The 72,070-nt window shown below is 37.6% G+C and overlaps 2 protein-coding genes across 3 annotated transcripts in view; both read right to left on the reverse strand.

The window, feature by feature from the left end:
* dusp7 (dual specificity phosphatase 7) overlaps nt 1–14,808 on the reverse strand; it is a 16,578-nt gene extending 1,770 nt beyond the window's left edge. The window contains exons 1-3 of the mRNA XM_053484112.1: nt 14,220–14,808; nt 10,991–11,419; nt 1–68 (exon numbers count right to left, since the gene is read on the reverse strand). The exon at nt 1–68 is cut by the window's left edge and continues 1,770 nt beyond it. Of these exons, the coding sequence (XP_053340087.1) occupies nt 1–68; nt 10,991–11,419; nt 14,220–14,592 (870 nt within the window). The 5' untranslated portion in view covers nt 14,593–14,808. The remainder of the gene's footprint in view (nt 69–10,990; nt 11,420–14,219) is intronic.
* A 7,925-nt stretch (nt 14,809–22,733) lies between these two features.
* Nucleotides 22,734–60,742, reverse strand: poc1a (POC1 centriolar protein A). Of its 2 annotated transcripts, none has more exons than XM_053483530.1 (11): nt 60,701–60,742; nt 55,593–55,677; nt 55,339–55,510; nt 52,635–52,814; nt 52,407–52,514; nt 52,163–52,278; nt 51,530–51,663; nt 41,889–41,957; nt 41,623–41,706; nt 34,553–34,756; nt 22,734–24,773 (listed from the first exon to the last, which is right to left on the reverse strand). In XM_053483530.1, exons 3-11 carry the CDS (start codon nt 55,482–55,484, stop codon nt 24,657–24,659), a joined length of 1,158 nt encoding a protein of 385 aa, XP_053339505.1. In that variant the 5' UTR covers nt 55,485–55,510; nt 55,593–55,677; nt 60,701–60,742; the 3' UTR covers nt 22,734–24,656. The 2 variants fall into 2 exon arrangements, with proteins under 2 accessions (XP_053339505.1, XP_053339504.1); XM_053483529.1 differs by lacking the exon at nt 60,701–60,742 and adding an exon at nt 58,428–58,598.
* Nucleotides 60,743–72,070: the final 11,328 nt, after the last annotated feature.

Here is a 72,070-nt window from a genome sequence, read left to right on the forward strand (position 1 = left end):
CGTGACCGAGCGACTAATCCCCGCCAGGCAGTGCACCAGTATACCACACTTCTTAGAGCGAGCTTCATCTGAAACAGAAAGAAAAAACAAAACAAAAAAAACAAATAAACATTGAAGAGTTACAGAAAGTGTACTGGTGGAGTTGATCCGATAACTTTTGTTACAAAACCAATAACCAATAATAATTTTGTATCTATAAGGCTGGTGGTAGCGCCCCTAGTGGAAATACTCATTACACCACAGAACAACTTGGATTAACATCAAACCTTAAACAAGCTGGGAAACTGGAAACTACATTTTTAAAATGAGCTGGGAAAAACACCAATAAAAGGCAATTATAGGTTACTAATTTTAATTATTAAACCGAAATCAGCAACAAGGACAAAAATAAAAATATATTTTTCTTAAATACATTTTTTTATTTTGGCCTCCGAGTGGCGCAGTGGTAAACCGCTCGCCCTATCATCCGGAGATCGCAGGTTCGAACCCCGGGTGATGCTGTAACCTCTCGCAGCTGGAGGTCTAGAGAGAGCTGATTGGCCGAGCTCTCTCAGGGGGGAGGGATGATAGGTACTTAGCGCTCCCACATTAATCACGGCTCTACAGCCAATCAGGGGCGTCTGTGAGCTCGCGCACGCGGAGGGAGCGGCTAGCGCTTTCCTCCGAGTGTGTTACTCCGCCCCTAACGGTGCGTGAGCGAGCAGTTCGAAAAGATGTGGTCGGCTGATGTCACGCGGTTCGGAGGAAACACGTGATAGTCTTCGCCCTCCCGGCTGAGTGGTAGTAGCAGCCGTAATGTGGGAGCCCCCTAGTGACGGGGAGGAGTTGGCTACGACTAATATTGGGGAGAAAATTGGTCCCCCCCCCCCCTCCCCACAAAAAAAAATTATTTTGATAAAATTTACTGCAATATAGCTGTCAAAGTCTCAGAAACGACAAAATACACTTTAGAAAATAACTCATTTATATTCAGCATGTGATAGACATGTTTTAAATTATTTTATGCTAAAATAAAGGGCATAAGTCTAAGTGAGGTTTTAATAAACATTTAAAAATATATATTTATTAAGGTTTTAGAAGCTATATGTTACAAATTTAGCAATAAAATAAAGACTATATTTTTAAAAGATTAAAGAGTTTTTAACACTGTCTTTTATATGTAGGTTTTACATTTTACACATAAATAACAACAGAAAGAAAGTTTTAACGGAAGGAATGAAAGGATAATTAGCACTGTACTTTGATTTTAATCTTCAGCCGGATAATAAATGAACTGAAACTGTCTTAAGAAGATAATAAGTTACAGTGTAAAGCCTGCAATGAGTCTAAGAGCACATGCTTACACCAGCCTGTACACACACACACACACACACAGACACACACACACAAGCACAAATATGTTATTATACACGGGAACAAATTAAACAACCATCAACCACAAAACCACAAACCAAGTCCATTTATTACAAGCTGAAACAGCTTAGACAAGAAAGTGTTACATCGTTAGTCGGTTTTTAGGAGCTGACTGTAAATGTAGAAAACTGTTTAATCATAATCAGATCTCAATCAACCAACACAGCGCAGCTCTCAATCAACCAACATAGTGTATCATAATCTAACTAAAACATCCAACTACAACAGTACCATAAACATTTCCCTGACACAGTTTAAAGGATAATAAAGAAAATAAAACAAAAACTGGTAAATATGATATTTACATTTTATATAAAGATGAAAGAAAAGGAACTAAGGGACAAGGAGTCTGGCATAAGAGATTGAGATTAGTGATTTGGGAGTATGGGATATGGATTAGAGACAAGGGAGTATGGGATAGGAACTAGAGATATTAAAGTATGGGATAGGGATTAGAGACATGGGAGTATGGGATATGGATAAGAGATTTGGGAGTATGGGATAGGAATTAGAGATTTGGGAGTAGGGAATAGTGGATAGGGATTAGAGACATGAGAGTATGGGATAGGGATTGGATACTTGGGAGTGGGGGATAGGGATTAGAGATTTGGAAGTAGGGAATAGAGATTAGAGACTCAGGAGTATGGGATAAGGATTAGAGACTTAAAACTAGGAGATAGAGATTAGAGATTTGGGAGAAGGAGATATGAATTAAATATTCGTGGAGTCAGGGATAGGGATTAGAGACTTGGCAGTACGGAATAAAGATTAAAAACATGAGAGTATGGGACAGGGATTAAAGACCTGGAAGTAGGGAATAGCGAATAGAGATTTAAGAGTAGGGGATAAAGATTAGACACTCTGGAGTATGGGATAGCGATTAGAGACTTGTGAGGAGGGAATAGGGATTAGAGTCGCAGGAGTATGGGATAGGGGTTAGAGATTGGGAGTAGGGGATAGGGATTCGAGACTTGTGAGGAGGGAATAGGGATTAGGTTTGAGAATAAGGGGTTAAGTAATATGGTAATATGGGTCAGTGATTAGGGAACAGGGATTAGAAATGAGATGAGGTTAAAAGTCTGTTTTTATACGAAAGAGAGATGGGGCTTGTACTGTATGGTTGGTCTTGTATGTGTGCATGTGTATGTGTGCGCACTAATAGGCTAAACAAGCTTTGTTTAAACAAAAAGTAAAACTGAAAGTATGTTGTGTGAAATGGTGTGTTAATGCGTGGCTCATCTGTTTACTCAGAACTACAGTGTGATGTGAATCTACGACCTGACTTCCTGTTTTTGTTTACTCTGTGTTTTAAACTGACCACAATATCAGGGGCATTTACAATTTAAAAGGTTAGGCAAAAAAAAATAAACAGGCCTATCAGTCATGGTGCTACTTCCTGTCTAAATTGCTGACCTGGTTTACCACTTCCTGTTCCCTGCACACTGCAGAGCATTATGGGTATTCTATACATGGTTCAGATAGTGAGCTGTTGCAATGCATTGTGGGGTCTCACTCAAGTATGTGGTTTGAGACATGGAAAGCTGTAAAGGTTGATTTTTGAGATTCACTGATTCGTTTCGGTGACATGATGTGTTTAAGTGAGTTTATAAATTGTTTATATTGATTACCACTGTGTACGTTTAATGTTTCAGAGACAAAAATATTACTTCATGCTCACAAAAAAAATTTATCAACTCATTTAAAATGATTCATGAATCACTGTATAATCACGTGAGGCTCAATTAAAAATCCATATTTAATCACAACACAGTTCCGGTTCCCAGTGCCCCTGTAACCAATCACATCACAGTTTCCATCTAAAAGTGCTCCTTCTGAAGCTCAATGCCATAATTATACTAATAAAATTTCAAAACATTGTGGCAAATAAATATAGTTATTGTGCATGTGTGTAATCTAAAGGCCTGATCGTATCTTACTGAATAAACCCATGAAAGTGTAAGTGTGTAACCGAATGCGTGGCTCTGAGCGGACGCTCTGAGGAAATGAGTGGGGCAGTGTTTCCTGAAAAACACACTGCAGAAAAAAAGCGCAGAGTCACAGCGGGAGGTTCATCGCCATGGAGACGCTTCAGATTAAGCTGCAAAACTCTTAAGTGGAGTGTGTGAGACGTAGCTAAATGATTCTCTTCTGATAAACTGTACACATCTTCACACTTGGTGTCCCAGTGCTAACATGCTAACATGCTACTGACCTACAGCAGGAGAAACACACTAAATGAAATTACCAACACTAAGCAGCATTAAACAACACTAAACAACACTAAAAAGCATTAAACAACACTAAACAACACTAAACAACACAAAAAAGCATTATACAACACTAAACAACACTAAAAAGCATTAAACAACACTAAACAACACAAAAAAGCACTAAACAACACTAAAAAGCATTAAACAACACTAAACAACACAAAAAAGCACTAAACAACACTAAACAACATTAACCAACACTAAACAACACTAAAAAGCATTAAACAACACTAAACAACACTAAAAAGCATTAAACAACACTAAAAAGCATTAAACAACACTTAACAACACTAAAAAGCATTAAACAACACTAAACAACATTAAACAACACTAAACAACACTAAAAAGCATTAAACAACACTAAACAACACTAAAAAGCATTAAACAACACTAAACAACACTAAAAAGCATTAAACAACACTAAACAAAACTAAAAAGCATTAAACAACACTAAAAAGCATTAAACAACACTAAACAACACTAAAAAGCATTAAACAACACTAAACAAAACTAAAAAGCATTAAACAACACTAAAAAGCATTAAACAACACTAAACAACACTAAAAAGCATTAAACAACACTAAACAACACTAAAAAGCATTAAACAACACTAAACAACACTAAGCAGCATTAAACAACACTAAACAACACCAAAAAGCATTAAACAACACTAAACAACACTAAAAAGCATTAAACAACACTAAACAACACTAAACAACACTAAGCAGCATTGAACAACACTAAACAACACTAAACAACACTAAAAAGCATTAAACAACACTAAACAACACTAAACACTCAGCAGCATTAAACAACACTAAACAACACTAAGCAGCATTAAACAACACTAAACAACACTAAACAACACTAAAAAGCATTAAACAACACTAAACAACACTAAGCAGCATTAAACAACACTAAACAACACTAAACAACACTAAGAAGCATTAAACAACACTTAACAACACTAAGCAGCATTAAACAACACTAAGCAGCATTAAACAACACTAAACAACACTAAACAACACTAAGCAGCATTAAACAACACTAAACAACACTAAACAACACTAAGCAGCATTATACAACACTAAACAACACTAAACAACACTAAAAAGCATTAAACAACACTAAACAACACTAAGCAGCATTAAACAACACTAAAAAGCATTAAACAACACTAAACAACACTAAAAAGCATTATACAACACTAAACAACACTAAACAACACTAAAAAGCATTAAACAACACTAAACAACACTAAGCAGCATTAAACAACACTAAACAACACTAAACAACACTAAGAAGCATTAAACAACACTTAACAACACTAAGCAGCATTAAACAACACTAAGCAGCATTAAACAACACTAAACAACACTAAACAACACTAAGCAGCATTAAACAACACTAAACAACACTAAACAACACTAAAAAGCATTAAACAACACTAAACAACACTAAGCAGCATTAAACAACACTAAACAACACTAAAAAGCATTAAACAACACTAAACAACACTAAAAAGCATTAAACAACACTAAAAAGCATTAAACAACACTAAACAACACTAAAAAGCATTAAAAAACACTAAAAAGCATTAAACAACACTTAACAACACTAAAAAGCATTAAACAACACTAAACAACATTAAACAACACTAAACAACACTAAAAAGCATTAAACAACACTAAACAACACTAAAAAGCATTAAACAACACTAAAAAGCATTAAACAACACTAAACAACACTAAAAAGCATTAAACAACACTAAACAAAACTAAAAAGCATTAAACAACACTAAAAAGCATTAAACAACACTAAACAACACTAAAAAGCATTAAACAACACTAAACAAAACTAAAAAGCATTAAACAACACTAAAAAGCATTAAACAACACTAAACAACACTAAAAAGCATTAAACAACACTAAACAACACTAAAAAGCATTAAACAACACTAAACAACACTAAGCAGCATTAAACAACACTAAACAACACCAAAAAGCATTAAACAACACTAAACAACACTAAAAAGCATTAAACAACACTAAACAACACTAAGCAGCATTGAACAACACTAAACAACACTAAACAACACTAAAAAGCATTAAACAACACTAAACAACACTAAACACTCAGCAGCATTAAACAACACTAAACAACACTAAGCAGCATTAAACAACACTAAACAACACTAAACAACACTAAAAAGCATTAAACAACACTAAACAACACTAAGCAGCATTAAACAACACTAAACAACACTAAACAACACTAAGAAGCATTAAACAACACTTAACAACACTAAGCAGCATTAAACAACACTAAGCAGCATTAAACAACACTAAACAACACTAAACAACACTAAGCAGCATTAAACAACACTAAACAACACTAAACAACACTAAAAAGCATTATACAACACTAAACAACACTAAACAACACTAAAAAGCATTAAACAACACTAAACAACACTAAGCAGCATTAAACAACACTAAAAAGCATTAAACAACACTAAACAACACTAAAAAGCATTATACAACACTAAACAACACTAAACAACACTAAAAAGCATTAAACAACACTAAACAACACTAAGCAGCATTAAACAACACTAAACAACACTAAAAAGCATTAAACAACACTAAACAACACTAAGCAGCATTAAACAACACTAAACAACACTAAAAAGCATTAAACAACACTAAACAACACTAAAAAGCATTAAACAACACTAAACAACACTAAGCAGCATTAAACAACACTAAAAAGCATTAAACAACACTAAACAACACTAAAAAGCATTAAACAACACTAAACAACACTAAACACTCAGCAGCATTAAACAACACTAAACAACACTAAAAAGCATTAAACAACACTAAACACTCAGCAGCATTAAACAACACTAAACAACACTAAGCAGCATTAAACAACACTAAACAACACTAAACAACACTAAAAAGCATTAAACAACACTAAACAACACTAAGCAGCATTAAACAACACTAGACAACACTAAACAACACTAAAAAGCATTAAACAACACTAAACAACACTAAGCAGCATTAAACAACACTAAACAACACTAAAAAGCATTAAACAACATTAAACAACACTAAGCAGCATTAAACAACACTAAACAACACTAAAAAGCATTAAACAACACTAAACAACACTAAAAAGCATTATACAACACTAAAAAGCATTAAACAACATTAAACAACACTAAGCAGCATTAAACAACACTAAACAACACTAAAAAGCATTAAACAACACTAAACAACACTAAACACTAAAAAGCATTAAACAACACTAAACAACACTAAGCAGCATTAAACAACACTAAAAAGCATTAAACAACACTAAACAACACTAAAAAGCATTAAACAACACTAAAAAGCATTAAACAACACTAAAAAGCATTATACAACACTAAACAACACTAAAAAGCATTAAACAACACTAAACAACACTAAAAAAAAAGCATTATACAACACTAAACAACACTAAGCAGCATTGAACAACACTAAACAACACTAAAAAGCATTAAACAACACTAAACAACACTAAAAAGCATTATACAACACTAAACAACACTAAAAAGCATTAAACAACACTAAACAACACTAAAAAAAGCATTATACAACACTAAACAACACTAAGCAGCATTAAACAACACTAAACAACACTAAAAAGCATTATACAACACTAAAAAGCATTATACAACACTAAACAACACTAAGCAGCATTAAACAACACTAAACAACACTAAAAAGCATTAAACAACACTAAACAACACTGAGCAGCATTAAACAACACTAAACAACACTAAAAAGCATTAAACAACACTAAACAACACTAAAAAGCATTAAACAACATTAAACAACACTAAACAACACTAAAAAGCATTAAACAACACTAAACAACACTAAACAACATTAAACAACACTAAACAACACTAAAAAGCATTAAACAACACTAAACAACACTAAAAAGCATTAAACAACACTAAACAACACTAAGCAGCATTAAACAACACTAAACAACACTAAAAAGCATTAAACAACACTAAACAACACTAAGCAGCATTAAACAACACTAAAAAGCATTAAACAACACTAAACAACACTAAACAACATTAAACAACACTAAGCAGCATTAAACAACACTAAACAACACTAAAAAGCATTAAACAACACTAAACAACACTAAGCAGCATTAAACAACACTAAAAAGCATTAAACAACTTTAGTTTAATGCTAAGCAGCATTAAACAACACTAAACGGCATTGAAAAACACTAAACAACAATAGACATTAAACAGCATTAAACAACACTAGCATTAAACAAAACTAAGCATTATGCATAAGCATTACTCAGCATAAGCATTATGTTTAATGCTGTTTAGTGTTGTTTAGTGTTTAATGTTGTTTTGTGTTTAGTGTTATTTAGTGTTTAATGCTGTTTAGTGTTGTTTAACAGATGTGTAAACAGCATTAAAAAGACAAAAACAAACACAACACTAAACACCACTTAACAACATTAAACTAAATAGCATTAAACAACACTAAATGACACTAAACACAAAACGCCACTAAACAACACTAACAGCATCAAACAATAGTGTTGTTTAGTGTTATGTAGTGTAGTTTAATGCTCTTTAGTGTTTAATGTTGTTAAATGGCATTTAGTGTTATTTAGTGTTGCTTTGTGTTATGTAGTGTTGTTTGATGCAGCTTAGTGTTTTTTAACATGTGTAAACAGCATTAATTAACACTAAACACCACTTAACAACACTAAACAACACTAAAAAGCATTATACAACACTAAACAACACTAAACAACACTAAAAAGCATTAAACAACACTAAACAACACTAAGCAGCATTAAACAACACTAAAAAGCATTAAACAACACTAAACAACACTAAAAAGCATTATACAACACTAAACAACACTAAACAACACTAAAAAGCATTAAACAACACTAAACAACACTAAACAACATTAAACAACACTAAACAACACTAAAAAGCATTAAACAACACTAAACAACACTAAAAAGCATTAAACAACACTAAACAACACTAAGCAGCATTAAACAACACTAAACAACACTAAAATGCATTAAACAACACTAAACAACACTAAACAACATTAAACAACACTAAGCAGCATTAAACAACACTAAACAACACTAAAAAGCATTAAACAACACTAAACAACACTAAGCAGCATTAAACAACACTAAAAAGCATTAAACAACACTAAACAACACTAAACAACATTAAACAACACTAAGCAGCATTAAACAACACTAAACAACACTAAAAAGCATTAAACAACACTAAACAACACTAAACAACACTAAGCAGCATTAAACAACACTAAACAACACTAAACAACACTAAGCAGCATTAAACAACACTAAACAACACTAAACAACACTAAGCAGCATTAAACAACACTAAAAAGCATTAAACAACACTAAACAACACTAAACAACATTAAACAACACTAAGCAGCATTAAACAACACTAAACAACACTAAAAAGCATTAAACAACACTAAACAACACTAAGCAGCATTAAACAACACTAAAAAGCATTAAACAACTTTAGTTTAATGCTAAGCAGCATTAAACAACACTAAACGGCATTGAAAAACACTAAACAACAATAGACATTAAACAGCATTAAACAACACTAGCATTAAACAAAACTAAGCATTATGCATAAGCATTACTAAGCATAAGCATTATGTTTAATGCTGTTTAGTGTTGTTTAGTGTTTAATGTTGTTTTGTGTTTAGTGTTATTTAGTGTTTAATGCTGTTTAGTGTTGTTTAACAGATGTGTAAACAGCATTAAAAAGACAAAAACAAACACAACACTAAACACCACTTAACAACATTAAACTAAATAGCATTAAACAACACTAAATGACACTAAACACAAAACGCCACTAAACAACACTAACAGCATCAAACAATAGTGTTGTTTAGTGTTATGTAGTGTAGTTTAATGCTCTTTAGTGTTTAATGTTGTTAAATGGCATTTAGTGTTATTTAGTGTTGCTTTGTGTTATGTAGTGTTGTTTGATGCAGCTTAGTGTTTTTTAACATGTGTAAACAGCATTAATTAACACTAAACACCACTTAACAACATTAAACAACACTAAATAGCATTATACAACACTAAACAACACTAAACAACACTAAAAAGCATTAAACAATACCAAACAAAAATAAACAGTATTAAACACTAAACAACACAAAACAAGCCTAAACAACACAAACAGCATTGAACAACATTAAATCACAACTTCCATCAAAATTATTATTAACATCAACTTAAAAATTAACAATATGTCTTCAAATCCCCAAAACACACACACACACACACACACACACACACAGCAAGCAACAATTTCTATGGCTAAATATATTCAAGTGGTTTTTAATTAAGCTCACTTTTTAATTACATTTTTATTTAATTTTAAGGACCAAAAAGTCATAAAGGAAAAAAAAAACAACCTAAGATTTAAAAATCATTTTATTGTAAAAAGTTATGTAAAAAAAATGTAAACAAATATTTGTTTCTTTTTGTTTGTAGAAAAAAATTTGTTTATAAAAAACTGTAATCCATGAAACAATCAGCTTTGGTTAATATAAAGATTTCTCTACTTTAATCTTTTCTCCACATTAATCTTTAATTAAATAAAAAAATGAATAAAGATGTGCTGGGTAGGCAGCAGCTTCACACTCCAGTTTATTTTTCTACTTTTTATTTGTAGTTAATCTTAATCATCTTTATTCTGATGGTTATCGTCCCTGCAACGCCCCACGTGTTGCTCTGAGAGATCAGGTGATGGGGGTTAATCAATAACTCGACTTCCTGCAGGTGTAAATTTTACTCTGAAGCTCGACAGTGTAACATGGTCACTTTGGTCACGAGCTGGTCCTTACACACGTCACTTCTTACCAAATAACTCTAGATAAATAAATAAATAGAAATTCAAAAAAATGTTTCTATTTAAACATGAATATTTCAGCGCTCCGGTTACACGGGAGTTATTTCTTGATTTTTATCTCTAAATATGAATGTGATAAAGAGTTACAGACTTGCTGTGTTTTATAAAGAAATATTTCCATAATTATACAAAATAGTTATAAAAACATTTCTCATCAGAAACTATTAAAATTATCCTAGTTCTAAACATATTATTAAATAGTGTATTACGTAATAATAAATAATAGTATTGATGGTTGTATTGTCGATGCGCTGTGAGATGCAGAGACTCTTACCGATAAAGGAGATGGCCTCAGGGAAGAACTGGGACAGGTTCTGGCTCCAGTGATCCGAGATGGGAATCTGCTTGTACTTGAATTCTCCGTCGTGCTCGAACATGTTGGGAAGGTTGGGCGTCACGTTCAGGATGTACTTAATGTTGTATTTGCCAAGGACGTCCAGATTGGTGGAGTCCTTGGCGCAGCCTAGGTACAGATAGGGCAGGATCTGGACCGGGAAGGCCGGCTGGTTGCTAGGCAACGGGCTGCCGTCCGACTCGGTGGCGCTGCTTGGCTCACGGTCTGATTCTCCATCTGAGCCGTCAGAGCTGATCTTTAAGCCGCTCAGACCCAGAACCGAGACGGGAGGAGAGCTGCTGGGACACGACGAGTCCAGGTTAGTCTCGCAGTGCTCGGGGTATTCGGCCTGAAACTTATTAAAGCCTCCTGCAAAAAACACACAGCCAGAGTCACGACTACTGCGGCACAGACACACAAACATGTACACACACACACAAACCAACCAACCAATAAACTTTAACATTATTTCATTTGCTTGTTTGAAAAACATTTGTTCAATCTTAATGGAAATGTCTTTAGCCAAACAAAAAACAAAAAACACGCACAAAACAAACAAACAAAAAAATAAATAACACAGAAACTTAACACAACATAACAAGCCAAACGAAACCACATAAAACAATAGCTATACTGTATGTTGTAAAAGTTGATACACAGAATTTTATAAAAACCTTTATAATTTTCAACTCTATTTAGGCGTTGAGTAAAAAATACAACAATTAAACCAAGTCTCTTTAAGCACAAACAGGTATAAAATATCATTATTAAACCATAAACAAGTCACTCCATAGTAACATGTAGCTAGGGTTAGGCTATATGACACCCGCAAAAACAAGACGAAGGTCACGAGCCATCTCAACAAACAGCCGAATATATTGAAACTCCTATGAAATCTAGATCATATTAAAGAAACTAACACAGAGGGCAGAATAATAATCCGGATCAGGAATAAAAATCAACCTAAGACAATGCAGATTTTGCAGAAACAGGAAGCCTGGTGTAAACATTTACCATCATGGCCACGTGTCAAGTTTAGCGCTCAATGCTAACACCTACACAGCAAAGATTAGCAAGAACTTAAAAATAATATATGTACAGTAGGAGTTATCTTCATGGAATTAAATATCTTCTTATGCAACTCGCATAAAACTGTCACAAGGCTCATTTAGGTGTGCTAGACATGCTAAGGCTTACCGCCAATGGAGAGGCAACACAGACGCCATGCTAAAGTACGTGTACACGTTTTTCTGTTTTAAATTTAAAGCTCAAACAAGAAGAAGAAGTGTGAGCACGGCGTCCATACCAACTCTGTGCTTTGATGGTAGCATGCTTTTTTTTTTGTTTTTAAATAATCGTAAAATAACAAAACAAAAGATGAACAGTTTAATGAACAAATGACAGGATGAGAATTTTAGCTGATTCATATCGTATAATGTATACAGTAAAAAACTAATCACTTAGAGTTATAACACTTAATAACACATTAAAGAGAGTTTCTTGAGCTTCACACAGGATTTGTTACATTAAAGTATCCTATGTGAATAAACACTGATCACGTCTCAAAGGGTTACACACACGTCATTGTGTGTCAATGTGTGTGTGTTGTTTATGTCAGTGTCACATCATCATGTAAGTGTGTGGAAATGCCTGAGCTTCACTTTCTCTTCCTCCTTCATTCATGAAATATGATCTCCTTCCCTCCCACCCTCTCTCTCTCTCTCTCTTTCTCTCGGCTGAAGGAGAACAACATGGCGGCTCGAGTTTGAGGAAATTCATTGAAAAAAAACAACAACAACACTGCTGTGAATCTGACACCATTAAAAAAAATCCTTGTGTCTTAGATCCGTGATAGAATTCTCGCCAGGAGTCAGAACCATGACTCAGACACTCGAGGAAACACAGAGAGGTTCTAAAGTTGATGAAGGTCAGGAGGAAAAAGGAACGTGAGGATCAGATTATTCCTCCTCATGTAATAAAATATTAACGCAATGATAGACAGAATAAAAGTCCCCTTTCACATGTGTCTGTTAAAAACAGAGAGCTGAAGAATCTCATGTCATTAACACACAGCAGTGTCTTTGATTTCTCTCTGTTTAAGATTTTACGTATGTGTGTAATATTTTTAAAGTGTCAGCCTGAAACGAGCTATTACTATAATATATTATCATAACTATTATTATAAAATCTAACCTAATATATAACCTGTAACTCTAGTAAGTACAGATATGACTGAGCTGAGAAATGTTTAATGTGCTGTTACAGTATCTCTTCCTTTAAACACGTGTGTGTGTACTGTATGTTGTATTCATCATCATGTCCCTTTTAGTGTATTTAACATTATCCACACAATCCAAAAGATCAGATGATGTTCTTCTAGATGTTCTTAAAGTTCCACAGTGACACTTTCTCTAAAACCTTTCATCAAACACACACACATTCCAGGATGTGATTTAGTGTTTAGAAGCTCAGACAGTAACGAGACTTAATAATAATACTGAACTGTAAAGTGAGTAAATATTAATAAAAAGCAGGAGGTAATGAGTTTTGTTTTTAACGTTACACACGCACACACACACTCTCTCTTTTTAAAGCTCTGATGTTTAATAAAACTCTGCGTTTAGTTTTGAGTCTGATCTGAGCAAGGCTTTTAGTGCTGAGTGTAAAAAAACTCCAGATTTAGATTTTCTCAGATGTTCTTCATCCCACTGAGTGTAAACCCTGAAGACTGTTTAGAGCCATATGGAGGAGCGCTGTGCCTCCTCACCTCCTCACCTCCTCAGAGTGGTGTGTGGAGTTTCTCCTGGAATTAAACTTGCTGTAACATGTTCTGGTACATAGAGTAGGACCTTATAGAATGCTTTTGACATGTGTGTGTGTGTGTGTGTGTGTGTGTGTGTGTGTGTGTGTGTGTGTAGGGTTTCCTCAGTAGAAGGTAAGGGCCTTGGCATTGATCCTAATGTCCAATTTGAATGCTATGCTTTTAGAAGAATAAAAAACTCCACTCCGTCTCATCACCTCCATGCATTACTCTCTCATACACACACACACACACACACAGCACTGATCCTGCAGGTATGATACTTGATTCCTGCGTGAGATGAATGAGGTTGATCATCATGTATATACTGTATAGGTGTGTGTGTGTGTGTGTGTGTGATGTTCCTACCCTCCAGGTAGTAGGCCTTACAGCCGTCCTCGCGGAGTCTGTGCATGAGGAGCGCGAGCACCGAGCCCGCAGTCCCCGGCGTCCCCGCCGCAGCGGCCGCCCCGCTCTCCCCGCACTCGTCGTACAGCAGCACGGTGTCGCTCTTGCAGCGGCGGATGAAGCGCTCCTTGTCCGCGTCGTTGGGGATGACGGAGCGGATGGGCAGGTTGCCTTTGCGCAGGCGGCGCAGCATGAGGCCCGGGATGGCGAGGTGGATGGCGGACTCGATGTGAGAGGACTCGTAGAGCTCGTGAGAGCGGCAGTCGAGCAGGAGCAGAGAGTTGAGCCCGGACTCCAGCTCGTCCTGCAGCCATGCCGCACTTTTCCCCCACATCAGGGCTGCTGCTGGAGCATCGGGGAGGTGGAGGTGGTGTTGGTGGAGGAGGTGGAATGGACCGAATGCTGATCACGGAGGGTAAAAAATCAACATGCGCCCCGAGGAGCTCCGGGCGCGCGCGCTGCTCCAAACCCGACACGATTCCCAAAGAGATCAAAGCGTCCGAGGAGTTTAATTACAAACACAAAGTAGCGCGCGCTCTCACATACACACACACACACACACACACACACTCTCTCTCTCTCACATACACACACACACACTCTCTCTCACACACACACACACACTCTCTCTCTCTCTCACACACACACACTCTCTCTCACACACTCTCTCTCTCTCTCTCTCTCACACACACACACACACACACACCGAGCGCGCGAGGTCACGACAGTCCTGCTTCAGCTCGAGGAGCTCCGCCGCAGAAATCACATCCGGTCAGTGCGCGAGCGCTCGCCGCGCTTTTACACGTTTTAGTCAAGAAGTTCGCGGTGTTCCTGTTCCTCTCCTCTTCTGTTTTTTTCCCCTCTTTTCTTTCTTTCCTTTTTTTTTCGAGCCCCGCACTTTGACAGGCTGTAATAAGCAGCAGCGGGAGGAGGAGGAAGAGGAGGAGGAGGAGGAGGAGCGGCCCGGCTTAAAGATGCAGTGCACTCAGTTCCCTCTCCATTCACACTCACATCGCGGAGAGAGAGAGGGGGGGGGGGGGGAGAGGGAGGGAGAAGGAGAAGAAGGAGTGAGGGAGAGAGAGAGAGAGGGAGAGAGCTAGCTTTCTGAATGCGTGAAGAGAATTTTTTTAACCTTATACAGCCGTCATCGAGGAACACACACACACACACACACTTTATCCGATGTACTTTAGCTTTAATACACACTCAAGTGGAACATCTGATTTTAATTCTTTACGTTGCCTTTCACGTGTGTCTCATATTTTCCACAATCTCTCTCTCTCTCTCTCTCTCTCTCTGTATGTAGGTGCAAAGCTGGTGTTCAGCTGATCTCAGCTCATTTCCTAAATATATATATATATATATATATATATATATATATATATATATCACTTAAATATGAAATAAATGAATTAAAAAGAATTAAAAGATATTAAAATAAATAAAACAGTTGTATAATACATTATCACACTTAATTCCAAACTATTTCTGATTGACAGCTCAAGTTTATTTTATATTTTATATTAATAATTATTTTATATTAGTGTTTTGGTTTGTTTAACAGAAATTTTACTTAATTAAAAAAATATATATATTACTAGAACCAGATAAATTTTACAATCGTATTTAAATATTTGTATATAGTGAAATTATGTTATAGTAGTAGTTAATTAGATACAGAATTTTTATTTAAAAAAAAAAAACAAGAACAAATAATATTTTTTAAATTTTAAATAGGCCTTCTTTCCCTGATAAATATTGCGAGTAAATTTGGTGTAACAAACTGATCTTTAAATAGTTTAAAATAAAATTTCTTATCATTTTAACATCATGCTCATGGTGTAGATAAAATAACACGTTCCTGTGGAAATGATCAGCTTCTTCTGAACACATTTTCAAAATGCATTTAATTTCATTTCTCTTTACTTTCAGTTTCTTTTCGATCTGATTGGTGTTAGGGGATTTACACCCATGTGTGTGTGTGTGTTTTGTCAAAATATTCATCCACGCTTGTGTTTGTGTGTCAGTCTCGGCATGTATGTCTCCACCAGCAGTCAATAGTGTGAAAGTCACAGCTACAAATGTAAAAAAAAAAAAAAAGGAAATTCTGATTTCACTGCAGCTGTCCACACGGCACACAAAGGCCTTTTATTTGTGAGGATGAATTACAGATCCTCCAAACTGTCAGCCATTGTGTTTTCGTCTCTTATCTTCATATAGAGGCCCTTCAGCCCTTCATCTTCAACAACACATCAGTTCTACCCTCCGACACTTGGAGAACCCACACACACAACACACTCGCAACTAATTTTATCATTAATAACAACACAAATACTCAACGACACTAGTGTCATGATAATAAGTAAACAATATTCTTCTATATGGATGGGAATCACCAGATTTCTCCTGAAACAATATTATCAAGATACCTTGGTGTTGTTTTATATTGCGATTCCAAAAGTATTTTATAAATATCCAAATAATTTTTTCTGCGTTTTGAGTTACAACTCAAAACAAATTTCACAAACAATTCGCTCGTACCACACAGGATGCTGTGCTGCCTGCAAATGTGTGAATACTTTAGAGGGCCGCCTGCAGGATTATAGAAAAACAGCAACATATTACCACCTTAAATCTAAACATTTATAAATTAAACATTTATTTTAAAATATATATTTAGGAGTCAGTAAGGCAATATGTTAATTGGCTATAAGTTCTATAAGACTGCAGTACATATTTGCTGTACATCTATACACTTGTATAGAAATGCTCTGTCGAGCATCAGAAAGGTTTTTCAGTTTGTAAGTAGGATACCTTAAAAAAATTCTAAACATCTAAAACAAACGCTAGTCAAACCCTCTACCTCTTACATTAATTGGTGTACCACGGTCTCAATCCGGAATGAGTGACAGTTCTATCTGGACCCTGATGCTCTTCTGTTAAGTGGGGAGAATTAATATACCAGTAATTTAGCTCTTTTTCCACATGGTGGAACGTGACTACACGCATCACACTCAACTGAGCCAATCAATGTGATAGTCTACCGTGTATAGACAGTGTGCAGAAGAAACAGAAACGAAAGCATAACAAAGTAGACTATGAAAATAGTCAACCTTCATAAACTAAATGAGCAGATCAATATATGTTTATTCTTGCTGCAGGAAGTTTAAAACCAGTTTGTCTCATATGTTACAAAATCGTGATGCTAATAAAAAGCAGTACAGTAAGTCCCCGACTTACAAACATTTGGGTTACGACTTTCCACAGACACAAAGGGACCTCGCATTACGGACATTCGTAGATGCAAACAAATCACGGATGTAGCTCATGTGTATTGTACCAAAAAAATAAGCACTGCAGTGCACCAGATACCAATATTTACAATTATATGCAATATTTTCAGTGTCTAAGTAAACGTTTAAAATGTCCAAAGTCTGGTATAGTGTATGTGTGCGAGTGTGAGGGTGTGGGAGAAATTAGTCGGCTTCACCGGTTTTAATGAATCAGTCTGGGAGCAGAATAAAAGAAAATGTGTCTCCTGGTCAAGTTGTCCTGATGGTGAATAATTATAATTCTTGGAAAATTCCTAACAAGACAGAGTTCACAGTCCGAAACAGCTCTGGGACAAAATCGTGTACGTTCAAGCACACAGTAAACATCATGTAGCGTTGTCCTCCTCTCGATGTCTTCCCTTTAAATGAGGTCAGCTGTTGACCCCGCTTCGTTACTGGGATTCCCCATGCGATTTGAAGGTGCACATATTTTTTTTAATGCCTGGCATTATATGTTTGTGTCAAAGGTGTAAAAGACTCTCTTTGTTAGACATAAGAACGAATCTGACTTACAAATGAGCTCCAGGAACAGAACCTGTTTATAAGTAGGGGACTGTAATGTGAAGTGCTATGAATTCTAACACAAATAGAATTTAGATCTTAAGAAAGCAGCTCTGACTGTGGCAAACAAAAACCTGTTAATGTACAAGTTTAAAGTATTTGAAGAAGACTTTACATTTTACACATAGTTCCACATAGTATCAGTAAATATATGGAGAACCTCTGGGGAACTTGATCTACCATGTGAGGGTGACATGATATAGATGTAAATAAACACACACACACACACGTCCCTCCTGAATACTGTAACTTTCCTTGCACTTAGGTAACACACATATAGCTAAAGGTTTAAAGAAATGTGTGTAAATGTGTATGCATTATACATTTTGTGTTTGTGTGTAAATGATGTCACCATCACATGGTAGATTGAGGATGTTTAAATTTAATTTCCTGTTGGACCTAAGTGTCACGAAAAGTCAATATCTTTATCTCTCTCTCTCACACACACACAGAGTGAATTTCCCATACTCTCTAGCATGTGTGCGTGTGTATACACACACAAGGTAAATGTGCTCATATTAAACACACTCACACATACACAAAGTAAAGCACATGACTGAAGCACAAATAATTTAGAGATGAACACAGTGACCCTGGATTCTGTTATTAATTCTTATTATTTTGATTATTTGTTTTAATTATTAACGCATCACTTCATCTCGTTTATTATAATTTATTTAGCAATTTTTTATGTTCATTATTTATTTCGATAATTTCCCAGTTTATTTATTATAATTATTTATGCAGATTTTTACACCAATTATAAACTCAGATTTTTTAACTTGTATCTAAACTCTTGGAGACTAATTTTGGAAGCACCCCAGACTGTGCAGTGTGTAAGATAAATGCCAGCATGTGGTGCAACATTAGCGTGTAAACTCAACAGCTAGTTAAACACAGCTCTTTTTTTCCTCCACCTTGCTGTATTTATATGTCATGTGATGATGAAGTCAGCAGCCAGTCAGAGCTGCTCTTACATTGTATTTCAGATTGTCACACCGAACCCAGTCACTGGCTGAATAAAGACTGTCCAGCCTCACAAGCATTCTGAGTTCCTAAAACACATCCATGACACGGTGTAATAAAAAAATAAACACTGTATTGAATGACGAGACCATGAGCAAATCAGAGGTAGTGTAAATAATATTTGTAAGAAGGTGTGTCTGAATGTTTAAAAAGCAAAGTAAATTTGGAAAAGTGATGCGTATCGCGCGTCTGAGTAATTCTTTACAGCAACTCCACCTCTCATAAAGTTCTCAAACATGTGATCACTGTGGCATCAATTCATCAGCTTGTTTCTCTAATAAATATTTGTCCTTGTTTGAACTTCCCCTTTAACAGGTCAGCAGAACCGGTTCGACCAGAGCACAAGCCTTTAATCAGATTTAATTACAGCTTGACTCGTCACAAGTGTCACTCTTTGAAAGATGCAAAAGATAAAAAAGACAAAAGAGGAAACAAAAGAGGAAACCGGCTTCCCGTCAGTTACGTCAGGTACACGTTTGTAAAGAAAATCCTGTGCCTGAAAGGTGTGATAACAGAATGACGGGCGTCGGCCATTTTGCCTGCTTCTTCTTGTTTTTTTTTACATTCCTTACCTTTTATGGTCATTTTAGGTTCCCCCCCTCCCCCCCAAAGTTTTAAGGACATGTAACATAAGAAGACTTAAGAAAAACACACACACACACACATGCGCACACACAACTTGGCCAAAAAACTATTTTAAAACAGACAAATTATTGTCTAGCATCAAGCAATGACAACAACTAGTGAGATAAAGCTGAAATGAATGGAATTGTAATAAGAACTGTCGAAGACATTATTAAACCCTGGAAGGATAATACTGAACTCTCAACTTAACTGAAGAAATGTGCGTAAAAACATTCTCGATATGGAGATTGCAATTAAGTTGCATAATAAAAATGCTAAGAAGAAATAAGAGCTTAATATGTTTAATAGTAAAATTAAGAGCATTTTCACACAGTTGAGGTGGATTGGGCATTTATCTAGAATGCATCCTGGCTGTCTCTCTGGGAGATGTTTTGGGCGTGTCTATTGAGGAGAAGACCCTAAGGCATGAGGTGAAGAGATTATATCTCTTGTATGGCCTGGGGGCACCTGGTACCTTCATGAAGAAGCTGCAGGAGGTGGCTGGGGAGGGGAAGCTCTGGGGACTCTGATTAGTCTGCTACCTCCCTAACCTGAGTAAGCACGAAAATTAATGGATAGAAAGATAACATGCATTCTATCACAGAATTATTCAATATTTAAATGTCATTGGTCAAAAGGTATGGATCATATCTGCATAACGGGACAGTTAGTTCTGACTGCAACATATACTAAAAAATTATCATGGCTATATTAACATCTCATTCCCAGGAACATGTACAGCATACATTCTACATAATCTACGAGAAGAAAAAAAAAAAAAAAAAAGAAAGACAGATTGAACACCTTAAAGATTGTCATGATTTGTAATGTGGCCCTTTCCCAGGTAACATACTGTACAACTTATATACAGAGTAATGTACAGTATGACCTAATGGGCAAATGTACTGTGTGACTATTCTCTAAAAGTATAACTATTCCATTTAACTCAGTTTTAATTCAATTTAATTTATATATCGTTTTCTAACAATGGTCAGTGTCGTTTAGCAGCTTTACAGAATCAATTCCATTCCAGTCTTGGCTGAATTCCATCACCTCAATTCCAACACCTCATTCTGCTACAAGGTACTGCTTAGGAGATTACCTGAATCAAACCTGATTTAATGAGGAAATTTACTGATCATCATGCTCCTCCTGCATGTGATCAGCTGGATGCTAAAATCAGGACTAGCAGTACCTCAAAAGAACTTTATGAAATAAGTTTTTAAAAGTAAGTTTTTAATGGGAAAAGAAGGGGTCAATCCTGGCTTTACTTGCACAAGGATACAGCAAGTGTCAGGTTGCTTCCATCCTTAAAATGCCAAGAAGTAGTAAAGTAAGAACAGAAGGTCAAGCAGCAGACACTTGGGACAACAATGCTACAGAGTGGCCGACAGAGCCGGTTTAATACAGGCTCCTAGAGCCTGGGCTAAAGTTGTGCAAAGCCAGATGCCCAAATACCAAAAGCAACTGGAGTACAGAGAACTAGAGTAAAATTGTCATCTCTGATGAGTCCAGACTTCAGCTTTGGCCAGCATCAGGTTATGGTTAAACAAAGGACTTCCAGCCTCAGTGTCTTGCACCAACTGTGAAATGAGGAAGAGAATCAGCAGTGATCTGTGGTGCTTTAGCAAGCCTGGTCTTTGTAAAGGCCGGGGAAAACATTTAGTTTCCTTCTGTCCTGACAGTGTTCCCCGACTATGAGAACTGTTTTTTATTTTTTTATTTGACAATGCTCCATGCATACAGCCAGGTCAATCAAGGCGTGAATGAATGGAGGACTGCCAGATCAAGATCTTGTCATGGCCAGCCCAATCTCCAGATCTGAATGCTACATCTGGATCAAGAGGAAGATGGACGGTCATGCGTCATCAAACAAAGCTAAGTTGCTGGAATGATTTGTACTGAGAATGTGAGACTGGCATAAATTTAACCGGATGCAACGTAAGAGACCAGTGGAAAGCATGCTGAGATGACACATGAAAGATCTGCGACTGCAAGTCAGGGTCATTGCACCAAAAAGTGATTTCTAAATGCTCCCAAGTTAAAACACTAGCACTGTTTTGTTTAAAAATGAATAGCAACTATTGAAGCCCAAATTTTCCGACTGGGGACGAATAAAGGTACAAATAAACCTTGGATTGCTGGCATAATTCGTTCCAGAATTGTGCGTGCATACAGTATCAAAGCACTAATATATCAAAGTGAATTTCCTCATAAGAAATAATGAAAACTGAGCCCAAAAATATTAACACAAAAATAAATAATACAAAATGTAAAGTTAAAATAAAAAATTACCTACACTTTACCCTTAAAAAGAATTCCGACAGAGCAGTGTTTCCATTACTGTGTGCATGTGTGTATATGTAAAGACGAGAGGAGAGGAGGAGAGAGGGGGCTACTGTGTAGGATTACTTTCACACACAAACACTAACGGAAATACTGAATGAAAACTTCTAAAAATCCATTTAAACCCACTTATATGACCTCAGCCAGTTTTTAATATTTAGTAGTAGTTTGTAGTAGTTAATGATTTAAAATTTAAATTATTCATATTTCTGAAAGTATCTATACTACAATTGGTTGCTTAAACTAAAGCATTCCATGCAAAATTAAGGACTTTCCCCACAGAATTACTAACAGTGGTTTTGTTTAAATTCTTCAAATTAGACACACACCTTTTGTTAAGTGGCCATAAAAAGGTTTTTGGTAAAAGCTTAGAAAGCAAAAACATCTGTGGCCATAATTTCAGCAGTTTTGCGTTTTAGAATAATACTCTTTTTCAGGTTTATGTCGACTTCATGTGAAATCTAAATTGGCCAAATTGAATCTGAATGACAAATAAGATCGTTGAAAGATCTAAATTAAAAAATGTTACAGACACTACATACTGTAAAATCGCAATAAATTTTATTTAGCAAACGTGTTTCTTTGTAACTGATAAAAACGTGTATGCATATTTACAAAAAAACAAAGCATGGATCAGGAGATAAGAAGCATTAAGTATTATGGAAAACATTAGCTTTTTGACACCAATGCCATGTTTTGTCCAACTTTTTCTAAATACAGTAGATGTATAGTATAGAATGTTGTTGGTCTTTCGGCATTTTGTCGCCACAGCGGAATATCCAGTCCGTACTGTAATATTTACGCTGTTGCAACTTTTAAGCTGGATGCCCTTCCTGACACAACCCTGCGGGCTTGGGACCGGTACTGTATCCAGTGGCTGGGGGGGTTTAGGCACTGGCTGGGAATCGAACCCAGGGCTTCCGCATAGCGGACAAAACACCTACCACTGAGTCAACAGTGCCCAAGATGTGTATGAATGAATAGTATTTGAGGATAGAGATACAAGTGAAATTCTTTAGTGCAGTAAACACTTCTCTTTTAAATCTCTAGCATCATTACAGGGACATTTCTCTTTAAACTCTTCTGGGAGTGAAACTGGAAGGAAGAAGTGAGTGAAATGAATAATAAAAAAAGGCAGTTAAGAAAGGCTCGGTTTGTTGGGGGTGTGAGATTACGTGAGAGAGAAACTTGAGAAAGAACAAATTACCGAGGAATAACAGAAAAACATGCAAAAAGGTTAAATAAAGGTCAAGTGAATTCCTTCTTGTAATGCAGGTCATAAATTAGAAACAGTCAGCTCTGGCAGGTTTTTGAAAAAAAATCAAGAAAAAAATCTGTTATATACATGTGTGTATATATGAAAAATATTAATAAACTGATATTTAACAAATCGGTTTTATTTTGTGATATTTTTTGTTCTCCCCCTCCACACACATTTGCTAAAATTTATCTAATTTTCCTTGTGCAAAAAAAAGTTTGTAAAAACGTTTTAAAAAAACAATTATTTTACAAAATAAAAAGTAATTATTTTGCTACAGTCTTACAGTTTTATACTACAGTCTGATTTAAAGATAGGCAGAGAGAAAGAGAGAGAGCTGGAGTGAGTTTAACGACATGTCGCTGAGCAGAAACAAAGACAGAACAAATTCAGGAGGGAAAAATGAAAAATGTATCCAGATGTTATCGCTATAAGAGGCCAAAGAGAGGAAAGAAAGCTAGGTCTAAGCTGGTCTTCTCCTTTCAGCCTGATGAGCCACATGTGCAGCTCGCAGATCGAGCGGAGCTTATTAATCTCCCACAGATAGACAGGAAATGTGAGACATTTCTGTTTTTCTGCCTGATGATAAAATCAATAACTTGCTGTTTTGTGCTTACTTATTATTGTCTAGCCAGCATCAGAATGTGTAATAAACATATAAAAGGATTTCTAAGACATTGTGGCAGTAACTCGACAAAAACAACATTCACACAATGTTTCTGAAAATAATAATCAGGGTTAGTTTTTATAACTTTATCAGAACATTAATCACAGTCGGCAACCTTCAGAACACACAATAAAACTTTAGTAACAAGTAAATTTATTACAGCAAAATGAGTCATTCTTATGGTGTGTAATTTTGTACTCTTTAACAAACAAGTGCATGGTAATAATATTAGCGCTAAAGAATTAGCTCAGTGACTACACTCATTTAGCTCAATTTGACTACGTAGCTAACTCTCCGTAGTTACCCTTAATGCGGTTTATGATAAAATTTATCATAAAGTTTATGTTTATTATCAGAAGTTTATGTTTCAGAAATTAACATTTTCATTTTAGAACACACACTACAGAGTTCACACACAAAACTGTTTACATATTAAATTTAAATACGGCTACAAACACAACTGTTATAAAAGTTTCTTCTGCCACCACACTAGCACCTAATGTTCTGAATGTTTTTACCTCTTTGTTTTAAAACACAGGTCTTAGGTTAAGAAGGAGGAGAGAGACTTGACCGAGATCAGACTATTAGAAATTAGAGTGAGTTTTGTTCTGAAACTGCAGGTTGATTTTGTGCTGGTTCTCCACACACTCCTTCAGTTTGTTCTCCGTCAGAGTCAGTCTCTGTTCCAGTATGGCCACCGTCTAGAAACAGGTAAAGAGACACACACACAAAGAGAAAGACACACAGAGAGAGAGAGAGAGAGAGACAGATAAGAAGAGAGACAGAAAGAAAGACCAGCAGAAGGATTAAAAGAGACATACAGTAAGGCATGCAGAGAAATGCAGAGAAAGACCGGCAGAGATGCATCCAGAGACACAGAGACAAAGAGAGAGAGAAAAGTGACAATTATTAGCATTCAGGTGGTTTTAAAAGGATGTTTACATGAACTTGTAGATGCCCGAAGCTTCATTAAATGGCCCTTATAGTGTGTCTGAAACATTAGGAACGAAAGCAGGGAGCGTGCCGTGCTTTTTATTTACTGTCTTTACACATGCTTTACACACTGGAGATGAGCAAATCCCGGTCACTCCTCTTCATTTACTCGGATCAGTTAAGTCCTAGGTTATCTTGTTGCTGACAACAACATGCACAGAACAATCAATGGTGTAATCATTAGTTTGTATTTAAGTACTGTAGTTGTTAGCTAGTAACTGTAGGAATGAGTAGCTGACTAAGTTGTTTAGAAAACTTCCTGCATGGTCAGAAACACAAGAGACCTTAAAATAGCGGGTAGTAGAGGGACCATGGCAAAACAGGCAGAATCTGCATCACAATGACAACAAACCGCAGCTATTTCACTTTTGCTTTTTAATCTGCTTTTATCAACACCAAACCTATTTGTTACATGTTGGTGTGATGTAAATGTGTATTATGACAAACTGGGATCAATAAAGGCTCTGGCATTTGTATCACATCAGGCTGGTTTCCAACTCCACAACTTAACCAGAATGGTAATGTTACTGGTGTGATGCTTTACTCCAACGGATACAATGACTGTATTACTCAAGCTGAAATCCCGGCTTTACCAGCTTTTTAAAAAACATTTTTAAATCATCTAACTATACTCGATAGCCTATTTGTTTTACCAGAAAAAAAGATATCTAATTAAAGTCTGATATATTTATAATTACATCATTCATTTTCTTTGGTTTTAAATATATATTTATATTTTCATATTCTACAGGCCAAATTCTAAGTAATTTGCACGTTTTACATTGTTCTATTTGTTGTATAAACTTATTTATATGTACGTTTGTAATTAAAAAACATTTGGCATCGATAATTATTGCTCCTCAGTCACTTATATTTTATGGCCAGAAACAAAAAAGCCTCAAAGTACTATGTGTGTTCTGGCTGATTCATCTGAACCGTGGGACTCAGTGGATGAGTCGGACTTATAGCACATAGTGAAACAGCCGGTTTCTCAGACTCAGTGTGTTCATGAGTCCAAGGATTCGGTGGATTCTATATTGACTTGGTGAGTGTCCTCTAGTGGAGGGACCATAGGAAAATGCAGTCAGAATCCCTACTGACTCAAGTGACTCAAAGGACTCGTAAGACCTGGATCTGTTCAGTGGATCCGGGTTCCACATCACTCACACATCCTCTGAGCCTCTGCTTCACACTGCGAGCAAATTCACTCAACATGTACACACCCTTGTGTTCCAGATGGTAGGTAATTATTACTGAGGTCTTACACTTATTGGTGTTTTTTTGTAAATAGTGGGCTTTAATCTCTAAAGCTGTAAAAAGTCTGTGTGTGTGTATTGGTCAGGCGTGAACAAGACAGTCTGACTTGAACGATTTTCCTCCTATTATGACCTCATATAAGCAGAGCCCGTCCCATGGCTTGGTGTTCAGCTCTGCTGTTGTCAAGTGAGTGTGACTTAGCAGTAGCTAATGTACATAAACACTGAAATAATGCATTTAAAAGAGAAGAGGAGTGAAACAGAGGGCAACTGCATTATCTGAAGGGCATTCATTACATACTTACTTACTGTACTTACACACACACACTGAGTTATGAGACTTGTGTTAACTTGTTAAAGAGACTCTTTAAATCCAAATACAAATGTTATGTGACAAATACAGATTTAAACGAGTCTCTTTAATAAGTTAACACAAGTCTCATAACTCAGTGTGTGTGAGTGTGTGTGTGTGGGTGTCCAGCACCAGAAGTTTAGTAGTTCGGTGATTTAGTGATCGAGACTGCTGTCTCACATGTGATGAGGTTTTAATTAGCCGATAGTGTGTCAGATCTCAGGACCTGGCTCGGGTGGAAAACCTGCAATAGTTAAGTTCTTCCCCACATACTGTATGCCAGCGTTCTAAACAGTGTTTAATCTTTAAGGTCTAAATTTGAACATCACAATTTCTAAAAACTCAAACACCATCCTAAAATAAACGTTACCGTGGTTTATGTAACGTTACGTAAACCATGTTAGAATAAAATCGATTAACAGCGTTTTCAGGAACGATTTCAGACTGCAAGATATTTTTAACCTTGAAGCCACATGAAAAGGTTCAATAACCTCCTCTCCTGTTTCACACTGGAGGGAATTAATCAGGTTTTACGTTTCCTTTCTGCAGTGGTGTGATATTCTGATCAATAAACCAGAGAGAGAGAGAGAGAGAGAGAGAGAGAGAGAGAGATGAAGATGAGAATGACAAAGGAGTGAGAGAAAAAGATTTTAAAAAAAGCAGAGAGAGAATAGCAGACAAACAGAGAAAGAGAAAACATAAAAAAGACTAAAAGATTAATATATGTATTTTTTTGGACATTCTATTTTACATTGTTCTATTTTTATTGAAATCTTTATTACGTTTTCAATTTCTAGTTCTTTCAATTTTTAATCTCTTCCTGTAATTTTCTTCGAACTTAATTCTTGTATATAAGAGCGTACGTGTGTGTTTTCCTGTAAATTCTTTATCCCTCCCCTCCAGCTGTTGGAGTTTTTTGTGTGTCTGTACAGTAGCTCTGCGTCACTTTGCATGTCACCAAAAGCACCGGTGCACTGCCCAAAGAGGAAGGAGGTAAAAAACACTAACGCTAAAGTAAAGGTCATACGCCTGAAAAAGGAAGTGCAGCGTTTATAAATAAGTCATGTTATTGCTTGATATGGCTTGATGTAGGGAACGACATTGGAGTCAGAAACACAACGTTAATAACGGCTAATGCTTATATTACACTCTTTTACACAAAATGATGACATCTGATGACGCAAAGACGCTAACGAGAAAATTCTAACTGACGCTTTAAAGTGATGTTCCTGAGTTCTGTCCTGACCAAAATGAGTGTCTTGTTTGCAGCCTCTTGCTTCCCGTTACCTCACAACACCAAGGGTCATTGCCTCACGTCGAATTCAGCTCAAAAGGAGTGTGTACTGTGCCAGAAGCATGTACGCCACCTTAAGGCCTTCTGTGCTATTCAGCGAACAGGCTTTACCTGTTAGAACAATGTAATTTAAAGTTTATCATGTGTCATCATGACAATGAGTAAACATTTCTATATTTCAGCAATTAAGCAAAAACACATAGTAGCGGAGCAGATGCTCATATCTACATAGAAATAGCATACATGAACTGTAGGTCAGTCAGGTTTTAGGCCTCATCACAGCACAGAAACAGCACTCGTTAAAGTAGAAAATTACCTCCTATTTGCCTCTGATCAGGGTTGTGTAACTATGCTTGTGTTACTCGACCTCAGTGCAGCGTTTGACACCACTGATCATGGGATTCTTCTTCACAGATTACAAAATATAGTAGGAATTAAGGGTACAGCCCTCTCTTGTCTCAGATCCTATTTGACCCATCGTTATCAGTATGTAGACTTAAATGGTGATTATTCTGCATGCTCTCTAGTGGGGTTTGGTGTTCCACAAGGTTCAGTTTTAGGCCCACTGCTTTTTTCTCTATACATGCTTCCTCTAGGCAACATAATACGTAAACATGGTATTAGTTTTCATTGTTATGCTGAAGACACACAGTTTTATGACTCAGCAAAACCAGATGAGAAAAACCAGCTTACTGAAGTTGAGCAATGTGTGCAGGACATAAGAGATTGGATGCTAATTAACTTCCTTTTGCTTAATCCTGATAAGACAGTAGTTCTAGTCATAGAACCGCATTTAGCTAGATGTAAGATTTTAGATCACACTGTAACTTTAGATGGCTTTTCGGTTCCAACGATTGCAACAGTAAAAGACCTTAGTGTGATTATACAGATCCTTCTCAAAAAATTTGCATATTGTGATAAAGTTCATTATTTTCTGTAATGTACTGATAAACATTAGACTTTCATATATTTTAGATTCATTACACACAACTGAAGTAGTTCAAGCCTTTTATTGTTTTAATATTGATGATTTTGGCATACAGCTCATAAAAACCCAAAATTCCTATCTCAAAAAATTAGCATATTTCATCCGACCAATAAAAAAAAGTGTTTTTAATACAAAAAAAAAAATCAACCTTCAAATAATTATGTTCAGTTATGCACTCAATACTTGGTCGGGAATCCTTTTGCAGAAATGACTGCTTCAATGCGGCCTGGCATGGAGGCAATCAGCCTGTGGCACTGCTGAGGTGTTATGGAGGCCCAGGATGCTTCGATAGCGGCCTTAAGCTCATCCAGAGTGTTGGGTCTTGCGTCTCTCAACTTTCTCTTCACAATATCCCACAGATTCTCTATGGGGTTCAGGTCAGGAGAGTTGGCAGGCCAATTGAGCACAGTGATACCATGGTCAGTAAACCATTTACCAGTGGTTTTGGCACTGTGAGCAGGTGCCAGGTCGTGCTGAAAAATTAAATTTTCATCTCCATAAAGCTTTTTAGCAGATGGAAGCATGAAGTGCTCCAAAATCTCCTGATAGCTAGCTGCATTGACCCTGCCCTTGATAAAACACAGTGGACCAACACCAGCAGCTGACATGGCATCCCAGACCATCACTGACTGTGGGCACTTGACACTGGACTTCAGGCATTTTGGCATTTCCCTCTCCCCAGTCTTCCTCCAGACTCTGGCACCTTGATTTCCAAATAAAAATTTTTGCTTTCATCCGAAATTTGCTTTCATCCGAAAAAAGTACTTTGGACCACTGAGCAACAGTCCAGTGCTGCTTTTCTGTAGCCCAGGTCAGGGGCTTCTGCCGCTGTTTCTGGTTCAAAAGTGGCTTGACCTGGGGAATGCGGCACCTGTAGCCCATTTCCTGCACACGCCTGTACATGGTGGCTCTGGATGTTTCTACTCCAGACTCAGTCCACTGCTTCCGCAGGTCCCCCAAGGTCTGGAATCGGTCCTTCTCCACAATCTTCCTCAGGGTCCGGTCACCTCTTCTCGTTGTGCAGCGTTTTCTGCCACATTTTTCCTTCCCACAGACTCTGGGAACAGCCTATTCGTTCAGAAATTTCTTTCTGTGTCTTACCCTCTTGCTTGAGGGTGTCAATGATGGCCTTCTGGACAGCTGTCAGGTCGGCAGTCTTACCCATGATTGCGGTTTTGAGTAATGAACCAGGCTGGGAGTTTTTAAAAGCCTCAGGAATCTTTTGCAGGTGTTTAAAGTTCATTAGTTGATTTAGATGATTAGGTTAATAACTCGTTTAGAGAACCTTTTCATGATATGCTAATTTTTTGAGATAGGAATTTTAAGTTTTCATGAGCTGTATGCCAAAATCATCAATATTAAAACAATTAAAAGGCTTGAACTACTTCAGTTGTGTGTAATGAATCTAAAATATATGAAAGTCTAACGTTTATCAGTACATTACAGAAAATAATAAATTTTATCACAATATGCAAATTTTTTGAGAAGGACCTGTAGATTCCAGCCTTTCATTTGAAGCACATGTAGATAATATTACCAGGATAGCATTATTTCATCCCAGAAATATTGCCAAGATAAGAAATATACTGTCGCTAAACGATGCAGAAAAACTCGTTCATGCCTTTATCACCTCTAGGTTGGACTATTGTAATGCCCTACTGTCTGGTTGTTCAGCTAGATGCATAAATAAGCTTCAGCTAGTCCAGAATGCAGCAGCGAGAGTCCTCACTAGAACCAGAAAATACGAGCACATCACACCTACCTTATCTTCACTTCATTGTCTCCCCGTGAAATTTTAAAATACTATTTTTTGACATATAAAGCATTAAATAGTCTCACGACGCAGTAGCTGAGTGAACTGCTAGTGTCTTACGATCCGCCACGCCTACTTCGATCAAAGGATGCAGGCTGCTTGTCAGTACCGCGTATTATGAAAACTACAGCTGGGGGAAGAGCTTTTCCTTACAGAGCCCCAAAATTATGGAATAGTCTTCCAAATAATGTTCAGGACTCAGACACAGTCTCAGTGTTTAAGTCCAGGCTAAAAACCTATTTATTTAATCAAGCATTTTTATAAATACTGTAGATTTGCCTTGGGTAAAGGAGCAGATCTGGGGGACTCGTAGACGTATTATTTTGAACTGGTATGTTTAGATGCTGTCCTCCCCACTCTCATTGATTACTCAGGTTTGTTGACGGTGTGGTGATTGTTTGCTTTACATCTCAGGAAGCCCTCATGTCTGTTTCCTTCTGGCTCCTCCCCTTTTAGTTATGCTGTTATAGTTAGTCCTGCCGGAGTCTCTGCTTGCACTCTACACTAAATATACATTCACATACAGTAACATTGTTCGTTTCTCCTCTTCGGCTCTCCCCTCTTTTGTTCTCTCTCCCCCTCTCTCTCTTCCCTCTCTAGTGTCGAGCTACACATGTCGTTCTTGAGCTGCCAGTGATCCAGACTCCCTCTGCCCTCCGAACCTGTCTGACCCATCCTGGTGACCGGCTTCTGGTTGGAGTCACATGGATGCCCGTGTGTCTCTTCGAGATGCGTCTGGTGTCTGGGGATAGTTTTACTTTACCATAAAGACGGTTCTGGCCTCGACTGGTGTTGACAGCTGTTTCTCTAAGGACTTGACTTGGCTGCGGTTGCTCGATAGTTCAAGACTGCAATTGTCTTCAATAACTACCTGGACTCTGTATTAACATTAATTAACATCAACTGTTATAGCTGAACTGCCTCCCACCCTACACACTGTATAAATGCAGATCAATTCCTGCTTTCTGTTTCACCCAAATGAGGATAGCTTCCCTGTTGAGTCTGGTTCCTCTCAAGGTTTTTTCCTATTACCATCTCAGGGAGTTTTTCCTTGCCACTGTTGCCCGCCTCATTTTGATTCATGCACACTCACATTCCATACAGACTTAAATAATTCTGTAGATTGTGTTAAGCTGCTTTGCGACAATGACAATTGTTAAAAGCGCTTTACAAAATAAAATTTAAAATTTAAATTTAATATCTACAAAAATAAACTTTAAATGTTAAAAATATATAGTGAAGTAAAATCGCTTGGCCCAGAGTGTTTTTTATATTCTATTAATCCGCTGGTTCTAATACGATATGGTTGCTATAGCAACAGCTCATTCAAAGCGCATGGTCCACTAATGTATTATATTAAATAAATTTTTATCCACTATTTACACACAATATTTCTGCACAGAGGAGAAACGTGTGTGTGTGTGTTTGTGTGTGTCATTCACACAGTTGTGTTTAATGGTGATTAGCAGTAGACGATTTACTGCAAGTGGGTTACCGTCAGGGGGTTAGAGGGGGTGTAGTACTCAGGTGGTGTATAGCTAAGCTTCTCTACTTCATCCCCTGTTAACAGCACACACACTAGTAACAATCATTACACATTTCAGGTCAGGCTGTAAGTTTTACACTGAGTAAAAAGAACAAATACAATAAAATTAAAAGGAATTGATTATAATTAATATACAATTAAAGCCAGTGGGCAAAGATTGTGGGCGTTCGTTCCAGAAGCATGCAAATTTCCTCATTAAAAATAATGGAAACTTGGATGATTCGTTCCACAACCCAAAAATATTTATATAAAATAATACAAAATATAAAACCAAAATAAAACAAATTAACCTCCACTTGACATTTGATAAGAATCGCGGCTGAAGTAAGATGATAGAAGAGAGGGAGGGGGTTACTATTTTGGATGACTTTCTCTCTCACACACTCGCGCATTATTAGCAAGGTTCCTTATTAAAAACGTTTTCTGACAGAGCAGCAATTCTGTTTGTGTGTGTGTGTGTGTATGTATGTATATACATACATATATACACACATACATACATATACATACACACACACACACACACACCACTCACAGTAACAGGGTTAGCCCCAAATAACAAAAATTGACAATGTCAGTAGCGGGTGTTTCCACCATTTGCCGTAATGACAGCTTGACAGTGACATCTCATGCTCCTCACTAGCCTCATGATGTTGTTCTGAGGCAACGCGCTCCACTCTTCCATGAGTGCTACACGCAGTTCTGCCAGGTCATGTGGAGGTGGGGTACGATTATCCAGTCTCTGCTTCAACTGGTCCCAGACGTGCTCTATGAGGTTCAGGTCAGGGGACATTGATGACCATACCATATGAGGCACTTCAACTTCCTGAAGTCGAGCTGTGACAATTCTGGCACGATGTGGTGGAGCATTATCATCCATGAACAGAAAGCTGGGGGTGTGCTGGTGGAATTGGGGGATGATGATGGGTTCTATGATGTCTCTGAGGTAAGAACGTGCAGTGACTGAGCCATATACAATAACTAAATCTGTTTTGCGCTGACTGGTAATGCCTGCCCAGACTGTTGAACCTTTTCCACCAAAGCAAACCCTGGGGACTATATTGACCTCAGCGTATCGCTCACCGGCTGTGTCTTGGTGTCAGTGGAGTCACCTACAATGGTCGTCTGGCATTCAAGCCAAAGCGGTGGAGTCGTTTGCGAATGGTTTGTTTGGAAACCCTAGTACCCCTCGCATCTCGTAAACGGACCTGCAGCTGTGTGGCGGTTACATAACGATGTCTGAGTGCATAGGTCCTTAGGTACTGGTCATCGTTGCGGTCTGTCACTCTTGGGTCTCCACTCCTGGGTCTGTCATAAACTCTGCCAGTAGTTCTGTGTCAAGTTCACGAGCAACATCTGACTGCCTGCCAGCGACCTGAAGGTGCCCCATGGCCAGGTGGCGCTGCTCGTCCGTTAAGTCCTGTCATGTGTTCATGGCTGTTTGAATGATGAACTTGGAATAACTTACTGACAATACCAGCTTTTTATACCCACAGAATGTTGAAATTGAAGCCACATTAAAAAAGGTTGTCTTTTGGGATTGGCCCCAATATAAGGCACACCTGTACACAATAAGACCATTACATGAAAAACACAAAATGAGGTGTGTCTATCACCCCAATACAATTTCCTCCCTGTCCCAAAAATGTCTTAAATTAAACAAACACCGTATGTATGACATCCACTAAGTCTCTCACAATATCCCTAACATATTGTGAGTAGTGTAAAAAAACACAGACGTTGCATCGTCATTAAACAGATTCTTCTCCTGCACTGCTACAAGCTGTTTAATCTTATTATTTACGGAGGCCATTGTTGCGGTACAGTCACTAAAGAACAGTCACTACAATTGGTAACAGAATAAAAAAAAAAAACTTTATTATTGTACACATATGTGGTCACAACTTGATAAACAGTACACGTGTGCATAAATGTTGCCTATACGAGTGATGCACGCGCATTAAGATTGTGTATGGGAGACGATTACCCACAATCCCACAGCGAGGGACAGAGAAAAAGTATTGGCTCAATTGTGATCATGTGACGCTCAGCAGACAAAGTGCATGCGTATATCAAGACCTTGCTTATTTATCAAGTTAAATTTATTTAAAAATTTTGCTTGTTTTGCGAAACACTCTCAGACCAAGATACTCGCAATGCAAGGTTCCACTGTATTACAGATTTTATCACACTAACATTCACATAAATATTATGTGTTTCTGTGTGTACTGTTTGTACCTGTGTGAGGATGTCGAGCTGACCCACTATGTGCTGCAGTGTTGAGGTGACTGTGGGACAGAAGGGTGTGTCCAACACAGACAGGACAGAGCGATGTGATTGGTCCGTCGCAGTGTGGGCAGAGACAGGGCAATCATCTAGTCTCTGAGATGATTGAGAGCTTAGACTGGAGCGGCAGTGAGACATATCCAAGATGTCTGAAGCCTGAGAAGCACGCACACACACGCGCGCACACACACACACACACACACACACACACACACACACACACACACACACACACACATACACGGTATATTAGGAACAGACAGACAAAGAAAAAGAAAAAGACAGGCAAGTAGAAAGAGAGAGGCAGGCAGATATACAAACTAGAAGAACAATTTGAAACAAAAGTAACGAGAGATAAACTGTCACTATCTTCCAGTCTCGTTCTGTCTGTTTTGTCTGTCTGTCTGTACATCTGTTTGGTTGTCTGTCTGTCTGTCTGTCTGTCTAACTCTACTTTCTACGGATATAACAGACTTTCGAAGAAATTTTGCCTGTGTGTGCATGTGCAGTTTGTAAATCCATCTGCTGCTCATTAGTCATGGCGTTAATATTGGTGTGTGTGTGTGTGTGTGTGAGTGAGTGATAAATCCATGTAATGAACAATAAGGCCTTGTGCTGCTCTCAGGACCTGAATTTAAGCTAAAGAACTGAACACACTTACATTCATTTGAATTAACAAAAAAAAAAAAAAAAAAGTCTGAGGTGTATTAAAAGTTAAATATATACACAAACACACACACGGTTAAGTCTAGAATATTGACCCAGATAGCCAGCGGGGAGAAAATAAACAGAAGGGCAGCTGTCCTACCATAAAAGTTCCTCCTACAAACATCTGGCCTACAGGTGCAGCTCGAGACACCTCTGCTCCAGGCAGGTAAATATTTACCCCCTACCCCACCCTATCCACCCTCTCCTAACCATCCCTAACGTTGTGGCTTTTTAAATAAACACGACAATCTGCACAACAAAACGGCTTAAAACGAAACACTAAACACAACGAGTTTAATGCCACACCTGTCCAGCTACAGATCACAGATGTTTATTAATGCGCTCGTTATAGTTAACACTTTGCAGTTTCTACAGTATAGTAACGGTTCATTCATATACTCAGCACAGCAAACGCTCCTCTGATAATAAACAGATGAGATAAAGGCACGGTCACTGGTACGGGAAAAAGTACAGGTTTTTTTTGTTATCTTTCCCCATCTCCAATTTGGAGACTTCATCTATCCTGGAGGGAAGGAATCTCCAGTGTCCACAGATAAACTGCTGTGGTGTAAGAGAATAAAACACATTGCTAGAGAAAAATAATCAACACACACACACACAAATGGGTGACTAAGCGTGAGGATGTTTCATCATCCCAGTATTAAGTTGGTTGTAAATAGGGCAAAAACACCAGGTCGATGTTCAATCGATGCACAATTAAGGTGTGAGTGTGGCATCACACCTCGCAACCCTCATCCACATATTTATAAAAAATATTGTACACCTTCACAAATCTTTTTTTATTTATTTATATATACCGGTTCTACTCCTCGGATAAACAACTGGAATAAATAAATAAATGAGATGAGCCATATCTTGGTCAAAAAAGTCAGAGACTGTAAAGACTGTAAAGTCTTCTGTGCGAGCACGAGTGTTTAAAAACGACTAGATTATCTCCTGTTGAGTGGAGGATTTATATGTAGCTCAGCGGTGAAACACACACCCACACACACCTACACACACACACACACACTTTAACACTCTTCTGATGAATCACCTGGACTGGAAAAACCAACAGTGGAAAATTTCCTGAGGCTCCAATGAAACTGTGACAGAGCCATCAATACTCACTCCCCAACACACACACACACACACACACACACACACACACAGACAGCCTAAAGCACAGGAAATGAGAGCGTTTTTTTGAATGTAGAACATGATACGAGTGTGTTAGTAAAGTGTATAATTATATATAACAACATTAATACACAATCATTTTCAGTCTCTGACAGGTGAGGTTTTAAACAGCTACTGCGCTTCCCTAACATTTATACCTCCCGCATACCTTTCTCACCAGGAACTAAGAATTCTAAAATAGACATGAATAATTATTATTATAAAATAAAATAAAAATTTGAACAATTTTTATGAATACTAATTCATAAATAAACTTGTGCGTTGTTATTACAGCAATCACTCTCACGCTACATATTTAACATTTTTATTCGAGTGTGTGTGGAGTGATGCATATTGGGTGTATTATAATCTGAATGAGATCTGGGGTGTGGCTTTGCCTACTGTCTGTCTGCACACGTGAGGGAGACAAACGTGCTTCATTAAAAAAATGTGGTGCCAGGCAGCACACAAAACACAACACACACACCCTTACATCCTCCATCACTCTGCTGATTTAAGTCTGATTCTTTTGTTCAACGTCTTCATAATATTCCCGAGAAACACTTTTGTTGTTTATTGAACCAGAGGGAAAAAATAAGCAAAAATAAAGTGCTTAGTCAAAAAAGTGAGAGACTGTAAAGACTGTAAAGTCTTCTGTGATGTTTACAGTTATAGCTCCACCTCTGATTTTTACTCCACGCTCACACTGGAGACTCCTTACAAATGATGACGTATCAGTGCGAGCTGCTTAATAGAGAGAATTAAATCAACACCACTTGACCGTTCAGAGCGCACAATAAAAACACAATTAAAATCAAATTGGCATCTAGGTATCGTGATCGCATCGGAAGGTCTCTGGCGATTCCCTTTCCTAATTAACACCCGATCTCACTTCATTTGAGGTGGCAGGATGCTAGCTTGCTTAACATAAATTTCACAATATATTTTAAAAGGCCACAATGACATAAACCTGAACTTTAATCAGAGTTTATTTAAAAGAAAGTGCACCAGGGGAGACACATAGAAGACACGCTAACCGGATAACACAACAGTAACAAAAAGACCTGAAGGTACAACGCGTGCACACACAAACACTTTATTCATGTGTGATTCAGCATTTAAACAATACTTAAAATGATTAAACAATTAGAGAATATAAAGATTAATATTACACTTAACCCCTTAAATTCACGGGTGTTACGTTCCTAAAAGCACCTGTGAATTGTGGGAGAAAAAAAAAAAAAAGAAGTGAGTTTTGGTCTTAACCCTAAATATACCCCCAAAAAATGTTTAAACTCAGTTTAATACATCACCTTTAAAATAAAAAGAGAAAGAGTGTAAAGGTATACTGTATACCTTTCCCTTTGTCATTTTTTTAAATATTAAACCATAAAACTTAGATTCCACAAAAGTCTTTAAAATTTTCAAAAAAAAAGTCTATTAGAAGATTTAAATTCCATGTACCTAATTTTATATATTTCTAAATAACGGAACAAGCTTACACTTACAAACATAAGGGTTGTCTTAATGCTTGACTGAAAATCCTTTGCAGTCAGTCTGAAGACTGGAACCCGTGGACATGACCAAATGCTGAGTGGCCCTCCTCAAGATGTTTCGCAAGGACTCAGCTGCTGCTCATTTCTGGGTCTTCCTGCATTTAGTCATGTCTTAAGTAATTGAAAAACATGTTCTAGACAAACACTTGGGTAGCTTTTACTGTATGTTTTGGTTGTTTTCCAACTATAGTAGGAAGCTATACAGTTTTGTAGCATTTGGCTGAATCTGAGCAGAGTGTATAACCCTATACACTACAGAATTCATCCTGCTACATTAATTATTGCTAATGACTGGGTTCCACAGGAAGCCATATGCTATACGCCCATGCTATAACACTGCCTGCACCTTGTTTGATCGATGACGTGATACACCTTGGATCATAAGCTGTTCCTCCTTTTTCCATACTTGTCACTTCCCATCATTCTGGCACCAGTTAATTTTGATTATCAGAATATTTCCAGATTAATCAAAGAATCTGGAAAAGTCTAATCCATCCGTTCTGTTCTTGAGCGTTACTAGTGGTTTGCACCTTGTTTTAAATAGTCTGTATTTACTTCATAAAGAATTCTCTTGACTGTAGACTTTGACAATGACACGCCTACCTCCTCTTTTCCACCATGGACAGAATTCCGCACTCATCCACTTTAGTTGATTTCTGTGGTCTTCCAGGCCTTTTACCGTCCCTTATGCCTTATGTCGAACTGCTGTTAATCAATTTCATTGTAATATATTAAATTGTGAAAATTTCACATTACATATGATTCATATTGTCTTACATGACATTAAGTAGGACTATTTGAGTATTTTATCTATATTAACTATACCTCAGTGGTAAAACTAGTCATGGCATTTTAAAAGTTTTAAACAAATAATAAAGGAAAATAAAATGCGTAAAGACTTTTTGTTGCAGGTCTGTAATGAAGGGGAGAGGTTAAAGCGGTGCTTTCAGGGGTTTGTCATATTGATCCATGTAATGGTCATAAGAGATTCAAGAACCTCAGACAGACGGACACTTAACTGACCCTGAAGGAAAATCCAAAGAAGAGCAGGACAAGAGGCACTGCTGGGAACTGGAGAAAGCTTGTATCCATTTAATCCTTTCTGGTGTGGAGAAAAAGCTGAATACCTCTCTCTTGTCATCTCTTGCTCCTGCTCTCATCCCTGCTCTCACTCCACAGCATGAATTTGTCCTCTCTGTGACACCGACATCTGAACTGGGTTTTTAATAATTAACCGCTGCTAATGGTGTTTTATTCTAGTGCTCCTCTGCTAACACTGAAACATCAAAGGCTCTAACAGGGCATCTAAAACCACAGAGTCAGAGCAGCTTCATCACCAAATCACACTATTGTTATTCCTAATACAGAATCTGCAAATGGTGTTCAAGTCAACTAGGACTCTTATTGTTAATAAAGATGTAAAAGTGATAGACATTTACAGAAAACTCCAAAAACAGACAGTGATCAGATTCTAAGCCGAAGTAAATCATTTGTACAAGGTTATACGTCCGTGAATGTTGATCCCTACAACATGCGGATCTCCCCAACTCCACCATCATAAGTAGAACCATAAAAACTTATGGTTAGAACTGTACCACTGACACTGGAGACTCCTTCCGTACATGTTACATAGATGCTTCATCGTGTCTCTGTAAATGAGCTGTTACCATGGAAACCATAGTACAGCAAGCGCGATTATATAAACCTGCACTACTGTCAGAGCTGCTGTTAGAGAATTAACCAACACCTTCTGACCAATCAGAGCACAGAAGTCAGAAGTACTTAGTTCATTTCAGTGTAGACAGAAAATAAAGTTGATGAGAAACAAAAGTCATGTCATTCCGAAGTGAATCTATATTCTGAATACACACACCAACACCCCCCCACACACACACACCCACTGCTCTTAATAAATTAGAGGCTGGGACTGGAGCACAGACACAGCAGTGCAATTCTGTGTGTGGTTCCGGCTAAAGGTGAATATGAATCACTGCAGGTCAGCACACGGTAATAAATCTCTCCCTTTCTCTCTCTCTCTCTCTCTCTGGAGAAAAGAACCAGAGGACACATGTTATTTATTACACAGCCTCTGACACCTGAGTTTTCTACTTCTTTTTAACTCCACATGGCCTCCCTTTCTTCAAATAAGCCTCAAACCAATCACAGACATAATAAAAGTTATTAAACAAACATTCCTAAAGAGGACAAGGACTATTGGTACTTTTACTTATGACCCACTTATTTATTAAACATTTCATGTATTCAGTGCTGTTAGAGACAATGGGTTATTACGTCAGTGATGTCATAAGTGTGTGTGGTGGTATGTGTGCGTGCGCGCAGTCCTAAGCTGGTGATCTCTAATCTACTATAACTTCTTAGTGTGATCATAATTTAGAACTGCAGACTTCTTTCACTTTCAGACACACACACAAACTCGAACACACCTCCACTGATTGATGAAAGGCCATGATGTGGGTAATTAATAAATAATGGTTGCTTGATCACATGACCAAGCGCTGCTTCGTACAGAAACTGGAAAGAAAAAAAGAGCAAGGGGTGAAGAGATGTAAGCTGAGGGAGGGGAAGAAGGTAAAAGGTCAGGAATGTGTGGAACTCCACGTCTAACTGGGTGAGATAATGACTTATACAATCAGGCTTCTTCTGCTTTCCCCACACTATGATCCTGTCTTTATTCATGATTTGCTCCACCTATTGCTCCACCCACGTCACGCCTCCTCTGATAGTTCAAGCGTGGTACTTAATTGCACACACACCGAGGCAGCTTAACCCCAGCCTGGTGGCTTCAGTGTGAATTTTTAAATGCCAGCCAAGCGGCATGTCGAGGGTCGTCTTAATCAGCTTTAGGGTACAACATATCTCCAGTCTAAAGGCACCTCGTCACGTCCCCTAAGTCCCACATACACCCCCTCCCACCCCCTGTCTGCCCTCTGGTGGTCAGGAATGCAAATAGAATTTGTTTATTTATTTAGATTAATAGAATTTATGTGATGAGGGAGGAAAAAAGAACATACATACACACGTACACACCTTTTACTTTAAATTTTGGTGCACATTGAGATTTTATTTTACTGAGAATTTATTTTATCTATCCATCTTTTTTTTTTTCACAGCACAAACCGTAAACAAGTTCATCTCAGTTCAGTACACACACATATCTGCTGTAAGGCTAAAAACTGCTGATGGTTTTTAATTAACTACAAACGAAAAAGAAAACAAGAGATTTACCCAACACTGTTTTCCACCTAATGGGAACATTTTAGGTACAACATAAAAGTTTTTAAACCATGTTGATCTCTCTCTCTTTTTTTGTGCACCAGAAATGGTTTTTGAAATAATTTCTTACAACTTATTTTAAACGTAAAAATAAATAAAAAGACAAACTGGAAAACATAAAAGCATTCTCACTTTAAAATTAATAACTTTTTTAAATACCTTAACTTTAAAACATTGTGCCTCATGTCATGAGCGCACAGGTTCTGAGAGTAACCCTGAACTCAACTCACACTCCTCTGCCCTCTTTAGTTAGCCGTACCCGAGCAGGTAGATCTGGTTGTTTACCTGTACAGGAGCACTCGGTCTTTTCTCCGTCTTTAGGATGTCCCTCTGACTTGCAGCATCCAAATTTGCCTTCCATACCATCACCTATATACAATAACATGGGTGCATTTAATGCTTCACATCTTTCAGGTCTATTCTGTACTAAAATAACCTGTATTGCTTCTATGAAAACAAATAAGGGGCTAATTTAAAGGTAAATAAAATTTAACATGAAGGTAAATCAATAAACACTGATATGGACCCCCCCCCCCACACACACACCTTACCTGTTCATCAGAGCCTCCAGAGGCAAAGTGATCTCCAGTTCTTGAAAACGCTACACAGAGCGCCGGCCCCTATACACACAAGAACAATTTTCACACTTCAGCTGTTTCTAAACAATAACTTTATTTTAAAACAAAAAATTAAGGTTTTTAGTATGTAACCCCCCTCATTAAAATGCCACATTAAAAAATTATTTTGTTCTGGCTCCTGTTTCTAAACTGCTTAGAGTCATGGTTTAAATCAAAACATGTTGCACTTCTCACTTTACAGATAAATTATTACAAAGTTTTTGTTGTTGTTTTTTTCAAAAAGAAATCATGTAAGGAATTAAACACTGTGCAAACTGTGCAGCTGTACTCTGCATCAACATCGAACAGTAAAGACATGGTTTATAGCCAAGTGGACAGTTTATGACATGTCTCCTAGTCACCCCGAGATTAATCAGAGTGAGATTCACTTAAGGGTGGACACAGAGCCACTCCCCAAGGCTTACTTACCGTTGCACTGTCAAAGTTCTGTTGGTTGAGTTTTTCGGTAGTCCTTAAGCATATCTAAAGATTATAACGAGGTATGACTCAATGACACTGTCGCCCACTGAATCACCGACCCGTACTGCAGCACACTGAATCACCGACCCGTACTGCAGCACACTGAATCACCGACCCGTACTGCAGCACACTGAATCACCGACCCGTACTGCAGCACACTGAATCACCGACCCGTACTGCAGCACACTGAATCACCGACCCGTACTGCAGCACACTGAATCACCGACCCGTACTGCAGCACACTGAATCACCGACCCGTACTGCAGCACACTGAATCACCGACCCGTACTGCAGCACACTGAATCACCGACCCGTACTGCAGCACACTGAATCACCGACCCGTACTGCAGCACACTGAATCACCGACCCGTACTGCAGCACACTGAATCACCGACCCGTACTGTCGCCCACTGAATCACCGACCCGTACTGTCGCCCACTGAATCACCGACCCGTACTGCAGCACACTGAATCACCGACCCGTACTGCAGCACACTGAATCACCGACCCGTACTGCAGCACACTGAATCACCGACCCGTACTGTCGCCCACTGAATCACCGACCCGTACTGTCGCCCACTGAATCACCGACCCGTACTGCAGCACACTGAATCACCGACCCGTACTGTCGCCCACTGAATCACCGAACCGTACTGCAGCACACTGAATCACCGACCCGTACTGTCGCCCACTGAATCACCGAACCGTACTGCAGCACACTGAATCACCGACCCGTACTGTCGCCCACTGAATCACCGACCCGTACTGCAGCACACTGAATCACCGACCCGTACTGTCGCCCACTGAATCACTGACTCACGGTACCATAATGTAACACTTAAATCTTGGACGCAGTGAACCTGACTGATTTTAAGACAACGTGACCAAGATGCATTTGATCAGGATTTTAGTGTTTGTGCTGACACAAATGAAAGTATTAAAGTGTGTGTGTGTGTGTGTGTCTGTGTGTGTGTGTATTTAAGATGACTCATGCATGACTAAGACATCCCTCCTTTAAAACCACTCTACCTAGAAAGGTGACTGAGTGTATGTGTGCGCGCGCACAAGAGAGAGAAGCAGTGTGTGTGTGTGTGTGTGTGTGTGTGTGTGTGTGTTTGTACAAACTACACACCTCAAAGCCGATCTGTCAATCTAAAATAAGCGGTGCATACACACTGCTCCTTCTAGGTTCCATATAATGTTTATTGATCCAGATTATTCACCTTTTTCGGTTTTCTGTCACATGATCTATTCCTTACCCTCATGTGGGTGTTTGGGGGTGGGGGTGGGGGGGTGTCACACATGTGGGAACTGGGCAGCGTGTTAATCATTTTTAATCTGGATTTTGTCAGGTGACCAAGATCCGGAGGTGTGTATAAACCCTATGGCCAGTGTGCGTAACAAATTTGTAAACAAATCTGTCAAAAAGAAAACTTTTTTCTTAAAAAAAAAAAAAAAAAAATGTAAATTACAAAAATCATCAAAAAGTGTTGGCCTCATCACTGCTAGCTGAACCAGGAAATAAACAAGCCTCTCTGGCATTTGATATGCCAGACATATCCATAAAGCATAAATGAATTTGCGGGTGAAGTTGCAAGAAGTGAGGTCATTTCTCAGAAATGCTGTTAAGTATTAGCATTGAACCTGAACAAGCACTGATGGTCTCTGATCTTCCTTTTCAGAGACAAAGAAGTGCTTGGCTTCCTTAATCACCGCTCTTTGCTATATTTGTTTGATTTATTTTACGTTTATTTAGATCTTTGAAGGTTTAAATTGGGGTAAGAATCAGAGTTCATGGCCTCTGAGTGGCGCAGTGGTGAAGTGCTCGCTCTATCATCCAGGGGATCACTGTTTCACTGTTTCACTGTTGATGCTATAACCTCTCACAGCCGGAGGTCTAGAGAGAGCTGATTGGCTGAGCTCTCTCAGAGTGGAGGGATGAAAGGTACCTCGTGCTACCACATTAATCACGGCTCTACAGCCAATCAGGGGCGTCTGTGAGCCCGCGCACGCTTAGGGAGCGGATAGTGCTGTCCTCCAATGTGTTACGCCGCCCCTAATGGTGCGTGAGCGAGCAGTTCGAAAAGATGCAGTCGGCTGGTGTCACGTGGTTCGGAGGAAACATGTGATAGTCTTCGGCCCTCTATACCGAGTGGTAATAGTAGCCTTAATGTGGGAGGAATTGAACACGACTAAATTAGGGAGAAAATCTGGAGAAAAAAAAAATCCCAAAATAAATAAATGATAAAAATAAAAAGGAATCAGAGTTCATATTTATGAACCTGTAGAGGGTGCTCTAACTGCTTTAACACTGTAATGTTGTAGTTTTTATTGAAGTAGTGACTTATTTTAAGAGAATAAAGTAAAAATATTTTGTACACGCATGCTTACAAGCTGACTGATTTGTTCTAGCTGCTGAGTCAACGCCGTGATGAACAGACTGTGGAATAAATATGCAAATAAAGGCGACACCACACGGGAGAGACAGACTGTTCCACTTCATCACTGACTAATAATCACTCAGTCACAGACTGTCTCGCACTCTCTCCCTCACACACACACACACACACACACACACACAGGCACGCTCAGCCAGCCAGCGAGCCAAAAGTCACAGCATCTTCCATGGCCGGATCTGCACGCCTTCTAGTAGCAGGATCAGAAATAAATCCCTTAGATGATGAAAACGAGATGAGAGAGGGTTTGTTTAATTAATAAACCTTACATCGAGCTTAGGAGCGCAGTCGGTGCGCAGAATAATGCAGAGCGAGCATCCTAACTAAAAATGTGTTTATACCATTTTACAACTTTTAAAGCATCAGTGGGTGTTTAGAGATCAGATCATCTTATATGGTAACTGTATGTGTATGTGTGTGTGTGTGTGTTTTCTCATCTCTGAGAGTTTTATTCCTCCTTGACATGTATTCCAATTTAATAACTACCCATTATACATTTGATCTGTTTTTAGTCATGTTTAACGTTCCTGTTCTTATAACTTACATTATAGCAGCTATAAACATTTGTTCCCCATCAACCCTTCTTTATTCTCTCTCTCTCTTCAAGTTAACCAGACACAAGACTTGTTATCCCTGACTGTCATACAGAACGGACGCTAGAGACTCCATAGCAATAACATTCAAAGGGCTGGAGATAAATTTGGATTTATTTTTTGCATTCTAGAACAATTCTGAAATTTCAAAACAAGAACATTACTATAAAGTGCATTTGTAAAAACCCATCATGCACCATGATGACACAACTGGCACTCATGAAGTTTTTCCCAGGAAAGAAAGACCAAAAAGGTCCTTTAGAGTTACCAGCCTCAGAAATCACCAATTTACAGCAAATTAAATCGTTATGAAGGCTTTACAGTGCATAAGCAGCAGACGCGTCTCAATATCAACTGTTTAAAGATTACTGAATATTTTGAACGCCTTCAGCATTGTTTTATAATGTAGAAGGAAATAAAAATCAGAAAAGACCACGGAGTTAGAAAGGGCTAACTCCGAACCTTTGACTGCTCGGAGTTAGCCCTTTCTAACTAACCTTTTCCTTACTAGTCCAAACCTTTGACTGCTAATGTTAGCCTTTTCTAATGTCTAGCCTTTGACTGCTAATGTTAGCCTTTTCTAACTAGTCCAAACCTTTGACTGCTAATGTACATGTTAAGTAGATTCATGATTGCATACACTTTAAAATCTGTTCATCATCTCTGGAATGTGAACTGTACATGGCTCCATGAAGAAGCTTTTGCAGGCCAGGCGATAAAATGATTTTGAAGCAGCATTGTTATAAATTGTAAGTTGATAATGATTATGTGCCTACGACACTTTTACTCGATATGGACAAATTTAAGAGCGGAACACAAGAAGTGAAGTACAGCAGCCAATCAGAGTGTAGATTTTGCTCGCTCTGCATTTTTCTGCGCACCGACTGCGCTCCTAAGCTCGATGTGATAAAGTATGTATAAGGACACTTTGTACTAGAGTGCATCATAGAGGCGCAGGTGTGTGTTTGAGCTGTAAAAGTGATGGATAAGTTGTGTGTAGAGCGTGCTAGAGTGCGAGTGTTATAGTCGGAGATATTATTACATATTCATATGAAGAAATGAGGAAACATTACCACATTATTGCAAAAGATGTAACACCTACACTGGTTTCAATTGCTTTTAGAAATTTTTGTGTTAATGCTGGTGGGAGTCGTCACCAAATAAAAATCCCAAAAGGCAGGAGTAAAGTAAAAACCTATAACCTTCAGTATAAAGAGGATGCTTTGTGTTGCGACTCTGTAGTCAATACGCGACGCACACTCCCATCTAGTCCACATTTAGGCCCAACATCGCCCCACACTGTACCAGTGCACCACACACCCAACACCTGGTAGAAACCGATCCATCAGCTAGCCAGACATGGGCGTGGGCCTGGTTTTAGGGGTGCTCTGATCAGGGGTTTTGGGGCAGATAACCGATCCTTGATCACAAAAATTTAGACCTGGCCAATACCAATACGATACCAATACCACCGATTACAGGCGTGTGTGGGTTTTTAAACCTTTATACCTAGAACACCTCTTTCATTTAAAGTGTTCTATTTATTGTGCAGTACTGTTTATTTATTTATTACTTACAGCTATAAAAAATATAACTATTCTAAACAGCAGTCCATAAATATAATTAAGATCTGAGAGAGTATCATAATTATAGAACTTTTATTACACTTAGGGCTGCACAATTCTTGCTAAAATGTAAATGGCAATTCTTCTCCATGGTAACTGAGATGACAATTCTCTCACATGTTCATCTCTTTAAACCAAAACATTTGTACCACTCAAGTTTAAATAAACAATCAAATAAATAAAAGTGCCGTCTGAAGTCTGCACAGGACTTCGACTCTTGCCATTTTTAATATTTTAGGAGCCTTGAAGTGAATAACTTAAAAGCTTCTGAACATGAATAGAATGTTACCAATAAAATTAACTAAAAATAAGCACCTGTGCTTTTTGGTTGCTGAATTTATCATCACGTGTGTTAGTTATTATCGTTATTATTTTTGCCAGCATACAATAAATAGGAATTAAATACAAAGTTTACAGTGTAGAATTTATATAATAATAATAATAATAATAATAATAATAATCTTAACACACTTCTACATACAGTGGTGTGAAAAACTATTTGCCCCCTTCCTGATTTCTTATTCTTTTGCATGTTTGTCACACTTAAATGTTTCTGCTCATCAAAAACCGTTAACTATTAGTCAAAGATAAAATAATTGAACACAAAATGCAGTTTTTAAATGAAGGTTTACGTTATTAAGGGAGAAAAAAAACTCCAAATCTACATGGCCCTGTGTGAAAAAGTGATTGCCCCCCTTGTTAAAAAATAACTTAACTGTGGTTTATCACACCTGAGTTCAATTTCTATAGTCACCCCCAGGCCTGATTACTGCCACACCTGTTTCAATCAAGAAATCACTTAAATAGGAGCTACCTGACAAAGAGAAGTAGACCAAAAGCACCTCAAAAGCTAGACATCATGCCAAGATCCAAAGAAATTCAGGAACAAATGAGAACAAAAGTAATTGAGATCTATCATTCTGGTAAAGGTTATAAAGCCATTTCTAAAGCTTTGGGACTCCAGAGAACCACAGTGAGAGCCATTATCCACAAATGGCAAAAACAGGGAACAGTGGTGAACCTTCCCAGGAGTGGCCGGCCGACCAAAATTACCCCAAGAGCGCAGAGACAACTCATCCGAGAGGCCACAAAAGACCCCAGGACAACATCTAAAGAACTGCAGGCCTCACTTGCCTTAATTAAGGTCAGTGTTCACGACTCCACCAAAAGAAAGAGACTGGGCAAAAACGGCCTGCATGGCAGATTTCCAAGGCGCAAACCACTTTTAAGCAAAAAGAACATTAAGGCTCGTCTCAATTTTGCTAAAAAACATCTCAATGATTGCCAAGACTTTTGGGAAAATACCTTGTGGACCGACGAGACAAAAGTTGAACTTTTTGGAAGGTGCGTGTCCCGTTACATCTGGCGTAAAAGTAACACAGCATTTCAGAAAAAGAACATCATACCAACAGTAAAATATGGTGGTGATAGTGTGATGATCTGGGGTTATTTTGCTGCTTCAGGACCTGGAAGGCTTGCTGTGATAGATGGAACCATGAATACTACTGTCTACCAAAAAATCCTGAAGGAGAATGTCCGACCATCTGTTCGTCAACTCAAGCTGAAGCGATCTTGGGTGCTGCAGCAGGACAATGACCCAAAACACACCAGCAAATCCACCTCTGAATGGCTGAAGAAAAACAAAATAATGACTTTGGAGTGGCCTAGTCAAAGTCCTGACCTGAATCCTATTGAGATGTTGTGGCATGACCTTAAAAAGGCAGTTCATGCTAGAAAACCCTCAAATAAAGCTAAATTACAACAATTCTGCAAAGATGAGTGGGCCAAAATTCCTCCAGAGCGCTGTAAAAGACTCGTTGCAAGTTATCGCAAACACTTGATTGCAGTTATTGCTGCTAAGGGTGGCCCAACCAGTTATTAGGTTCAGGGGGCAATTACTTTTTCACACAGGGCCATGTAGGTTTGGATTTCTTTTCTCCCTAAATAATAAACACCATCATTTAAAAACTGCATTTTGTGTTTACTTGTGTTATCTTTGACTAATAGTTAAATATGTTTGAATATCAGAAACATTTTGTGTGACAAACATGCAAAAGAATAAGAAATCAGGAAGGGGGCAAATAGTTTTTCACACCACTGTACTTCTGTAGCTTTCGAACTGTTCTCAGAGTCTATTTAACAATTAATTCACCTGATTCATTTAAAAGAATGAAATGAAAACAATCAATATGCCGTATAGCTAGAATCAATGCCTCAGGTTTATTTAACTAATCACAGTACGTTCAGTACTTCCAGACAGTGTTCGGGGAGCAGACACGGTTTCCCAATTCAAAAGTACACTCAAGACGCATCTCTTTAATCTGGCATACGCGTAACTCATCCCATAACCTCATACTCCAGTACACCTATCCTGAATGGCAACTACGCTAATTCTCTCCATCTTTTCTGTATTTTTCTACCCATCCCGAGGCATCTGGAGATTGTACCAGCTTTAGTAGACAAAGGCCAACCCTGCGAGGTTTCTAAGGCATCTAGAGAAGGACCTGCTCCAGCTAGATTCTGCTTTATGATGGCTGGAGCTACACATCCTGCTCCTGTGCTCCCAGTGACCCAGACCCCATCTGCCCTCTGCACCTAGTGACTCCCTGTGCTGAACTGGACTTCATGTTAATCTACACAACTTCTGTTATATTGAACTTTCACCTGCATAACACACATGATGTTATTTCTATCTGTTATCACCCAGATGAGGATGGGTTCCCTGTTGAGTCTGGTTCCTCTCAAGATTTCTTCCTATTGCCATCTCAGGGAGTTTTTTCCTTGCCACCCTTGGCTCGCTCATTAGAGACATTTCATTCATCATTCATTCATTCATCTCATTATTATCTAGACACATTTTTCTCACACATACACACTTCCAAATATTTTCTTTTCTTTTCTAAAAAAAAAAATTTCTTCATTTTTTTGTGAAGCTGCTTTGAGACAATGACCATTGTTAAAAGCGCTATATAAATAAAATTGAATTGAATTGAATTGAATACGTTATCTCACAATTATAACTGTACGGGCCTGTCTCTGATCGGACAGTAGTATCTATTTTTGTGCAAGTGTAGGTGAGATATTTAACTTATTCTGATGAAAAAAAATAAATTAATTAAATGAAATGTCAAAACTGTAGCGGTTTGTAGCATGACAGGTAACACAGAGCATCAAAAGGAGCCAATTAGATTCCATTCTCCGCCTCCAGTTTTTGATTGGCTGGGTCTGGATGGAATCGAGCAAGTGAACATTGTGATATTAAGCACATGCTAAGTCAGGGGTTGAAAGAAGTGATGGAGCTGTATGACTAAATCTTTTACATATTCACAGCATCTCTGGTCCGATGGCCGATAAACATCACGATGCTGAGCCGGCATCGCGATCCTCCGCCCCGCCCCGCCGCAGCAGCAACCAGCTCGCGAAAAACACACACTTAATCACAGCATATAGCCAAATCAAATGCAAGCTTTCAATTTCCGCATCTTTACTTATTTTATTATTATTATGAGGAAAAAATAACAAGGAAGTTATTAGCGATCACAATACAAATTACAGTGAGCTCCAAACGAATTACATGAACTAGTTCATTTATATTAATAAATGAAGCATACAAACACATCATCCAGCTCTGCTAAAATATTTGCTCTGATGTCATTGTGCATCTTTGGGACTGCGGTCTTCGAGAAGTATTTCTGACCTGGCAGCTCATACTGCTGGTCAAATGTTTGCAGCATGGCCTTGAATGCACTCTTCTCTACCGTATCAAAAGAAACCATTTCGTTTGCTAGGTAGCGGGTCACAGCGCCAGTACACCGCTTCCATCTTTCGCTTTCACGCGTGTACTTAGTAATTTTAGCAAAAACCTCAGATACTGCTGGTTGGTTCCTGCGAGGTTCAGTTGTCCGTGATGTAAATTTGTCGTCTGCGCATCTTTTGCGCGGACGACTTTACCGCAAATCCTACACACCACTTCAGACGTATCTCGTGGCTGTCCTCCTTCATTCGGTCTAAAGCCAAAGTATTGCCAGATAGTTAAATTTGCATCTTTTTTACCAACTAAGCTTGTCGACGCCATTATAACGACATTATAATGTCTATTCATGCCAGCGTCCCGCGGAAAAAGTGATTGACATGTGGTAATTTGTGTGTAACTTATCTTTATTTATTTATGGTTTGGTTAAGGGTAAAACAAAGACCATGCGGGTCAGGCAGTGGAAACGGTAGGCTACAATTAAATAATTCGTTATTAATAAATAATTTAACAACCTCCCCCACCCCAACACTTACGACGACGACGCCATCGACCATCGCGATGTTTCACACTAGACATCGTACGATATCAGATTGGTCGACATCGCCCAACCCTAGTGAGAAGTGAGATAGAGAAGTAATCAACACCGTCCTGCAAATGTGTGTGTATACCTGGTGTCCGTGCAACGTATATGACAGCCGGCCCTCCAGGAGATCAAGGATTTTGAGTGTAGAGTCGGTGGAGGCGGTGATCAGGTGATTACCGGCCGGGTGGAAGGACAGACAGTTGACTGCTCCACTGTGAACTGACATTACCACACACGCTTAAGATATTTAATATAATAATGCATATCACTGTACAGATTTCCTACCAGTGTTATGAATAAAAGATCTCTTTCACATACAGAGACTTTTTTTCCTAAAGTGTATTTGAGGACACACACTCTGAACAGTCTTTGTCCAAAAATGACATCACCACCATGAGTGAAAATGTAAAAAGAATAAGAGTTGAGCGAACCCTGGAGGACAATGACTGCTACTGCCTGAGACAGAACAGCCAAACAATACTCAACTTATTGTTAATATCTATAATAAAAGCGTAACAGTGTGATCAAACATGTATAATGTACTAATAACTTGTTTATGTTTAATATAAATTTTTTTTTAACCATATTTAATCTGCATCTGGGTCTTATGTGTGATATTATTAATACTATTAGTATAATCATTGGACCAGTATGTTATTTACATTTGTTTAAAAAGCATTAGTTATTTCTTAGTGTGTGACACTCATGTTATAATCACCTTGGTAATGCTGCAGGAGTTTGTGAGTGCGGATGTCCCACACCTTCACCGTGTTGTCTGTGCAGGCGGCGGCGACACATGTCCCACTGGGGTGGAAATCAGCGTAGTTCACGTACCTGAAAAACACAACAACAAACAACACTAAAACTGTTTTAGATCTGCAGACAGACTGAGTGACTCGGTTAAACACTGAACTCTACAGAAATGCGTGTGGGTGTGAATATTGAATAATGTGTACACACACCCGCTGTGCTCACAGAAGGAGTGTACGCATTCTCGGCTGTTCTTGTCCCAGAGCTTCACCGTCTTGTCGTCGCTTGCGGAGACGATTAACCTGCCGTCTGGGGAAAATCTGTTAGAGAGAGAGAGAGAGAGAGAGAGAGAACAGATGTGTGTGTATGTATATATATATATACACACACACACACATACATACACATACATACACATACACACACATATATATACGGACTTGGCACAGCGAACCCAGTTGATGTGTCTGTTGAAGGAGAAGAGGAATTTCTGCCGATGGACCGTCCACACCTTGACTGTTTTATCATCTGATGCAGTAACCAGTGTCTGTCCATCGCTGCAGAAGTTCACACTCCGCACCGTCCCTGTGTGAGCTTTAAACACACTCGACTCGCCACTCCTAAACACACACACACTCAGTGAGTTACACTACAGTCCACAGCCTTGTCTTTTTACTCTCTCATATGCGATTAAGATCTTATGTACAGTTATAAAGATTTTATTATTATTATTTTTTTTTTTTAGGTTTTGATTATTGTATTCGGTGCTTGGTGTTCTGTCCAACATGCTTTATTTTTAAAAAAATCTCACTTTACTTCCAAAGACGTCAACTCTCAGTGCCAGGTCCGAGAAAGGAAAAAAAAAAAAAAACACAAAAAAGAGTCAACTCTATGCACTGGTACGGTGAAAGGAAAAAAAAAATGATTGAAAAATAATAATTTAAAAAATTGCGCCGGAACCGGAACCCTTTGTGCTAGTAGGGAGGGGGAAAATTATTTACATACAGTGGAACCTCGGATTGTGAGTAACCCAGTTTGAGAGTGTTCCATAAAAAGATAAGCAAAAATGGTAAATAAATTTGGACTTGAAAAAATAAGATTTCCGAGTACGCATCACGCATGCGCTTCTTGTTTTGACGCCGAGCATCATGTGATCATAAATGAGCCAATGATTTTTCTTTCTCTTGCGCTGCAGAATTGTGGGTAATCGTCTCCCCTGCTGAGTCTTAGTGGTCTCTTGCTGGTAAAATCACCATCCGTGCACACATGTACTGTTTACTATAACACTGTGACCATGTGTGTGTGTGTAAAGCATCTTTTATTTTGTATTTGTATGCGCGTGTGTACAGCACGCATGTACTGTTTATTATAACACACGTGTGCGGCAAAGCAAAAGAAAGTCTCATTAGGGAGGTTAAAGATACATTTTCTCTCTCTCTGAGACAGGGGTAGCTGCAGCTCGGAGTAATGGGCGTGTGGAAAGGTAGAGGGCGTGCCAAAAGGTCTTGATGATCGTTTGCGCAAGTTGCCTGTTTAAAGGCTAATATTAAATGCTTTCTAATGCGTTTAAGTAATGCAGCCAACATAATCCTCTATATTAAAATTCAATTCTTTTCCTGTAAAACATCGATATTACAAATATTCCTTTCTAAACATTCTACCCAATAGAGCTTGAGCTGTATTCCTTCTAACCTTAACTCTATTAAACCCATAATCAAAATCAAATTACAATTATTTAAAGGAATATAGTACCACAAGCTGTTTATAAAACTTTAATTGTAATTTTAATATTTTCAGAATACTATTAACTTTGTATTGGTTAAACAAGACCAAAAAAAGTTACAGAATTAGTCATTCAGAATGTTTTGAACTGATGGTTGTTTTTCCTGTAGTTTTACTAAAACTGCATAAAAACTAAAAACAATCTTGTTTATACTGTTTTATATTGCTCTTTAAAATGTCACTTTAATCAACTAAAATAAGCCCACTTGCACTATTCTCATTGCACTGTTCCGTTTTTCACCATATCAGCCTTCTGTGTTGTAAACTGACCCTTTTTGCAGAACAGTAACTCAATTATCTTACCTCTGTTGTTCTCCAAGTTTGTGTTATTTAAGTTTTTTTTAGGTTTATTTAAGTTTTTAGTGTTATTTAAGTTTTTTTCAGTGTTATTTGTAACAAGGGTTGAGAAACGCAATTTCAATTCTCTATATGTATGCACTGTACATGTAGCAGAATTGACAATGACGTTGACTTTGACATTACCTGATAAGGACAAATATGGTTCATAAAACACCACAATAAAGAGGAGGATGGGTACAGTTTAGTAACCTTTGAAGTGGCACTTTTTCAGTAAACAGACACAATTTTAGCCAATAAAACATTTTATTTAGAGGCAGAGCTGCTCGGTTTAAGAGTGTACTCCACCCAACCTGTACACTCAATCTGCTCATTCATTCATTTATTTACGCTGTAGTAACAGTCCATGGAACAGGATCCTTCAAACTCTCCTTATATATCCTTCAAAATAAAATGACGAGGCCTAAAACATTTCACGAGGACTAAAAACATCTGTAGCGCAAAACGGACACCGATACAAACTGCCAACCCTTACTTCGAGTGAAAACCTGTCTGTGTTTCAGTAATATCAGTAATATGTGTCTGCTGATTGGCCAACGCAGAAGCTTCTTTCACCAATGAGAAAGCTCCGCCCCTATCTTTCGACATGCCCTCTACCCTTCGGCCTGCCCCGACCTTTCGGCACGCCTGTTGCTCCAGCCTGCAGTTATCCCTACTTGCTGTCTCTCTCAGCCTGCACTTTGAGACAGCATACCCCCTCCCCCCTCCTCTCGCCTTCATACACAAACACACACACACACTCTTTCTCTCTAATGGAAACACTGCTCTGTCGCGATTCTTATTAAAGGTAAAGTGCAGGTTAATTTGTTTTATTTTTAGTGATTCCATTAGTGTGCGCTCACTCGAGTGTCATTAGAGAAGTTTTCGGAGGTGGAATAAAAATATAAAGAGAGTCGACTCGTGTTTACGAGTCACAAACGGAGTTGTGCCGCTTTCTGTCGCTCTGTGTGTGCGTGAGACGTGAGATTGATAAACATATGATCAGTGTGATATTAACACTCTCACTTGGTGGGCAGCCAGAGGCGGACGGTGCAGTCACGCGAGGCCGAGGCGAGGAGCTGTCCTGACGGAGAGAAGTGCACACACGTCACACCATCCTTATGTCCAACAAACCGATACGACTTCCCCTGGGGCTTCATGTTCCATACCATCACACACGAGTCCAACGAGCCCGTGGCTGCCACACACACACACACACATATTTACAGCTATTTATTTTAAACATTTCAAAATCTCATTAATGGAGGCGGACTGCACACCTGTCTGTCTGCTGTTTGGGTTAAAGGTCACACTACTTATGGCATCTCTGTGACCTTTAAGGCTCCTTTCCAGTGTGGGATCCTCCTGATAAACACACAATATACAACAAACACTAAATAAACACAAAATAAAGTCATTAACACTATCACACAACACATAGCTGTATAGTTTAATCTTGTTTGTGTATAATATTCAGTTTTATTACTTTTTTTGGAAATATAATTTTTATTGTGTCTTCTTAACATTTACCAAACAAGTATAAGGCATTATAAAACATTATGTTCTTATATCAAAAAGAAAAAGAAAATATAAATGACTAACAACAACAATAATAACAAGAGGGGAAATACTTGTGAAATTATGACAGAAAGGAGGAATTTAGTTATTTAAATGTATCCATAATTTTAATTGCTTTCCGGGTTAAAATTCTCAAATCAACCTTGAAATGGGAGATATTAGACATTCTCACTGACCATTTACATATACAAGTGATATACAGGTATGTATATAGAATTTACTTATAATATTACAAAGATATAACATGAAAATGTAACTCTTCTCGATATCTTTATCACAATAAAATATAGCATCTCTTTTCCTCATATTCATTTTTGATCCGCTCAGTACAGTAAATAAAGATTCAACATCAATCCAAAAACATTTAACATGTACACATTCAAAAAAGAGATGCAAAACAGACTCCATGTGCATTTCACACAAAGAACAAAAAGATCGGTATTTATCGATCTCTTGTGAAACTGGTTAGTTAGATAAATTATGGGTATAATTTGAAAGTATATTTAGTCCAAATCCATTTTCCAAATAAGTCCAAATCAATTTCCAGTCAATATTCTCAAATTGCCTATTCCAAAAGTATTTATATCGAAACAAACTTTATTAGATTATCAGTCTGTAATATCAATACTATTTAATCAAATCTCTTTTTTAAACATTGAGAACATTGAGTAGTAGTACTTGAGTAAAAGTTGCAAAAGTCTCATAAATCCTCCTGGTATTGCATCAATTACAATACTATATTTACATGAACGTATTGGAATACTAAATTTATTTTCTTCTTTAATTCTTTTTAATAATTTACTTAGAATTCAGAACATGTAAAAAAATATCCTTCACTATTAATCAATAGTGAGACCATTAGAATATCTTTTTAACCTAATTGTTATAGAAAACGAACCTGTTCTTATATTTAACATTTTTGTTATTTCATGTTAGCCGTTAAAGAGGATAAAAATTACGCTTATATGTAAGAATCTAAAATAACACAGCCCGTCTATGAAAATTAAATAACTGTATGGTGGAGTAGCAGTTAGGTGACTGTCGCCCTGTACCTCCAGGGTCGGGGTTCGATTCCTGTCTCTGTGTGTGTGCAGTTAGCATGTTCTTCCCATGCTTGGTGGGTTTCCTCCAGGGACTCCTGTTTCCTCCCACAGCCCAAAGACCTACCCAATGTAGGTTAGGTTAACTGGCATTCTCAAACTGCCCATAGTGTGCGAGTGTGTGTGTGTGTGTGTGTATGTGTGTGTGCCCTGCGATGGATTGGCAACCTGTCCAGGGTGTACCCCGCCTTGTGCCCGAAGTCTCCTGGGATAGACTATTCACAAAGCTTCTAAAGCCTAAAAGTTGCTCCTAGTGACGAAATTCTAAGAAAATTCTTAGAATTATGACATTTTCTTAGAATTTTCCCTTAAATTTAGGATTAAACCTTAGTTAAGATAAAAATGATTCACGAAACATTTTATCCCTAAAAACAGCTCCTAAGGTAAAAATTGTTAAGAGTAGAGAGGAGGACTTTTAAGAGGCTTAAGAGTTTCTATAGCAGAGGACAAAATGGTGGAAAGAAGAAATTCTTCAAATACTGAACATAAAGATAAAAAAAAAACACTGCTTTTCTGTCTAATTTGGTTTCCTGTTGTTGTTTTACTTCCTTACATCTCTCTTGGATTGTTCGCGACATAATCTCCAAAGATAGTAAAAAAGTAGTAATAAAATCAGTACGGTAAATAAATGTAAGAACTTTAATATAGTAACTACTGTGTGTAAATTGGTTGCTTTTAAATTGGCTGTTTTAATTAACTTTAATATATTTAGTCTATACAAACATTATGATGTCATGTCTTCAATTTTCACAAAGAGTGTATTTCAAGACCTTTGCGGAGGTCAGAGGTTATTTTTATCAACCAATCACAGTCCCTGAATTGCTGCATCATCCCTAGCAACGGGGTCGACCACACCCCCTCACTAAGATAAAGGGGTTTTGTACTTTCCTAACTCAGAGTTGCTCTAAGACGTTTTCTAAATCACTTTTAGTCTAAGACTCCCAGCTAGGACATGTTAGGCTAAGATAGGAGCTCTCTGAGAGAATTCTAAGAAGCTTTGTGACTACAGTCCCAGGTCCCAGAAGATAGAGAGTTTATTAACCTCAAAGTCACATTTTAAAAGAAACTCAACACCACCAACTTATTAAAAAAGATATATATATATATATATATATATATATATATATATATATATATATATATACACATATCTTATCTTTATGTTTAAGTTCCTTTATGTTTGATGTGTCAGTCAATCACATTTAAACCTCTTTGATTATTATTTTTTTAATATATTTTTATCTAAATAGTGAGGCTTGTTTTTTTTCCAAATTAAATTGAATATCCATTTTTTTTTTTTTGTAAGATTTTAGTTCATGTAAGAGCAGGATAAACTAAACAGGTAAGATTAAGGGTTAGGTTATAAATGACCTTTTAACCTAAAGGGTTGTATATTAGATTGTTTTTCTGATCCTTGCAGAAGGTTTTGTGACTTACCTGTGTGTAGCTCATGTTCACAGACACACACACACTCTCAGCACGTGCGCACCTGTTACTCTCAATCAAAGCTACACCAAACTACAATAAGCTAAACTAAGATAGATCATGTCTGTTGCTAAGGCGCTAAAAACAACAACAAGCCGTTTCATTTTGCGCGCGGATTATACCGCTTGACAAACCCCGCCCACTACGCAGTACGGAAGCCTGGAAGTATCAATCTTCTTCCTCGAAGACTTCGAGAGTAGCGTGCACCGCCCCCTAGTGCCCAACCGTGTAATCACAAGTCAACAAGTTAATACATTGCAGTACAGTATATTTTTACGGTGGCCCTGAAGTGCAAAACAAATTAACAAAACGGAAAACAAATTAACAAATTAAAAACCAAATTAACAAAAACAAAACAACAAAACTCCCCCAAAAAAAGTTTGTGGGTTTTTTTTTTTTATTTTTATTTGTTTTCCGTTTTGTTAATTTGTATTGCACTTTCCGACACAAACCGGAAAAGGTAGGTATAGATAGCGAATGAAATGCTTACCGCTGATTGGACGAGACATCTGTCACTCAAGATATACAGGAAGTACTGTAGTAGCGGTAGATTCGTGTGTGTATGAATGTGCAAACATTATTGTGGTTTTAAATATAGCGTTCTTACGGTGGCCCTGAAGTCAGTTTTGTTAATTTGTTTTGCACTTTACGGCCATCATAGTTTAAAGTGAAGCAGAACACACAAGAAACAAAGATAAAGAAACAAGTTCCTACTTCCTGTATATCTTGAGTGACAGATGTCTCGTCCAATCAGTGGTAAGCATTTCATTCGCAAACTATACCTATATATCTTTTCCGGTTTGTATCGGACTGGCCGAGAAGTGCAATACAAATGAACAAAACGGAAAACAAATTAACAAATTCAAAAACAAATTAACAAAAACAAAACAACAAAACTCCCCCCTCCAAAAAAAAAAGTTTGTGTTTTGTTATTTGTTTTTTAAATAGTTTTCAGTTTTGTTAATTTGTATTGCACTTCTCGGCCAGTCAGATATTAGTTATTTTGTTTTCAGTTTTGTTAATTTGTTTTGCACTTCAGGGCCACCGTACCTCCGGTCGACACTCACACACACATTCACACGCTGTGGACAGTTTAGGAACGTCAGTTAGCCCCGATCTGCAGGTCTTTAGACTGTGGGAGGAAACCGGGGAACCCTGAGGAAACCCCCCGAGGAGAAAAACATGTGAACTCAGAGACAGGAATCGAACCTGGATATCAGTATAGCAAATATATATTTAAAAAAAAACTATAGCGTGCTATTGATTTAATAATAATTTATTAAATTTGATTTACATGTGATATGCTGTGTATTACTGATACTGTCTTCTGTTTTTAATTATGAATATCTCAATGCATTGCTGATGGGATGAACATAACAGTAAAATATTTTATACTTAAATACTGTACAGTAGGTGACGGTTTAAACCACAGATTGTTTGAATGAAAAATAGAAATGAAGCATGAAAATGTGTGGGGAGAATGGATCAGATTAACCATGTGGTGGCGACAAAAAATCACAAAAGGGTTTATTCCGGATACTCAAGGTTCCTCCCACAGTCCAAAGACATGCAGGTTAGGCTAACCGGTGTTCTCAACCTGCCCACAGTGTGTCAATGAGCATGTGAGTTTATATGTGAATGTGTGACTAGCGATGGGTTGGCACGCCATCCAGATGTCGATGTCGTTGCACTCTGACAATTCGTCTTTTTTAATTAAGCACATTATTTATCTATTAGACATTAAGTTTATCTCTATTTCATTTCAGCATCAGTCGTAAACACACACACTAATAAAAAAAAGAAAAGAAACACAAGCTTAACAAGCTTAAAACCTAGAACAAGCTGCATGTTGTTCTCATTAAATCTGCATAAATGCGTTACACAGAGTCATGTGACTTCCTCTCAGGGTCACAGTCAGGGGCGAAGAAGAAAAGGTTCTAAAAGTTCAAAGCAGAAACTAAAAGGCTTGTGGAGAAAATGAACTCTTTCTTCTCTGAACAATGACATAATACGTCTGCACTGGGCGCGTCCCAAACCACACACCGCAGTGCATTGTAGGTGTTCTGTATCGAACAGTAATGTTGTAATTTCTTACAGATGATTTTCAGAGAAGAAAATGTCATGTTACATTAAAGCAGAAGTGATTAAGAAGAGAACACACACAACACATAGACAAACACACATTCACACACATGTACGTCACCTGAACTTTTATACTCTCTCACCTCGAACCTTCCACAGGTGTGTGTTTACTCCGCAGTGTTAATATTAAACTCTGAGACAGTGGATCAGTAGGTTTTATCTGAACCTTCACCTTTATCTTATCTCATCTGGGCAACACAATCGACATCAGTGCTCACACTTACTCTAGTCTCTCAGCCCATTTTTACTCATAAACTTTACTCTCTATTAACTTTACATTACTGTTACATTACATTAAGCCTTTCAGTAGCACATGAATACAAGTATACATGAATAATATGCAATTTTTTTATAGCAATAGCTCATAGAAAATAATTAACTTCACAGTGATAACACAGCGAGTAACTGAGTGTGATGACCCTGCTGGTTCATCGCACTCAGTTTTTTACTGTCACTGCTTAACACACAATGTTTATTTAATTCTTCTTTATTTAATGAACTCCTTTGGCCAATCAGAACCCATCATTTAGCATAAGAAATATTAAAGCGAAACCGGCATGGAAACAAAGTTAAACTTAGTTCGGTTTTGTTTATACAGTATTTTAACAATCGACAAGTGTTTGGCTTGCATGAGTTTGAACTCACACACACTCCAACCTAAACAATTGGCGGGACTGTTATCAGCTCCCATCTTTCCTGTGTTCACATTTTCTTAAATATCCGTTCCACGCCCAAAATCCATTCAAGAAAAGGAAAGGATGAGATGAGCTTCCTCTGGGCCCCATTCGGTGAGACACTCGCTGTCAGAGGGGCGTGAAGTGGGCAGACGCTTTTAATAGATGACATTTAAGCCCCAAAACTGATAGGAAGCGTAACTTAAAGCTTGAAGCAGAGTGATTAAAATGTCCCTCTGTACAAGCCTGGAATGTATGAGAATGCCTGCAAAGAAACGGATGACATGATAAACAGGAAGTACAAAAAAAACAAAGAGTAGCTGGGATCACGAATAAACATGTGCTGAGCTGAGCTGAGAGTTATAGCCCAGATGTGATGTTGTAATCAAGCCCACACACACCTACCACTGGTCAATCATGATGAGACAGAACACTTCACTTACCTGGAAGGTGAAGAAATGTGTAAAATCATGCATATGATAAAGTTGAAAAGCTAAGGTTGGAAAAAACTACAGTACCTGTTACAGGTGACATGGGTTGGGGGACAGAGACTGAATTCTGCAAGGAGCAAGACCTTGCATCATCAATGCACTCCTTGAAGTCCAAGTCAACTGCTCTGGAACTCTTTGTAAAAACCCAAACCAAGTAAGATTTAATAGTGTCGTTATCGGACAACAGAACAAGTATCGGGTCTGACCACAACATACTAGTGATGAAGAGGAAAATGAGACTGTTATGGAAAGACAAAGACAAAGGGTAAATCCGACTGTAATATGTTAAAAGAAGTGTAAATAAAATCCCACAAAACATAAAATCCCAGAAAAGCCAAAACACTTTGTTGCAGAAGCTTTGGGGGAAAAATTTTACCAAAGCCAATGTTATGGATGAGCAACTATCTACATGCAATCATCATCTCAGTCATCATCATCATAATCATTATGCAAAGATGTGAAAAGGAAAAGGGGATGAGAAAAAACTGAGCAACCAGTGGGACAAAGCCACCTCAAAGGAATGCATGACTGTATAATAGGAAATGAAAAGAATCTAAAAAAAAAAAAAAAAAAAAAAGCCCGAGCTGGTGAGTGTGTAAGAGACGAGGAGATTTGATTAGGGTGATGGAGAAAATATGTATCTGAGTTACAGAACAGTCAAGAAGAAGTAGGTTTGTGTTGTAAATTTAAATATGTCCTTGTGGATCTGGATCCTTTATAGATGACAAAGAAATCACAAGCCTTAGAGCCGGGGTTCAGTTCTATTTTTATGAATTTTTGGTCAATCTGCCTGGCAATGTATTCCAAACATACTGAGATGACACATAAATCTAATGGGAATGCTTTTTTCAGCAGGGACAGGCAAGATGTTTAGCTGAGTTGATGGGAAGACGGATGGAGCCAAATACAGGGCAATCTTGGAAGAACACTTAGAGTCTGCAAAAGACTTGAGACAGGGATGGAGGTTCAACTTTCAGCAGGACAACGACCCTAAACATACAGCCAGAGCTACAATGGAATGGTTTAGATCAAAGCCTATTCATGTGCTAGAATAGCCCAGTCAAAGTCCAGACCTAAATCCGATTAAGAATCTGTGGCCAGACTTGTAAATTGCTGTTCATATACGCTTTTCATTCAATCTGACTAAAGTTGAGCTATTTTGCAAAGAAGAATGGGCAAAAATTTCGTTTTCTAGATTTGCAAAGCTGGTGGAGACAAACTGTACCCCAAAAGACTTGCAGCTGTAATTGCAGTGCAAAGTGGTTCTACAAAGAAGTGACTCAGAGGGGCTGAATACAAATGCATGCCACAGATATTTATTTGTAAAAATAAATGAATATTGAACATGTTTAATCATTATAAATGATTTAACATTTACCTCCACTTCACCATTACGTGCCACTTTGTGTTTGTCCATCACATCCCAATAAAATACATTTATGTTTGTGTTTGCACAATATAAAAAATTATGAATAGAGAAATTACAGTCAAAAAAAAGAATCATTATTAATACAAAAGATGGGGAGATGTCACTGTCCTCTGACACTCTTTATTGCTCCAGCTGGGTTTATTTTATTATATTGTTGATCTGTTCAGCACTGATATGACAGTTCCAATTATTATCTCTTCTGCATGTGACTGATGTCTTACCCAGCTATAAATTTCTGTTAATTTCAACAGAATGATGTGCATTTTTTTTCACTTCACTTAAACAGAAAAAGTGGTAAATGCAAATTTTATTTACAGTAACTTATGGGAACATTAATGATATTATTCGACTACACAATAGCCACCAGTTGTTTAAAATTTAAGGAAATGTGGCTCCAAGCAGAGAGCATGTGTCGGTAACTAAAGGTAACTTTATTGGCTAGCATGTGGATGGTAAATGTTTTATATTTTTTAAAAACAAGAAATAAACATTGAGAACATTTACTTCAGTAAACTCAGACGTATCAGTAAATTACTAAGAAAAGCCACCACATAGACTTGAACTATATCATATACTATGCATCAACTGCTAATCTAAGCAATATGAAATCATCCATTGTGAAAAGTCACATCATGAGTCAACTCATTCACTTAGCTAACTTTACAGATTATTTCATTATACACTAACACAAAGCAGCTAGAACTGTGAAAATTGTAAAAGTGAAAAAAATCTCTAAAATCATGACCGAATTTAGCAATAACATTAGCAATATTTAACATTTTTAAGTGTTAGTCATATATAAGGTGTTAAGGATTTTATACATAAAACAAATATGCATAAAAGCAAGAATAGATTAAATAAAATACAAGGAAGTTAAATAAAACATTTCTGCTAAATATTTCCTTCCTAACTTTAAGTTAAGTATAAATAAGGGCGTGAGAAGATGATGACTGATTGCAAAGTGAGCTTTTACTGTAAATGAAGGAAGAACAGGAAGAAGAAGGATTGAAACCTCCTGGTTTAACTTCCTCATGCCATGTAAAATATCAAACCACAAAAACCAATCCATGGTTTTAAGTGATGCTAAGTGTAAAGCACTGAGTCTGAAATTAAATTGAATCATTACAGAAAAAAAAAAACATGAAGCATTTCACTGGAATCATCTTCATTAGCTTAAACACGGTTATAATAATTTGCAGGAATGAGTCTCATTTTAATTTTAATTGTGGTCATTGTGGCCAATCAGCTTTACAGAAAAAAAGAAGGAATGAGTTTGAAATGTGTAAGTAAATATGTATAAATGATCAAACTGTCTGAATTACAGAACATTCAAGAAGAAGAAGGTTTTTGTTGTAAATTGAAAGTCCTTTTTGGATCTGACTAGAGCATTACATGAGAAAGTAATCCCAAGACTCAGAGACAGGGTGCATATTATTATTATTATTATTTTTTTTTTTTATCATCAGTCAGCCTGGACAATGTAGTCCAAACATGCTGAGATGACAACATTTCCATTTACCTCAGTGGCCCAAGGTCAAAAAATTACCTTGAGAAACACAAGAAAAACACAATGAAGGTCATAAAGATTAAGTAAGAAATAAGGTAACACTTAAAAAGACATTAAAAAGACACACTCACATGAATTAAATCTTAATGATTGTTCCTTATCCATATTAAATATTGGAGAAAAAAACGTAAACCATTTTGTCTAACACTAACCACACACCTTATTCTGTTTGCCTCTGTTTGTTCTGTATATTTTAGCATTGAGGTGTTAAAGTAAAACAACAGATGCATGTGACTGTACACACTTGGTAATAAAGGTACATTTTTGTACTAATAAAGGTACAGACCATTGTTACTTGGCAGTACTTTTCAAGGGCACACAACTGTACCTTAATATAGAGAAACAAATTTGTACCATTTCTGTTTGTACCATGAAGGACATTATTTGGACCATGGGAAAATAAAATGTATCTTTTATTTTATTTTATCTTATCTTTTATTTATTTTGCTCGTACATTATTGTACCTAAATCAAAGGTACAAATCTTGTCCCTGAAGGTACCGCAGTGAAAAGCCCTTTTGTATGTTAATGGTGTCTGATGTGTTCCTTTTTAAAGGAAAAAATACACTTTTCAGGTTTACAATAAACAAATATTTAAACTAAATAAACACTTCTATAAGTGTTTTACTTCACTTCTATATTTTTACTTTTTATTTTTTGGGGTTGTGTAACAAATATTTAGAGTTTTCATTATTTCTTATGGGGGCAATTCGCTTTGATTTACAAGTGTTTTGATATACAAGCATGCTTCCGGAACAAATTATGCTCGCAATTCAAGGTTCCACTGCATCTTTTTTTTTCACTTTTTATATGTCACTTTGTGTTGATCTCAACAGATTTATTGAGATTCGTGATATCACACCTTTAGCCTTTGAGTGTTCTTATGAATATAAAAGTACTAAGCGATTGAACTCAATACAAATTTGTCACTGTAAATACTGACATGTATTTCGATAATACTGTCACTGCTCTCACACAGTCTTTAATGCTTTAGCTGGTGTGTAATTTTGTTGCAGTCTATAAATGCATTTGAATGTCACTCACTCACTCACCTTCCATACCGCTTTATCCTGTGTTTAGGGTCGCAGGGACCTGGAGCCTATCCCAGGAGACTTAGGGCACGAGGCAGGGTACACCCTGGACAGGGTGTCAATCTATTGCAGGGCACACACATATACACACTCTCACTACAAGCAATTTGGGAGCGCCAATTGGCCTAACCTGCATATCTTTGGACTGTGGGAGGAAACCGGAGTACCCGGAGGTAACCTACTAAGCAGGAAGAGAACATGCAAACTCCATACACACAGAGACGGGAATAGAGCCAGGGCGGAAATCTAATTGATTTAATTGATGCGTCAAGTGGGTGTAAATGTGTATTAATTTCAACCGGATTATGTGAATATTCTTTTCCTTCAGTTGGAGAGAAAGAAGTGGCAGGAGTCTTACCCGGTACTCTCCAGCCGCACCTGTGTATGAGAGGGTGCATGCGGAAACGATGTAGTGATTCACCTTCAAAATAAAAGGCGTGTATAATAGCTGACTCATCAACAAGAGGCTAGAGCTCAGTGATTTTGCTGCGCCTTCCACGGACACTTATTTTGAATATGAAAGTGTGAGAAATTGGGATTGTGGTGTAAGAGTGTGTGAAGATGAGTGAAAGCGTGAATCTCATGTTGAGTGTGTGAGAGTTGGCAGATTTGGTCATAAATCATGTGCTGGAGCTAATTCCAAGAATTATCTTGAAAAGAAATACAGTTAAACAGAAAAGAGAAGTGTGTGTGTGAGAGAGAGAAAGAGAGACAGAGAGACAGAGAATAAATCAACAGATGCTAATAAAGAAACTGCTTGACTCTGCACATCATAGCCAACTAGCTAATCAGCTAGTCAGCAGTTAGCAGATGAGATTAGCACTATATTAGCATAAATACACACGCTCAGTTGAATACTAGTTTAGTGATTTAGTGATTCTAGTGTGATTAAATACAGTAATTTACAAATTCCCATTAATTAGGTAAAATTAGGTAACACCATGCTAACACATTTTACGTAAATTCCTGTAATGGGAACGTATTATTTAAACACACAACAGCCACCATCCGAGTGGTCAACATTATTTAGAAAAATTAACCTTATTCTTTAGGAAAACATAAAATAAGATGAGAACCGCGACATACTGTATGTTGAGAACATTTACCTTTACCTCAGATTTACATCAGACATATTAGTAAATTAGTAAGAAAAGGCATCCCATAGATAGAAAAAACACTTAGCATCAACTGCTAATCAAAGCAATGTGAAATCATTGTGAAATATGTCACATTACGATTCAACCCAATAATTTACTGTAGCTAACTTCACACATTTATTAGACAAAGCAGCTAGGACTAAGATATCGTATATAAGCTAAGCAGTTTAGCTAGCTAGCATGTGAACAAGAAGCATTTAATACAGACAGTGAGAGTGGGAATAAAACAAACATCCTGAACATTTACATTTACCTCAGATGTGTTGATTTAATAGTAAGAAATTATTCAGTATGATGAAAACAATAGTGCAGTTATACTTAGCATCAAATGCTAACCCAACCAACATGGATTCCTACATTGTAAAAAAGATCATTGTTACCTAATGACTCCTGAATATTCATTCTATATGAAATTTGTCTTCTTAAGTAATAAAATTGTAAAAGTGAAAATATTTCTTAAAATCATAACCGTATTTAAATGTAGCATTAGCAATATTTCTGAGTGTTAGTCATATACAATGTGTTAAGAATTTTATATAAAAACACAGACATCTGCATAAGAACGGGATAAAAAAATACATATACCTGTAAGGAAGTTACATGACACATTTTTGCTAAATATTTCCTCCATAACTGTAAGTCAAGTGTAAATAAAGGCGTGAGAAGGTGATGACTGATAGCCGAGCGATCTTTTACTGTTAATGGAGATTTAACTTACAATAACAATTAAATACCAATCCGCGATCTCAGCGATGCAAAGTGTAAAGCATCGAGTCTGCAATAAAGTTGAATCATTACAAAAAACCTAAAGTATTTCAAAGGAAACATCATTAGTTTAAACATAGCTATGTTAATTTGTAGGAATGAGCCTCATTTCAATTTAAGGTCAATTAAAGTTTATTTATATAGCGAGACTCTCAGGCATCCTAATGGCAGCAGATTCCAACCTGTCTGCCCATTTTCATTGAAGTTTTCGAGCATGTTTAGACACCCCAAAAAGTCCAAAAAGATAGAAAAAAAGGGTCCTGTGCACCCTATAGGGGTTGGGCCCCTAATTTTATGATACAATATTTTATAAATATTTTCATATTGGGTTATTTGGGGCTCATTTTCAACTGAGTAAAGCCTTTTGTGGCAGGGTAGTTAGATCAACCCTGTCATGATGTTAGAACATTGTTATCCTATCAGGAGGCATTGGCGGGTTTATATAGGGATGATTTATCATACCTTGTGACTCCTAAATATTCATTCTATATGAGATTTGTCTTCTTAAGTAATAAAATTGTAAAAGTGAAAATATTCCTTAAAATCGCGGATTTAACACAATGTGTTAAGGAGGCAATACATAAGCACAGACACCCGCATAAGAACGAGATAAAACATACATACAGTATAAGGAAGTTACATAACACATTTTTGCTAAATATTTCCTTCATAACTGTAAGTCAAGTGTAAATAAAGGCGTGAGAAGGTGATGACTAATAGCAGAACGATCTTTTACTGTAAATGAAGATTTAACTTACAATATCAATTAAATACTAATCCGTGGATCTCAGCGATGCAAAGTGTAAAGCATCGAGTCTGCAATAAAGTTAAATCATTACAAAAAACCTGAAGCATTTCAAAGAAAGCATCATTAGTTTAAACAAAGCTATGTTAATTTGTAGGAATGAGCCTTATTTTAATTTAAGGTCAATTATAGTTTATTTATACAGTATAGCGCTTGTAACAAGGGTCATTGTCGCAAACCAGCTTTACACAATTTACAAAAAGGGAAATTAGTTTGAAATATGACAAAAATTATAATGATCATTTTGTGATGCCCAAGCCGAGGGCGATGGTGGCAAGTAAAAACTTTCTGAAATGACTTGAGAGAAATCAGAATTGGTAGGGAACACAATCTCATTGGGGTTATATCAGACAAGAGGAATTAATCTGCAGTCATACTGTGTGTTAGGAGAATGGGCGTTCAGTGTAACAGGACAGGTGTTTAAATTAATATGAAGTCCACTTTTTGGAGGCTCAGGTACAAAACTGTTGGTAGGAATTTCAGGCCTGATCTATTGAGTTACTGCAGTCACAGTCCATTAGAGAGCAGCTGTCTGCATCAGCCGACTATTCAACCAGAAGCAACAAGATCTTCAACCCGAAGCAGGGCAGAAGCAGAGTCAGACAGGTCCAGAGGGCAGACCTGAGGTACCAACACGCAGCCTGCACTCATTGATTGGAGTAGTTTATGAGGGATAATAAAACACTAGCAGTTCACTCAGGCCTCCTCCCATTAATTACAGGGAATATCAGGGAAGAGCTGGAAAGACAGCATCATATGGTCACCATTTAAAAGTCCAATTACAGAGTGTGAAACAAAAAGAATAAATATAGTTGCAAGCAACAGTGACAGGCCCAAACACCCCATGCCATCGCCTGCTGGGCGCATTGCACAACCTGGGGGTTATTTGAGTGTGTTAAGACCTACAAATGCCATGGCCGCCTGGGTGAACTGCACAACTTCACACACTATATAGGGCTGACTAGGAAAGGGTTGATTGAAAAGGTGCTGTGTGTCCAACAAAAAGCAGGGAGGCAGATTTCCCACACTTGTGCTATGGGTGGTGCTGTCTTGTCACAGTGTGCCGTGTTGATCACCAACAGTAGTCTTACTGGGTATTGTGTGCATGTGTGACTGTGTGCTCTGATAACCTGTAAACCTTTTTGTGGTGTGAGTGTGGAGAGGAGACACCAGCAAGTAAAAACCTCATTTTAGGTCATTACTGTTTATGTGATTTTTTTAAACAAAATAATGTCTTAATTCAATAAATTAAACAAAGCATATTTAAGTACCCATGTCTTTTACTCATTTATATATTAGAATTGAACCTATGTTTCCTTGAGTAGCACCTGCGGGTGCGTAGTATTTCCATGGTGCAGGTAGGGTAGAGTAGTCATTTCTGTTTCTGTAGTCCATCGCCACTTTGCTACATTGAGATTATTGGCAAATTAAAATTTGTGAAACATTATGTTTTTGTTATTTTATTTGTAAAGCATAACGTTTTTGTTGCCGGTAAATGTAAAACGTTTTTGTTTTTTGTTTGCCATTTTTGTTAAACATAAATTGTGACGTTTTTGTTAAACATTTTATGTTTCTGTTGCTATTAAACAAAGTGTGATGTTTTTATTGATGTTAAATGTAAAACGTGACCTTTGTGTTAACATTAAATGTAGAAGTGTGACATTTTTTAATTCCATTAAACATAAAATATACCTTCTTGTAGCTGTTTAATGTAATGTGCGACATTTTTCTTGACATTAAACGTGACCTTTTTGTTAAAGTTACACATTTTACGTGACTTTTTTGTTGACGTTAGATGTGAAACATGATTTTTTTTTTTCACTGAGATCCCTTAGATCCTAAACTCATTCATTTTAGTTGCGTTAATCTTGTGCATTTGTCAGTAATAAGACGTTTAGACCTTTTTCCTCCAGACTGTGGATCAGATAAAAACAACGTTCATCTGAACACCTTCAGCTTTCCCTTTGGCCTAGTTTTGGCCATTTTTCACCTTTCAAAAATAATAATTCTCACGTAACGCCAAGTCAAGTGATTTCAGCACTCAGCTGAATAAGGCCTCTTTATTCCACCGAACAATGACTGACCCAGTTCTCGTTCTCTCCTGTTGCGACAGGTTTTATCGAGGGAACGATTAAGAGTATAAAATTACAGAAACTCCCTCTTGCACAAAGATCCAGTGATGTGACCCTTTTTAGAATTACACACAAACTAAGCAACTGTAGTACAAAAGACACTAAATTAGGTAGTATAAGAGTTTTCATCTCAGTTCTTACACCTCACCTGGACTTTAATAATCAATCCTCATGTGTGCATTTTTTGAACTTGTTTGTCTTTAACAGTCAGATTAGTTATGAAGCAGATTTTTATCGAACACCTGTGTATGTGAACAATGCGTTTTTCGCTTTTAATATCTGCAATGATGAAACTTGTATGTCAAGTTTTTCAAAAAGTCTTTTAGAGATAAAGCTTATTACAGCAACTGTGTTTTCCCCTGAGCTTGTTTTTTTTCCTCCTTTACCTCATTCCTGCCATGCTGTTCTGTAACGTGACCTGACCTCGTCTGAGTAACCACTTCAAGGTTAAATAACTAGATAAAGAAAACATATCCATCTACAAAGTCTGTATCAGTAAGCAAGGCACGAGGGAAATGTGGGCTAGGCAAGTTAATTTTAAAGAAATGTTCAGGGTTTTAATAATAATAAGGAAATGTTTATGAATATTAGACTGATTTTGACTGTCAGAACTGTTTCTGTATCTGCAGATAAACAACCTGCTCGTCTCTAAAGGGAAGTGTTACAGTATGTTGTGCAGAACAGTGCAAAAGTATTGCATATATATTATACACTTAAAAAAATAAATAAATAAATAAGCTTTAACATAAAGTTTAGCAACAAGTTGCACAGCTTTTTTTTTATTTACTACATGTAAAGTTTTAGAGAAATTTGCTGGCCAAACAAAATATTTCAAATTGCTATTTAATTGTCTCAACGTGTACCCAGTTCAGAATCTTGACACAACTTGTAATTCAGATATTCAAGTCAGCTTAAGTAGTATTGGTTCGTCAGCTCAATTAATTACAGTATATTTCTCTAGGGTTGATTTGGCCCAACTTTTATCGACTCAAAAAGGTAAGTTGTCTCCCATTGTAGGGAGGGTTCAAGTGATTAGGGTTTTTCTATCAAACCAAGTTAGCCTAATAATACCCTGACAATTAAAACACATTACTTTGATGTTTGGATGGCTTCATAAGTGTCCATATATCCTGTCATATATCCTTATCCTCTTGGACCTGTCAGCTGCATTTGACACAGTAAACCACAAGATTCTATTATCTATTCTTATATGCCATGGCATCAGTGGAATTGAATGGCATGGCAATGGTTTGCTTCTTACCTTGAAGATAGGTTGTATGAGGTGACATGGAAGGGATCCACATCTGCCCCATGCATCTGCCCCTGTGGTGTCCCACAGGGCT

The sequence above is a fragment of the Clarias gariepinus genome, chromosome 23, assembly GCF_024256425.1.
Source record: "Clarias gariepinus isolate MV-2021 ecotype Netherlands chromosome 23, CGAR_prim_01v2, whole genome shotgun sequence".
Taxonomy (NCBI): domain Eukaryota; kingdom Metazoa; phylum Chordata; class Actinopteri; order Siluriformes; family Clariidae; genus Clarias; species Clarias gariepinus.

Excerpts from the sequence above, each read along its gene's own strand:
- poc1a (XM_053483529.1), bottom strand. Across the intron at positions 52,515-52,634 it reads AACTGGGTTCGCTGTGCCAA|ATTTTCCCCAGACGGCAGGT; the intron begins GTCCGTATATAT and ends TCTCTCTAACAG. Across the intron at positions 34,757-41,622 it reads GACCGAGTGCTCCTGTACAG|GCTTCAGACATCTTGGATAT; the intron begins GTAAACAACCAG and ends CGTGCTTCTCAG.